This window comes from Eucalyptus grandis, chromosome 4 (genome assembly GCF_016545825.1).
Source record: "Eucalyptus grandis isolate ANBG69807.140 chromosome 4, ASM1654582v1, whole genome shotgun sequence".
NCBI lineage: Eukaryota > Viridiplantae > Streptophyta > Magnoliopsida > Myrtales > Myrtaceae > Eucalyptus > Eucalyptus grandis.
Window position 1 is genome coordinate 4706252 of NC_052615.1, and position 61594 is coordinate 4767845.

A 61594-nucleotide genomic window follows, 5' to 3' on the forward strand; every position below is an offset into this window, starting at 1 on the left:
TTTGTACCTAAAAATGGATTGAGCGAAAAAGAAAATAAGTTCAAATACATGTCACAGATAAGTAGCATTACTGCTATTTAATTCTATACAATGTGGTCCAGATTTATGAGTCCCAATAAAAATAGAGGGAAAAAACATTTTACCAAACAAAACACACTATTCGGTTTTCACTAAAAATGAATTTGCAAATGCATCGATGTAGGTGTGGAAAAACATTTAATGATATGCACGACACATGGTTATCATGTGGAGGAAACCTAAGTATCGCAGGAAAAGGTACCTTGAGACCACGTTTTGAGTGATGTCAAGTGAACCTGAGAAAGAAATGTTGCACAAACTTACAACTACATCAATATTTTCTCCATACAGTATTAGCAGTATTAGGTGTTGCATGGACTTTCTTGAACATTTTATTTGAGATATCAAACATATGTTGAGGTAATCTAATTGGCTTATGTGAACCCTACTTCCATTGTAGAGTTCATGAAAGCTTTTTGGTCTTGAATTTCTTATCCAGAAATAAGCCTATTTTGTAAATAACCTGTCCATACAATAAGTGTTAGAAACTAAAGCTTCATATCATGGATTTTACTACCTCATCAGGACTTCCCAACTCACGACGCCCGTTTTCCGCTCCTCTTGCTTAATAAGTACCGACTTCCCTCCTTTACCTTTCTTCCCATGTCTTTGATCTTTTGGCAATTCGTTAACAACGCTGTTAGCTGCTGGTGTGGTTGTTTTCTCCTCTTCTTCTGTTTGTAACTTTATTTTTCCTGCATTCTTCAAAAGTTTCTGGAACAGTACCCCGTTTCTAGAGAGCTCCTCAAAAGTCCCCTCCTCTTTGACCATTCCTTCATGAACCAAAATGATTCGATCCACTTGAGGAAGAAAATGTAGCTGGTTCGTGACAAGAACCCGCGTCTTCCCTCGCAGATCTTCCTTGATACAACTATTAAACACCTGTGACTGACTGTGGGTTAGTATAAGAGATTCTACTGAATGTAAGATCTAATAAATATGAAACTAAAGTTCACTTTAGACATGGAGATCAGTTAAGCCAAAAGTTTGGATACCCCCCTGTTAATAACTAAAAAAAAAAAACTGCTGAAACAAAGACAATAATAGATATACCTAAATTAAAATTGAGGAGTCCCAAATCAGAAAATACTTTTAAAATTAGCAGACGTTGCTTCAATTATTCCAAGAGTGATTGCAGCAAGTTATCTTTAACCGAAGCATTTCTGCATGCTTCACGTAAAAAGCTTTTCAAGTATACAGGTAATTGTTGAAGCCCTATAACATCAATTGTTACACCTGGGGTAATCTAAAGTGACTAATATCCCGCGTCATGAATATCATACCTGTCGACCAACATGAGCATCCAGAGCACTTAACGGGTCATCAAATATGTACACATCTGAATTCGAGTAAACAGCCCGGGCCATAGAAACCCTCTGCTTTTGCCCTCCGCTTATATTGACCCCTCTTTCACCAATCTCCGTAAGATCGCGACCCTAAATATTAATTTGAAACAGATAATTAATGGATCACATTTCACGTTAATAAGAGAATCTTGCAAAGCACTGAGTCCCACTTAACTGGAAGCAAATCAAGATCATGCTCCAGTTCGGTAACGCTGACTGCCTTCCAATATCTTTCTGGTTCAAATTCAGACCCAAATAATATGTTGTCACGCACCTGATATCGCACACTAGGGATTAGGACACAAGATAAAATGATGATATTGTTCCCAACATTGACAGAAAAACAAAACCAGCACTGTGCAACTTACAGTGGCATTGAAAATCCACGACACTTGAGGAGCATAAGCAACAGTTCCTCGTATAATAATGCGCCCATCGGAGATAGGAGGGAGTTCTCCGAGCATTGCGGATATGAGAGATGTCTTTCCCTCTCCAGTACCACCAATAATAGCAACTAAGCTACCAACTGGTATGTCCAGATTGATGTTCGACAATGTGGGTTTTTCTGCCTGAAGTTAGCTGAAAATTTAGCCTCTAGTTGAGAAAAGATACAGCAACAAAAGGACTGGAAACCTCCATAAATTATCATATCTTATTGTGAGATTTTGTGGGATTACTACAATTTTTCTAAAAGCTTAAGCTGTTGGATAAATATGTGGTTTATTATTTAAATATTCTAATACTCTACTCATGCTTAGTATGGTCTTTTACCTAGTACTAAGCATAAAATTTAATTGAGGAGGCAAATGAGGCCTAGTAAAATATGAATTTAGGATCTCTAGCTCTGATACCATATGAGATTTTGTGAAACCACCAATTGTTCTAAAAGTTTAAACTATTAGATGAATGTGTGATTTATTATTTAAATATTCTAATGCTTATATCGGTGAGAATGACATAGTTACATTAACTTGTAGTTACATTAACTTGTAGTTACATTAACTTGAATCCTCAAAATAATGGAAAAAGAGATGCATTCCTCTAAGTTTTGAGATCAGTTATCTACCACCTCAGACAATTAGCAAGAGTGAGTTCACCCCGAAAAATTGCACTCTAGAAATTAGCAAAAGTTTCCATTCACGGTTGGTCACCTTTCTAGAACTTGTGAGTGCACTAATCACTTAACTAATTGTTTGAGTTGTTTCAAAAAAAAAAATGCTTAAGTTGTTCAATGAAGCCGTGCTTTAAATTTTGATTATGGCATCAACTAACTTCTGGGTTAATGAAAAACTTTCAATATGCCCTTATCCTTCAAATCACAGGAGTGGTTATTTTTGTTTATAAACGCACGGTCAATGGTGTTAAAACCCCTAAAACGTAGACAATTCAAACATACTTAAGTCAACAGTTTATTGACATTCAAAAGTGAAAAGGTGAGTGATTTTGCCAGAAAAAATGAGGCAAATCTTTATTTGACCTTTGAGTCCCATGAAAAGTGCCCATCTTTGATTGAAATAGCTGGCTGTCCAGGCTCGATCGGTGGATTTGGAACTACAACTGTCTCTTCTGTTAAAATAAGTTCCTCCAAACGTTGCAGGGAAACATTTGCGGCAACAACCTGGGACTCAAAAGAATGATTGGAAACTGAAATATGACATACATGTGTTCGCAAGCACAGTTAACAATAAGTTTGCCAGATCTAAGATGGAGAATATGCATCTTCTTTGAGAAAGCAAATATAAAGAACTGTAATAAGCACAAAACAGAAATTTTGCTTCCACTTTCCAAATATTATAAATGCAGTTTAATGAAGAGATAATCTGTTACAGAGTTAATTATCACAAAATGGGTTTAGCCTTCCCATTTAGTTATCAAATTGTTGTCACAGGTTTAACCTTCAACTAATTTAATTTCCATTTTTATGCTATTTCAACAACTACACAATCAGTTTAGTTTGAGAAAAATGTAGTATACAAGAAATGATCGTCCACTTTTTGCATGTTTTATTATCCAACTCAAAGGATCAAACCCATCAGTAAAATGATCTATTGCAGTTCACCTTTGATATTGTTAAAGTTACTTTAATTGAGTTTTTTTTCTTCTTTTCAGATTTTTTTTTTCTTTTTTACTTACATAAGGGTATTATGGTCATATACAATTTATATTTAATATAAACACAAAGGGTGTAGGGTTTTGTTACTATAGAAATCTACAGCCCCTCTTTTGTTTCTTTCTTTTACGTTCTCCTTCTTCTCCTCCTCTTTATTCCTTCTCTCTTCCTTCTTTCTCTCTCGCTATTTGCTGCGGGTTCTCTAATCAGCTTTGTGACATGGTATTAGAGTAGATCTAACTACCTGATTACTTGATCGTATTGTTGGTTTGAGAGTCCCCTAGTAACCCTACTTATTCTCTAGTGTGCAGCCACCTAAAGCTGCAATTTTTATGCGTTTTCTCTTCAAGTCTTGATACATATGGGATCAGAAGATATCAGATTCATTAGGTTCGGTTTGTGAACATGGATTACAACACTTACTGATTAGCAGATTCAAGAATCAAAGTACTTCATTGATTATGGTTGACTGGTCTTGCTGGGTTTCCGTCAAACATATAATTATTTGAATCGAGATTTCTGATTAGATATTTTCTTCTATACAGTAGTTTATATTTATGAGTTTTCAGCATTGGAGCCAATTACATCTGATTATACATTAGTGTTGTTGTTTTGATTCTTGCACTAAAGGTTTAGCCTTCTGGATTAGTGGTAGATACATTTATATTGAGATTATCGTCATGAATACTAAGGCTCCTATAGATAGTGTCAATGTTCAAATTACCACTATTAAATTAAATGGATCCTCCAATTACTTGTTATGGGCCTAAGCTGTGAAGGTCTATATTAAGGCCGAAGGGAAACTCCATTATCTTACCAGAGACCCTCCTCCTGAAAATTCTAGAGACTATAGTGATTGGATGAGAGAGAATGATAAACTTTTGGTGTGGTTATGGAATAGCATGGAACCATTCATTGCTGCTAATGTCATGTTCCACACAACTACTAAGGGAGTATGAGATGATCTTATGGAGAGTTACTCACAAGACAAAAATTATGTTTTATGAACTTATATGAGAAGATCTTTAATTTTAAATAGGGAGACAAGTCTCTTGGAGAGTATTATAGTGCTTTAGAAGGTATGTGGGAAGAACTCAACCTTATTAGCCAATCACTACTGATCTTGAGAGACTTATGACACAACGAGCTGAATTTCAAGTGGCCAAGTTTTTATCTGGCTTGAATGCCGACTTACAGCCCGTGAAGAGTTAGCTTCTTGCTGGAGAAAGAGTTCCTTCTATGAATGAAGCATTTTGTTGAATTCAGCGCATTGTCCCTCCGTCTTCTATGTCATCTAAAGACAATTCATCATTTGTGGCTAGTAGTGGTGGTTGTGGTCGTGGTGGATTTTCCAACAGAGGTCGTGGTTTCGAGGAGGTTGTAGTCGTGGTGGTGGACGTAGTGGACAAAGTTCTGATCGAGATAGCCGTCAGTGTATGTACTACGGCAAATCCGGTCATATTGTTGACACTTGTTGTGCCAAGCATGGCAAGCCTGAGTGGGCTCAACGATTAGTTACTGCAAATACTGTTGCGTCTGAAGGGAGTGCTGGAAATGTGTCTTACAGCGACATGAACCCATCTATCCCACTTGGGGGTAGTTCTTCTAAGTCTACGGCTCGAGATAATATGGTTGCACAACTCATCAAGCGTGTCCAACAACTAGAGGCTTCTGAATTCTCATCCACCACCACTCTTGCACGTACAGGTAACATGGTCTCTTTCTCTACTTTGTCTCCTAGCACCTTTTGGGTCATTGACTCGGGAGCTTCTAGTCATATGATAGGTAAGCAAGAACTATTTTCTTCCCACCATAACTCTAGTCCTTCATCAGAAGTTATTTTAGCTAACGGTTCCTCAACTCAAGTGGTTGGGTTAGGGACTATTTCACTTACATCTTCCTTATCTTTGTCCTCCATTTTACATGTTCCCCAACTTCCTTTAAATTTGTTATTTGTTAGTCAGTTAACTAAAAAGCTCTTAGTTGTTCGGTTACATTTTACCCATCTTATTGCATTTTTCAGGACCTTCAGACAAGAAAGATCATTGGTGGAGGGCATGAATGTGATGGAATCTACTATCTAAATGGTGTCTCCACTACTGACGCCAATGGTCTAGTTGCTAGTTCTATTAACCCCCTATTATGGCATTCTCATTTAGGGCATTTATCTTTATTTAAGTTACAACAAATAATTCCCGAGTGTAAATCAATTTCTACTCTTGAGTGTGAGGCTTGTGAACTTGGGAAACATCGTCGTAGTTCTTTTCCTAGTCATAATGATTCTCATGCATCTACTTTACTTGAACTTGTTCATTCGAACATCTAGGGACCTTCCCGTGTTGCTAGTAGAAATGGTTTTAAGTACTTTGTTACTTTTGTGGATGATTATTCTCATTTAACATGGCTCTTTATGCTTCATAACCATTCTGAATTTTTACATGTTTTCCAATTATTTCATCGTGAGATTACTAATCAGTTTTATACATCCCTTAAAATTTTGCGAACAGATAATGCTCTAGAATATACACAAAAATCAATTTCTTTGTTTTGTTCTAATCTTGGCATTATACATCAAACAAGTTGTACTTATACCCCTCAGCAAAATGGTGTGGCCGAGAGAAAGTACTGTCACCTTCTAGAAGTTGCTCGTTCACTCTTATTTCACATGCATGTGCCAAAATCATTTGGAGTGATGCCGTCCTTACCGCATGTTATCTCATAAATCGTATGTCTTCCACTATCCTCAATCATTAGTCACCAATCAGTGTTTTATTTCCTGACAAGCCATTATTCTCTCTTACCCCGCGCGTCTTTGGGTGTGTTTGTTTTGTTCATAACCTACGTTTCGGTTTTGATAAACTATCTCCTCACGCCACTAAATGTATTTTTCTGGAGTATTCATGTACACAGAAGGGATATTGGTGTTATGATCCTACAATTTGTATCCAATATGTTAGTGTTGGTATTACTTTTTTCAAGGGCACACTATACTATTCTACTGAGGGTAAAGAGTTTTCAACTGACATTGTAGCTAATCCTCCTATCCTACAACTTATCCCCATAGATTCTATTAGCCCTTCTCCAGTACCTCCTCCTTTGCAGGTGTATCAGTGGCGAAAGCAGTCTATGACACCACCAGTCTCCAGCTCTTCCATGCCCTCCGTTCAATCTTCCTCCTTGTCTCCTGGTTCGAACGATCTTCCGATTGCCCTTTGCAAAGGTACTCGTTCTTGCACACAAAAATCCTCTTTGGCTTACCCTATCGAGTGTTATGTGTCTCTCTCACATCTTCCTTCTCCATTACGTGACTTTGCTCTATCATTACAAACTCACACAATTCCTACTTCTACCACTGAGGTTTTATCTTGCCTTGAGTGGAAAAAAGCTATGGATGTGGAAATGGAAGCTCTGGTGTCTCGCCAAACATGGTCATTGGTTGATCTTCCTCTTGGGAAATATGTGGTGAAGTGTCGTTGGGTGTACACTATCAAGTACAATCTGGATGGCTCAATTGAGCGTCTTAAAGCTCGGCTCGTTGCTAAAGGTTTTACTCAAACTTATGTAGTGGATTATTTTGAGACTTTTTCTCCCGTGGCACGTCTCAATTATTTTCGTATTATTATTTCTCTTGCTGTGAATTTCGATTGGCCATTATATCAATTGGATGTCAAGAATGTTTTTTTTTTTTTTTTTTTTATGGCGATTTATTTGAAGAAGTATATATGGAGTAACCTCCTAGGTATGTTGCTTAGGGGGAGAATCATAGTAAAGTATGTCAGCTACATGAGGCCATTTATGGGTTGAAACAGTCTCCAAGAGTATGGTTTGAAAATTTTAGTTCAGTGATTTCCATATGTGGTTTCCACCAATGTTATTCTGATCATTCTATTTTGTTCACAAGAAGGAATCGAGGGTGGTCATTCTTGTGGTATATGTGGATGATATAATTGTCTCTGGTAGTGATATGACTGACATTTCTGAGGTTAAGTCCTTTCTTCAGTAGCAATTTCAGATTAAAGACTTGGGAACTCTTAGGTATTTTCTGGGTATTGAAGTTTTACGAAGTAAAAAAGTATTAATTTGTCTTAGTGAAAGTATGTTATTGATCTTTTGTCTAAGACTGGTACACTAGCTTCCAAGCCAGTTGATACTCCCATGGATCCAAATCAAAAGTTTGGAATTGATTATGGAAATGAAGTGGAAGACAAGTATCAGTATCGACGTTTAGTTGGTAAACTAATTTATCTTACTGTTGCACGTCTCGATATTTCTTTTGCTGTTGGTGTGGTGAGTCAGTTTATGGAGTCACCTAAGAAGGCTCATTGAGATGTTGTCTGTCGCATTCTTCGATATCTTAAAAGCTCTCTTGGTAAGTGACTAATTTATAAACCCAACGATTCTTCCACTCTGGTTGGCTATTCTGATGCTGATTGGGCTGGGTCAACATATGATTGACGGTCTACGATTGGGTATTGCACCTTTATTGGTGGTAATTTGGTTCCTTGGAGAAGCAAGAAACAAACTACCATTGCCAGGTTTAGTGCGGAGGCTGAATATTGTGCTATGGCACATACTATGGCTGAATTGTTATGGTTGAAATTTATTCTCTAGGAGCTTGGATTTTCTATTAATCAACCTATTGATATGATGTGTGATAATAAGAAGCTATTTATATTGTTGGGAATCCTGTTTTTCAAGAGTGAACTAAGCATATAGAAGTTAACTGTCATTTTGTTCATTTTGCTGATATGTTCACCAAAGCATTATTTCGTGCTTTTGTTGCTGGTTGTTCCAAGCTGGGCATAGGTGACCTATATGCTCCAGCTTGAGGGGGAGTGTTAAAGTTACTTTAATTGAGTTATTTATTTATTTATATATTTTTTCAAAGTTTTATTTCTTTTTTACTTACATAAGGGTATTATGGTCATATATAATTTATATTTAGTATAAACACAATGGGTGTAGGGTTTCTGTTACTACAGGAATCTATAGCCCCCTCTTGGTTTCTTTCTTTTACGTTCTCCTTCTTCTCCTCTTCTCTATTCCTTCTCTCTTCCTTCTTTCTCTCTTGCTATTTGCTGTGGGTTCTCTAATTAGCTTTGTAACAGATATACTATCTCATTTCTCTAGCAGTTCAATATTGTCAATCATTCACAAAAGCAAGATGAATGAATACTTAAACTGGATGAGGGATATTGTGAACAACATATCCAAAGTAAATAATTAGGAGGAAAAACAAAATGATATTTTCCACTATCCACATAATAACTGCACGTGTTGATGTTGACAATGGTTAGATCAGTAGACTATCCTTTTGAGTATAGAGATGTAGAAAAGAGGGTAGGATGAAATGAAAGAACCTTAGACATCAGGCTAGGTAGCCTGTTTAGAGGAATCTGTAGCACCACAAAAAGAGAAAGTGATGTAAATGCTCTCGCTGGTGTCAAATCGCCACCAAGTAAAGTGAATGTCCCGAATGAGACAACGGTTACGATGACGGGGATGCTGTTTAGTACAAAGCTGTTGAGCTGCCATCAAAGTTAAAATCTCAGACATATAGAAAACCATCTAGCATTATGGAGGAGAAAATGCCATGACCATTAGCTCCCTCACCCCCCTGACAAAGAGGATCCAAATTCATTTGTCTACTGCTAGTTGAGAAACAAATGGGGACTATTTTTCCATGCAAATTTTGGTAATAAATCTGCTAATTCAAAAACAGCTAGTATAAGCCTATGACTACTCAGCTTACATGAAATGGTTAATGGAGTCCAAGACCAGATGGATGATTTGACACAGTAAATCAATCACCTTTCTCAATTTTACACTAACTTCGTCTCATGTATGAAAAGAAATAAAAAAAAATTTGAATTGCTAGCACACAGGTACTTACGAAAGTATTTTAACTGCTGTTGGTCTGCTTGGTAAGTTTATCCCAGACAGAAAGCCAAGACACGTTCTTCCATAAATAGTGGGTTCACAAATTTTTTTTCCCACAAGCAGTTTCCTGCCACTGAGGTATTTTGATCTCTCCCTCCCTCTCTTTTTTTTCTCTCTCTCTCTGGGTGCGCGCACGCGCGAGTGTGTGGATTTGTGGGTGTGGGTGTACATGTGTGTGCTCATACATATGTATTAGATACTGACATAAACATGCATATCGGGGAAAGAAAGAATTTTCCAACTGTCAATACAGATGATAGATAATTCCACAATAAGAAGGCAAAAGATCATCTTAATTTTGAAAACATTCATACCGCAGATAGTAGTTGTGCTCTACGAAAGCACAAAAGCTCATCATTTCGTACTTCGTGAACTCTAGATTGAAAGATCTTTTCCCAAACATAACATCTGCAAGAATTTTTCCAGTGAATTTCATTCGTCATAAAAAGAACACAGCCAAAGAAAACGTAGGCCAGAGCTTCCCACTTATTCAACATACTTCGCAGTGTCCATTGCGGCCAAAATTTCATTCATGAGGCTGACTCTCTTGTCAGTACACTGCAGCCCTTCCTTTGTAAGTTTTCGCATTTTGCTGATTACGACCGTCTAATTAGCCATGTAAAAGATTAGAACATGAAAGCCAATTGATTGACAGATAGACGATTAATAAATATGATATAAATATTAATCCATGAGATAAGAGTGATGAAGTGGCAAAGAAAACCTCTTTTAGCTAACCACATGGCGAATAATACAGAGATTATGAGTCTGAGAATTTCTTAATGAGCAATAGGCAGTGTAGGCAGACATCGCTAATTTTGACTCATGGAAATCTTTACTTGTTGGACCGCAATCCTTTGGTCATAATGGCAATAAGATTTGATTGCATTCGTGTCTTAAGCAACCAGATTAGGCTTGCCCAAAGTATGCATTGTAGCACAAAGTACCATACCAATATGATATTGCCTGTCAGCAATACTACTCCGATACAAATGCTACTATATAGAAGTTTCAGTGGATAAACAACCTCTATTGGGTACCTAGATCAGAATGCCCCCTTCCTAACAATTTAAGTTAAAGACAAATGGGACCTCCAAGTCAGCACAAATATTAGCAAATATATGCTTTTGACTTAAATTGGTAAATGGTTACTAATCATGGAAGAACTCAGCACTACTGATGTTATAGAGAGGATGAACTTTTGAGGGAATAAGAAAGCACAAGCTTACTTGCAATGGGATCATGAGGACAAGCATGAGACATCCAAGCAGCGAAGCAACGCCTAGTTGCTGGTACAGAAGAACCATGGCAATGACAATACAAAACGGAGCTGACCATATGATGTGAAGTTGTTGGCATATTTGCTGAACAATGTCAGGTATCAGATAAGATGCATTTCAGAAAATCCTCTTTTGCAAAATCAGAAGAGTGGTGCGTATGATTACTGAACTAAGTAAGATGTCACCATTGACTTAACTAAATCATGTTGCAGCAATAAGAGAACTATAGTAGCAACGTCATAGTCATGTCTGAGGTAAGAATCTCACCTGAAGTGCATTAGTATCTGTCGTTATCATGTTTGTTATCTTTCCAGATTGGAACTTCTTGTGACCCTCATGAGTGAGTCTCAAGGATTTGCAGAAAATGGCCGCCACCTACCAGTTAGGTTAAATAAGCTATGCTAACTGCTCACCTACGACAAATGACGAAGAAGAACCTAGACTAAACATCTGATACTGGGGATTAGTACACATCTGGTAGAGATTTTACCAAAGTTGACCTCAGCCTAAATCCTGTCCGATATGCATTCTGAAAATACTGGGCTTCACAAAGCACACCGAACAACTGAACAGAGTCCAATCAGAAGTCAATACCATGTCCAAAAACAGTAATTTTCACATATTTTATTGATGAAAGGACATGATCATGGAATCAGAACCAAAAGACAGAGGCACTGATAAATATGAGTAAAGGAGACAATGTTGGCATATAATTACAAATATACTTTAGAGACAAATGCAATATACATGGGAATTTACTGTTTACAGAGGTGATGATTATATTTTCTTCACATATTGCACTATGAAAATTTAATGGTGTGCAAACTTAGAAGGAAAGGATTCTGTCTCCTCACATAAATCAAAACCTTCACAAAAAACCAAAAAAGGATCATACCACACCGAGAAGAATAAAAAAGGCGTAGACATAACCAATCCATGCAGGGTCCCCTCTTTGGATTGACTGTATGTTGCAATGAAAGAGGCATCAGAAAAAAAATCCATTCCTGAAGCACCTAAAATAATCCACCATGATGTTGAATGAAATACTAAAACTAAAGGTCCGTCTCTGTGCAGAATATTTTTCGCCATGGAAGGCAAGGTGATTGAGAATTCAAGGTCAATGTGCCATAAAACAGAATGATGAGATTCTCATTCAATTAATCATAGTCCCTATGGTCATTATGCCATTGCTGTTCCTTTCGACCTGTTCATATTGAAGCAGCTACACTGTCACCACAATACATGGAGCACAGTGAAATAATTACTAGAAAATGACGTTTTACCCTAAGAAAAACATGCTAATTCTGTTTCTGCTACGGTCTGCCCTCCCTGGGAAGTTTTCCATCCAAAGATGGCCTATCGAACATTATTCTAATCATTTGAAGAGGAAAGTCCATGCAAATAATTTTTTATAATGAAGCACATATTTCTCATCAAAATCTTTAAAGTAGAGTCCAGTCCAGCATTGATTTGAAAATTGATGCCTACACAATCATCTGAGAGAGAGAGAGAGAGAGAGAGAGAGAGAGAGAGAGAGAGAGAGAGAGAGAGAGAGAGGGACTTGGAACAACTTACCTGAAGGAGGTGGTTCAGCAATATGGGCCCTGCAAAGCGGGAAAGATCGGTCCCAATCTGTAGTAATTCTTGTAAGAAAGAGTTACTAAGCTTCCAATGAGCATTGCATATTGAAGTGAACAGAATGGTCTTGAAGTATTGTTATTATAGTGATCATTCAAGCTCAATCATGAGATGAATTTCTAGAGACTCCAGTTTTTCAGAAAATGCTTTTTTTTTTCTTTCAGATTCATCAGTTTTAAATGTTCTGCTCGACCAAAATCACTAGGAAAGGAATCACAACATTTGATTGAGCACCATTCACGACTACTAAGGAATCCGAACATTTTGGAATGAGCCCGGTGTTCAATTAGATAATGAAGGGTACCTATGATACCTTAAAGAAGCCTCCCAACCAAAACCTGAAGAAGTAAAGGAAACGAGTAAAATGAGATGGGGAACGTTCAAACAATGAGGAATCTTACAGAATAGCACTGGACAGATGTCAGTGCACTGTCAAATCGAAATTGGAATGAAGAATGGGACATGGGACGCAATTTAGCCAATACATACCTTCCCCCAAGGCTGCTATTCAAAGCTCTTAAAAGCCACGGTTTGGGCCTTTGAGACTCTTTGGCCCAGCATTTCTGGAATCTGCAAAATATGAGATAACTGTGATGCTTTAGAATTGCATCTGAATACACAAAACGTTTGGGACACAGCTAAAGAAAAGTGACAGAAGCAAACCTTTTAAACAGCCTCTCAGTCCGATCCCAAGAGTCTAACTTCCAAACATCCTTTTCGGTAATTGGCCGGTTGTAGCCTTGCAGAATAAGTGGAGTCATCCACCCAAAGTATATCCCTTAGGGAGAGAGAGAGAGAGAGAGAGAGAGCTATTATCATTAGCAACAAAAGAAAAAGCATCTGATTAATAAAACATTAAACAAAATCCAACGTTCCATTTCACTAGACCCCAAAGAAGTGTCTCATTTCAATTTTATTTTCAAGTGAAGCTATTATATGCTTCAGCGAGCAAGAGATATGCACAAACAGAGAACCAATAAATGCCACCATCAGAAAGCAAGTAATACAAGCAAAATGGACTTGTTAAGCAGACAATCAAATGCCAAATTACTAGTTCAGTAACAGTGCTTATTGGAGAACGAGAAGCAGTGCTTTGATATGTCAATCCATAAAGAATAGCTGAACTGGTCTGGTCTTATGGAAAACAAAACAGCACTATTGGATAGGAAAAATTGAAGTTCCGGTATCACTCACTTGAAAAAATGTTGACATGCCTTTCAGGACAAACTTGCTCCTCTCCTGGAAGAGCCTCGTATTTAAGACTATCAAGAGGCTCAGTTTGGATCATTGTATACTCTGGATAAGGAACCAGATTTGGAACGTAGACCAAAAGAAGAATCCCAGATGAAACCTACACCAAAAGAAGCACAAAAAAGAAGAAGATTTAGTCGGGATTCTTTAGATCAAGACGACCAAGGACAGAAAGAAATTATAAAAATTGACAAATGTTCTTATCAGGAGCTTTTTGTTCAAAAGGTTAGGAAAGTTTTAAACAGATGGGTCAGGAGTAAAGTTTTATTGAAAGAGAAGTAACCTGGCAAAAAACCTTGCTGATACACAGATAAAGTGCAGACCTGCAGGATAAATAAGTTGCATATTAGGTCTTCCCCGGAACATCTGAATATGGATCTTGAACTCTAGAACATTGTGATGCATTATGACAGAATAACCTGGTTCCAAAAAGTTTTTAAGTCCCCAAAGAAGATTTCCAATTTTAGAGTTGATTAAGGCAACTAAATCTACAACTGGCTATCATCTTTGACCAATCAAAATTAGTGTCATATTCCCAAAGAGTAATCAGTGTCACCTTAATTATGGCGACTTGACAGAGGCATGCTTCCAGAAAATACATATACAGTATGAAAGCTACTTAACATGAAATAGTACTACTAGCTACACGCGCCAGTTTAAGGTAGCAATTTAACCATATTGCAAGAGATGGATGGAAAAATTTTGCAAATATATCCTCTGCAATAATATATTTTAATAGAAAAGTTAGTTCTTTTGACTATTTTCATCAATCTGCATAGTTCAAAGAGAGAGAAAGAGAGAGAGCATCTAATAACAACCTTTAATTTCTATACTTGCATTCAATTGTGTATAAATGTCTGCTGAAGGATAAAAACTAACCTATGATGCTGATAGTGGTCTCTCATCGAAAGGATGAGATTGAGCATCACAGCTTCCCCCACCAGAACATAAATGAGTCCAAACCGCACGTACCACCTGAACTCCTGGATGTAAACGTGCGTTTCTAGGCCAATCATAACTAGCATGGAGCACCAAGCAAGAGACTCTATGGTTAATGAAATCATCTGCCAAGGCGAAAAGGAACAAAATGAATTAGACTCTCAGTTTGCTGGCCAATGTAAAATAGCAACATTTGAGATTGTTTTTTTTTTTTTTTTTTTTTGGTAAAATCAACATTTGAGATTGTTGCGGACTGGTAAACTGAAGACTCACAGTATGACACAGATTGCTATCTATTATGGTCAGACAACAGTCGGCAAACGGCATTGAAATGCGCAGCATGGCAGCAGCAGAAATAGAGTTGCAGATTTTTACAGTTAACTATAACTGTTAGCCATTGCTGACTCAGAGGGTTAAACTTGGAACCTATGGAAGTTGGAAAAACTCACATGTGCAAAGAAGGATGTTTTCCATAAAGTTCATCAATTTATCAAAACACTAAGTATGCAGAATGTTGCAGCAATGAGGATTGCAGTAGTCCTGCGAGATTTACTGGTGCCAGGCTTCTTCCAAAAGAAGGCAGTGGAAATTAAAAAAAGAAAGGAGAGTCAACGTGCTAGTGAACAATTTCGGTCTAATGCTTTCTTATTTTGTTAAGGCCGAGCAACTAGCTACCAAATGGGCTATATGGGACTCTGTTGATGTGCATGACCACACATTAAACAAAATAACCAGCAAATCAAGATTGTTCATCAAACAGAGAAAGATTATGTGAACATTGGAGAGATGAAGTTAGGTTTTCGATAGAGTAAATTTCTACCTCATATGGAAGGAGGCTAGTCTGACCATCCAGATTGAAAAGAGAAAAGCCCATCACCAACCTCAGCACAGGCTCGGCAGTGCAGTAAAAAGAAAGCAATCCCAACATATAGTTGTAGCATTTCGACCTCAAGCGGTACCTCTGGACTTTTGAAGTTGTCTTGATCAACCAAATTCGGTAGCAGCAGAGGCCCAGAAGAACCAAATAAGATATGGAAATGACCAAGGAATCAACAGCACAAGGTGTGTATGCACCGAAAGCGCTGTCTGCGCTCCTTGCCCAAATCTCATTCGCCACCGGCTGGCAATACCATTCCAACGGCTCAAAACCCATCTTTCAAATGATCGTGTAAGGTATCTGTAAGTTCAAGTAAGTACTTCTTCGCTTTCCAATCAAGATGAATCCTTTCCTACAACAGCAAGAGTCCATCACAACTGCTTCAGTTAGCACTGCAACTATTTAAACGCAGAAGTATCATTCAGCAAAAACTTCCGCCAAATCAATGCACACGTTCAGAAACATCCATCATCAATACTGCAGGGAAATTTGGAATTAGAAGTAGTTAAGAAAGAAAACTCACTGTGGCGAAGTCACAAGAAGTCACAGTCCATTGAAGATTGCAGTGCTAGCAAAGTCACAGGCCATTGCCCTGTGTTCCAAACTAAAATCCCAATTAAATTTCCTCAACTTGACTTGAGCTTTGAAAAGTCTACAATCACCAAAACAATGCTTTGAGCTATGACCCGAAAGAAATTAGAACTCCATTGATTTCAAACAAAGTACCGAGCAATTGCCTCGAGCAAAATTTGAAACAAGAAAGAACATATAGCGAGTGCTTTGAGTGAACCAACAAGAGTGAGTGTGTGAAACAGACCGTCAGAGGCAGATGAATCATCACCAAGAAAAAGGGAAGAAAGTAAAAACGGAAGAAGGATGAAGAAGCGGGACGTTGGGAGCGAGTGATGGTATCCAAGGAAATAAGGAAAAGAGGTCCGAGACGGATAAGAACATTTGACGTTATGCATGACTAAGTTATGGTCTTTCTCTAATGTTTTTGGCTTATTCATTGGACTTACAAAGTCATACTAATTGACGAAGACGAAGACTAATGACGGGCATTCCTGTTCATGGTCAATTATAATCATTTGAACAATTTACTTTCTTGATTTGGTATTCTCTTCTTTATAGATAGGGATAATTACATACATGATTCTTGAACTTTGGTCCAATATGCAATGTTATCCCCAAACTTTTAATTTATTCAATGTAGTCTCTATATTTTTTATACATATTCAATTAAGTCCATGGACTATATAAAAAATGCTCAATATTGCCCCTAAACTCAAATTAATAAAAGAACAAGATTGAATATTTTAATATAGTGCAAGGATTAGATTGAACATATATTAAAAGTTCAGAATCTGTATTGAACAAATTAAAAATTCAGGAATGACATTACATATTATTAGTTTTTTCTTAAAGATAGGCAAAAAACATTGGGATGCAGCATCTTCTCAAATAATTTTACCATGTTTTGCAGTAATGTAAGAGGCTCATGAATACTAAATTTTATTTATTGATCACAATCTTTTCAGTCTAGAGAGGATGTCGACGATTCTCCTAACATAAGAACTATTCTTTTTGTCTTATGTTGGACTTGAGATGTCCTAGTTGCTCCGCATACTCCATCAGAATCTACCACAGTCCAACTCTCAAGCCATATTAACTTCTTACCTGTTCGTTTGGCTATTTGGTGTTCTAATGTTTATGCCTGTTGGAGAAACATCTACAATTGATTTTGATGATTTCTACACTATCTTTAATATAATATTTACTATAGTAATTGTAGATGTTCGTGACAATTATTAAAGACTGTGATGACCATAAGTGGTAAATATCGCAATATATCTTGATATAACTTTTCCATAAAAAGCACAAACAAACCTAAAGATTAGCTATTACATTAGGTAATTGATATTGTGACAACAATGTTCATTTGATAATATACGTTGGATTAGCAAAACTAGCCGTTGTGGAGTGGATATGCGTAGCAACAGAATCCAAAATCCAAATGATAATAGAAAATGAGATGCTAAGCTGTCTAACAAGTTTGTTAGAAGTTGCAACGAAAGAACAATGGCATAAGCTATTTTTTGGTAGTCTACAAGTGTTCAGGAAAATGAATATATGAGTAGTTCCATATTTGGATAGTAGCATCAAGTAGTTCATGAGAAATATAGTTTGATTTCATATATTATTAAGGAAGTTATGTAAATCAAACATTTCATCACGAACCATTCCGTGAGATTAATAATATATAGTAAGTTTGTTAGTTTGAAGTTGCTTTCCATAGTGGATACACATTTTGCTTCGATGATTGTGATGCTTAAGAGATTCAAGTTAATAAAAAGTGGTCTTTAAAACATGGTGACTTGTAACAAATGAAATATCTATCGAGATGATAATTAAGAGAAGGCTAAGTTTGTTAGGGAGAAGGTGTTGGATGATTCTTGGTAGGATTCAGTTGATTATATATTTTCCTTTATAGCTCCTATTTATGACATGCTTATAATTTATGACACAGATAAGTCACATCCTCACCTAGTCTATGAAATATGGGGTTTAATGATTGAAAAGTGAAGAAAGCTATATATGCACATGAAGTAAAAAGGCTAGATAAGGAGTTCACATTTTATGAGGTGGTTCATACAATTCTTATAGATTGTTGGATAAGGAACAACACTCCACTACCATATCTTGAGAATTGAGATACACAAATCATGGAAAATAACTCTCGAGCGGCTCCCGAGCGAGTAACGAAAGTCGCCGAGCGCACTCCTGAGTGGTTCATCATCGACTGCTGAGCTCCATCGTCGAGCACCATCGCCAAGTGCCACTGCTGAGCGCGCCCTAGGGCCTCACCCTCAGCCGCGTTGGCAGGTTGAGCTAGCGCTGGTGGGTCGAGCTTCTCCTGAGCGTGCTCCTCCTGTCGCCGAGTGCCCACGAGAGATTCGTTGTCTGCTGTTGAACTCTGCCCCGAGCGCCGTTGCCGAGCGTCCCCTAGGGTTCGCCCTTGGCTGCCGAGCAAACTCCCGTCGCCAAGAGCTCTTCTCAATGCTGAGCGTTCCCTAGGATTCGCCCTCAGCCACTGAGCTCTGTCATTGAGCGCTCCTTAGGGCTCCACCCTCGCCCGCATCGCTCCGAGGGACCTTGCGCAAACCCTGCCGTAGTCGTTAGACCCCCCACTCACATCAGCACCGACCCCATAGCAGGACGATGCCTCCACCCTATGCTGGCCATCTTCCGCCGCCGTCGCTGGACTCCTCCCTCTTCTCTCTTACTGGCGCACTGCCCTGGTAGGTTAGACCATAATGTGTGAACTTGGGTAGGGTTTTTCATCATTTGTTGTTGTTGTGGTTGCGATTTATCTACTGCGATGACATCCAAGTCTAGGAAAGGGCCTAGTGCTCATAGCCCGCCTCCTCCCGTTCATGGCCATTCGTCTCATGTTGCTACATCGAAGGAGGATTCAAGACGTGCTACTCTGTCTCTGGCTGTCTTGAGCAATGAGCCTCATGTGGCTTGGTCTCCTCGTGCTCCTACTGGGCCTCGAGGTAGAAGCCGAGGTAGGTTTAGCTCTAAGCACCCTCAGCCTAGAAAGGAGTCCAAGAACCCGAATGCTCGTACTTGGGCCAGCGTAGCCAAGGTTGCTGCAAAGGGCTATGATCTGGAGTATTTTCCTCCTTCATATGTCAACAACAAACCGGCGGTTGAGTTATTTGATGATATACTTGAGGCTGCTGATCCTAAGCTGCAAGAGTGCCTTGTGGGTTACTTTATTGGCAGGATATTATTGTTCAAGGTAACTGAATTGGCCCTCAACAACATGTGGGGATTGAATCTGGTGGAGGTAATATGTCTAATGGACAAGGCTTCTTCTTCTTCTTTTTTTCCATGTGCCTGATGGAGATTTTCGCAGAAAAGTCCTAGAGGGGGGCTTATCGTGATTGCTAGGGTGCCCTTAGTTTTGCAGCAATGGCAACCTGCATTGGAGCTAAAGAGAGATAGCCATTTGACTGTGCCTGCGTGAATTAGGCTGAGGAACCTTCCTCTTGCCTTCTGGTCTTCGCAAGGGATCAACAAGGTGGCTAGCGCAGTTAGCAAGCCGCTATATGTGGACTTGCACACTGAGTAGATGAAGATGTTGGCTTTTGCCAGGGTTTGTGTTGAAATTACAGCGAAGTAGCCCAGTTGTGATGCTATAGAAGTTGTTCGCAATGGTGAATCATGCTTAGTGAGAGTGGAGTATGAATGGAGACCTACTGCATGTTCAGGGTGTGGCATCTTCGGCCATAAATGTGCCCCTATCCCTGCTCGTCCTTCTGGTGCAAGGGCTGCTCAGCAGGCTTCGGTCGTTGCTCCCCCTGTTCCCTAAGGTATGCCTCTGGCCCCAGCTCCTCTTGTTTTAAAACCCCCTGCAGAAGTTGAAGGCCAACGAAGGTAGGCTTAGCAAGAATAGACTAATTCCGCCCCTCTTGTTGCGTCATGTCTACCTACTGATGATCCTGGGTTGGAGAATGGACCATGACAGGCTGACACGGGGTGGAATCTTGTTAAAGGGAAGAAGAAGAAGGACCCTCATCATAGAGAAATCACCTCGGCACTTCTGATTAGCTCGGGGGATGAGGATCACACAAACAAGGAGAAGGTAGTTGCGGTACACAAGAGTTTACCTTGTACTTCAACTCGCAATGCCTAGAGAGGATTACAAATTATTACAAGGATGGAAGCACATGCCCCCTTAGTCGAAGACGAGCCAATTAGTCCCGGCGAAGATTCGATAGAGCCGGTGAGCCCTGGGGAGGAGTCAGATGGATCGGCAAAGCGGATTGCCAGCTCAGATGACCCACTACCCTCCTACCCGTATCCGAAAGCTCCTCCTGGTGCTACGGGTGTGAAGTCTATCCAAGACAAGTTGATGGATCTAGTTCTTGATCCACCACCTCGCTCCTTTCGGCCTGCTCCGCCTTCCAGTCGGCGCAAGCTGCCAACAAGGAGGTAATCCTGTTTCTCTCTCTTTGTATATATGTATATAAGTTGTTGGAATGTGAGGGGTCTTGTTAACCCCACCAGATAGGGTGAGGTTCAAAGCTTGGCTATCTCAAACCAGTTGTATTTGATTGGTGTATTGGAAATGAAGGTTCCACAAAATGACTTCAATTCCATCTCTGGGATCTTGTTAAGAGATTGGTCTTGGATCTCAAACTATGAGTTCTCCTACAGGGGTAGGATTTGGGTTGGATGAGAGCCAGCTCGAGTTAGCTTTGAAGCTCTCTCTCTATTTCAACTCAAGTGGTGCATGGGAACCTTAAATGGTTGGACTCTAGAGTGGCTTGCTGCGTGTCAGTGGTTTATGGCGAGCACACGCTCACGCTCAGGAGAACTTTGTGGGAGGATCTTGTTCTTAGAAGTATTGCTTTGCAAAACTCAGCTTGGCTTGTGATGGGAGACTTCAATGCAATTAAAGACCCATCTGACCGGGTCGGTGGATCCGACGCTTGGATACCGTGTTTCAACGAGTTTTGACAGTGCTTGGCACAAGCGGAACTCAAAGACCTCAGGTATGTAGGATTCAGATACACTTGGACAACTTCAGTGGGCTCTGCCAAAAAGGCAAGAAAGATCGATAGGGTTTCAGTGAATTGTAAATGGAGCTATGATTTCTCATACTCTGAAGCTTCCTTCCTGGCGCCGGGTATATTTGATCACACTCGTATGGTGGTCAAGGTGCTTAACCCGATTCCTCGAAGGAAGCCATTCAAGTTTTATGACTTTTGGATGAAGCATCCGGAGTTCAATGTAAGCTGAAGGCTCTCACACAACAACTGAAGACTCTGAATAGAGTTTCTTTCTCTGACATCTCAGTTAGAACGTCGGAGGCGAGGACGGCCTTAGAGACCACGCAGGCAGAGTTGCTGCAGGAGCCTTCTTTTGCTCATCTAGCTGAGCTGGAAAACGAACAGCGACGTGTCTTTGCTAGGCTAAGGTCCATGGAGGAGTCTTTCTTTAGGAAGAAGTCGAGAATCAAGTGGTTCAAAGAGGGAGACCGAATACTAAGTTCTTCCATTAGTATGTCAAAAAGAGACAGTTGAGGAATAGAGTCCTTTCTATCCAGGATTCGGAGGGGAACCTTATCTCTGATCCACAATGGGTTTAGCAATGCTTTCTTCAGTACTTCCAAGACCTCGTAGCACCGCAAGCTCAACTGGATAGACCTTTGGTGGAGGAGATCCGCGAAATAATCTAACATCCTCTCTCAGTTGATCAGGTTAGTTTCCTATCTCGTCCGGTTACGGAGTTGGAAATCCGGGATACTTTATTCTCTCTAGCTAGGGGTAAGGCACTGAGACTGGATGGCTTCACGATCAAATTATTTAAAGAAAACTGGGAGACGGTAGGGCACTTGGTCACTGTAGCAGTGTTGGACTTCTTCTCCACTGGGAGGCTCCTAAGGGAGATCAATAACACCACTTTGGTGTTGGTGCTGAAAGTGCTAAATGCGTCTTCCGTTGAGGATTATAGGCCCATTACCTATTGCAACACTATCGACAAGTGTATTACCAAAGTGTTGGCCAACTGGGTAGGAGCAGTCTTGAAGGACATCATTAGCCCTTTTTAGAACGCGTTTGTGAAGGGCAGGAGGATCAAAGATAATATATTGCTAGTTCAGGAGCTCTTTTCCGGCTTCCATCTTCAACCATACCTGCCTAAGTGTGCAATTAAGGTGGACTTTAGAAAAGCTTATGACATGGTTGATTGGGAGTTCCTTGAGAGAGCCCTCTTGGCTTTTGGTTTCCCTGAGTTTATAACTCGGCTGATTATGACGTGTGTTCACACTCCTAAGTTCTCGATTGCTTTGAATGGGGAGCTTCATGGATTCTTCGTGAGTGGTCGTGGACTTCGTCAAGGTGATCCTATTTCTCCCTATTTATTTACCTTAGTGATGGAAGTCCTATCAGGGATTTTATATAGACGCTCTTTGAAGCCAGAGTTTAAGTTCTTCTAGAGATGCAAGCACACAAGCCTTTTACATCTTTTCTTTGCGAATGACGTCTTCTTGTTTTCGGAGGCGGATTTGCCCACTATAACTATTCTTAAAGAAGTCCTTCAAACCTTCTCTACTTGGAGTGGCTTGTTCCCAAATCCAAATAAGAGTGAAATATTCCTTGCTGGAGGCACGCCATCCTTAAGAAACCATATTATCTTTGAGTTGGGTTTTCACGAAGGTAACTTGCCGGCTCGCTATTTTGGGGGTTCCTATCATTACATCAAGGCTCACTAAGGCTAACTGTTGCACTCTCGTCAACCGCATCACGGTGAGGGTTCAATCTTGGACTCATCGCTTCCTTTCTCTGGCTAGGCGATTGCAACTCATCAGGTCAGTTCTTCAAGCTATCCAAGCCTATTGGACGAGTGTTTTTATTCTACTTGTAGTTGTTCTAGATCAAATTGAGAAAATCCTTAGACAATTCCTTTAGAAAGACCCGGAGTTAGGTAGAGGGGTTGCCAAGGTTGCTTGGGAGGATGTATGCTTTCCAAAGAAGGAAGGAGGGCTTGGTATCAGGAGGCTTAAAGATTGCAACAAGGCTGCCATGTTGAAACATAAATGGCTCTTATTCTCAGATAAAGAAGCTCTATGGTGCAAGTGGGTTCATTCCATGTTTTAAAGGACAGAAAATTTTGGGTCACTAGGAAGCCAACCTATTGTTCTTGGGCCTAGAAGAAGCTTCTAAGTCTTAGGAGTGAATTTCGAAATGCCTTCTTTTGGAGAATTAGGGATGGCTGCTCAGTCTCTCTTTGGTTTGACAACTGGCACCCTAGGGGACCGCTGAATTTAATCTTCTCAGACTCGCTTATCTACAGCTTAGGATTATTTAGACAGGCCTCAGTTGCAGATCTTTTCTCTGATGCTGGCCAGGCTCTCAAAACAGTCCTTGAGTCGTGGGATTATCCTCTTCCAACCCCTACTCAAGTAGCGGATTGCTATTGCTAGCAGGAGAACCCATCGGGTTGGTTCACGATAGAAAATTCTTGGGAAACCATCAGGAGCAAGCGGAACATCATTTTTTGGCATGATTTCATTTGGGATAATGCAATCACACCAAGGTATTAGCTTAACCTTTGGCTTATGGCCAAGTGCAGATTGCCCACACAATCTCTATTATTGGGTCATGGTAGAATAAAGAGGGGATCCTACACGTTCTGCAATGGGTTGCCTGATTCCATAAATCATTTGTTTTTTGACTGCTCTGTCATGACCGGTGTTGCTTTCTTTTGGGCGGCGAGATGCAATCTACCTTGGCGGAACAAGTCATGGGGAGAGAATCTCCGATGGGCCACCTCTTTCTTGAAAGGTAAGGACTTCTCTAAATGCATTGCTCGCTTTTCCCTTGGGGCTCTTTGTCACATTATTTGGAAAAATAGGAATATCATCCTATTCAGAGAACAAACCCTTACGATCTCGGCTATGAAGAACTATCTTCTTAAGGTGGTTAGGGATAGAGCTAGCACCTTCAGAAACGCTGAGGATAGCTTCAGAAATAGAAGGTTGCAAAGGAGTTGGGGCATCGATCCCATTATCTTCTTGGGAGACCCGTAATCGACCCTGGTTTCAATTGACGCTTCAAGGAAATGCTAGTGCTCTAGTGCTCTAGAGCCGACGTCTCTCCTCCTGTGTTGAGGTGTTTGTTTCTTTGCCAGTTGTTCATGTCGTGCCTATCTAGCTTGTTGTTTGCCTTCTTTAGGCATTGCCTTGTGTTTTACATCATGGCATACTTCCACTCATTATGTTTATTCATCTTGAGTGTAAGTTTTTGGTGTTGTGTTTTTTTGTACTTTTGACATTTCCTCTTTATATTATTACCTTTTAACAAAAAAAAATAAAAATAAATAAATAACACTCCACTTCATTGCTTGACACAATAAATTTTAAGTCCTAAAATTGTATGAGATTATTATTTTATTAATTATTCTTTCTTTAACATGATAATATTATACTCCTCTTACTTATTATCATTTTCTATTTTTATTTTATTTTATCAAATAAGGTACTACAATGATCAATGGCTCAATGAATATCCTACTTTAGTTTCTCTATACAAGAATATGGAGATCAACCAAGAAAGACCAAAATGTTTTAGGAAATAGTTTCCTAACATGGATGAGCACAACAAGTTGAATTTAGAGTATGTAGATTTTGCAGGCGTAAATGGGGATTTTAGAGATTTTGATTCCCCTCAAAATCAATATTCTATGAATCCTAAGGTTTGGTGGGTTAATCATGATGCATCGCACTAATGCTTTAAAACATAGTCTTAAAGTTTTTTTACACAACATTTTTCAGCATCACGTGCTAAGAGGAATTGGATTATTTACTCTTTTGTGCACTCAGTGAGAAGAAATAAGATGACCCTAAAACATGCAGAAGATTTGATTTTCATTCACAGTAATCTTCGTCTTCAATCGAGAAAAAATCCACAATATGCAGAAGGAGAGACCAAGATGTAGGACATTGGTGAAGATGCATTTGACACATTTCACTTGATAGAGTTTGCTGTTTTTTTTTTTTAATAGAAAAAGTGGATAATGTAGATGAATGATTTTTGTTATATTTGATAGTGAAATGTGGATTGGTTTGTTTTTTCTTTTTGGCCTATTGTTAAATATTAAATTTAATAGGGAAACATGGATAATTTGTTTTTTTTTTTATCCTCCAAATTTTATGGATTATTGCAATGGTATATAGTTGAATTTGTCAAATTGAAACAATGAATGATATTAATAAATATTGGATTAATTTTTTTCATGTAAATTCATTACAAGCTCTTTTTATTATTTATTTATTTATTTGTGTTTATATATAAAAATATGCATTTAATATACATCATGTTCCGAGATGTTAGAATTATCTATTTTTTGAGAAATTACATATTGACGTGTTGTGTCATGTGTCGGTGTCAGTGCTACATGACTGCATCTTTTGTTCTCTTAAGGATGTTCACTGCTGTTGTTGTCGTCCTCAATGTTCAAAATCTGTGGGGTATTGTTGGAATTGAGGCTGACCATTCCCGCAACATTGGCACAGGCAGAATAGTAGGAAGAGGCTGAACGTTGTCTCTCGATGTCTGGACGTTTCGTTTCCATCCATAGCCTACTCTCTTTCCTTTGTAGGACTAAGCCGTGTAGATATTGCGCATGGGCAGACCCCGTGCTTTGAACCATCTTAGAGAATGCGCTCGCTTCATTTGACAGCAGATTCTCTGGAGTATCGTGCTCTGCAACCTGAAGTGAAAGTTGAAAGCATCGCAATTGATACGACAATAAGAAGAAGAAACGCCGCTACATTGAAATGCATGAATAGTTCATTGGAGACCCACGGTCCTTTTATGTTAAATCGAATTAGAGGATTAATTTCACTTCTTATTTTTTCAGAAGTGTCAAGCGCCGTAATAATCATACTTCAGAGATGAGAGTGGATGTCACTTTCACATATCCATGATGACAGACCGCTAGTATGCATTTTTAGCTAGCACCGATGCGTGGATGGTGAAGAGCAATGTTAGAACATACTTGGCCAGCATCTAGCACAAGAATTCGGTCGGTGTCAATGATAGTGTTAAGCCTGTGAGCTATGATGAGCATGGTGCAGTCGTTGAATTCTTCATGGATGGTTTTCTGGATGATAGCATCGGTTCCAACATCAACGGCCGCAGTTGCTTCATCGAGAACAAGAATCTTTGATCTTCTTAGCAATGCTCGAGCAAGACACATCAGTTGCCTCTGTCCGACACTAAAGTTCTCTCCGCCCTCAGAAACCTTGACAGGACACAGCCAACGTCAATATCAATGGAGATTTTTAGCTTCGTCTTTCTTAACTCATAAGAAAGAACCCATGGATACATTTTAAAGCCAATATAATAATTCAGAGCATTGCATTGGCCACTTGCATATAGACAAGTCGAAACATATACATAAATTGACATTTCAACTTCAGTTAAGACTTCAGACACTATGACGTTTTTGTTGGAGAAAACTCCTATCAGATTTTGAAGCTGACAAAACTTTGATTCTGAACAATATCAGACTTTTCTGTAAAACTATCAAAATCTATCTTACATCAGAAGTCTGCCTACTCTGACTAGTTCCAGACTGAACGCAGGTGAAGAATGAAGACTTAATCAGACTCAGGATTATTTTTCTTCCTTCAAGGTTTCAATACATACAAGATATATCATGCTTTCTAGTTGGAAATATCACCTACCATATTAGTTATCTTTATTTGAATTAATTTGGAAACAAATTATTTTGGAAGGCAAGCTTATTTAGAAAGAATATATTAATAGAAACCAAGATCCTAATTGTATGGGTGACCAGAATTGACGGACTTTCATCTCAATCTTCAAACAGCTTGAGATCTCCTTTGATTGATTCTATCCAACGGGTTAATTGAAAGAATTCCTTTGAAAAGTGTCACCGGTTGAGAAGGCATGGAGGAGTATTTAATGAGGTTTTTCAAGTCATTAGAGATAGTGCGTGAAAGAAGAATTCCAAAGTCTAAAGATTCCCATTTACTTGTTCTTCCTTACACAGTGCTCAAATTTGTATTCAAAGAGAGAGAGACTCAAAGTGTGACTTCATGAGAGTAGTAGAGACTCTTCATTGAGAAGTTAAGATTATAAGGCTGTAATTCTCTTTTGATTCATAGTGAAAACCAGCCAGAAAGCTGTTAGCATGGGAGAGTGGACATAGGCTTAATCTAAGCCGAACCACTATAAATCTTGTGTTCATTTTCTCTTCTCTGAACTCCTTTATTTCACTTGTTGTGATATCTTTTTGTGTTTTAAAATAATTGTTAAAGTCTGAATCTTTCCACAAAATCTGTTGGTTATCAGACTTAGTTTAGAAGTAAAGTATTTTCACTGCTTTTCGTAAAAGTTGTTTTCACACCTATTTACCCCTCTCTAGGTGTTTATACTAGCCCTTTCAATTGGTATCAGAGCTCGAGTGTTTACTTTATTGAAGTGTTTTTACTGCTAAGCTAAAAAATTTCTATGGCTAGTATTTTGACTCTAGGATTGATTGAAGGACAGAACAACACTAGACCTCCTTACTTCGATGAAAATGAGTATAATGTATGGAAAACAAGATGAAGGCATTTCTCAGATCCAGAGATCCCCTGGAGTGGGATGTTGTTGAAAAATGAATTAATCCTAAAGCAACATCAGCTTCAGACAAAGGGATAGAAGTTATCGATGTTGATGAATCAACTCAAGTTGAAATTGCCAAGAGACAGGCTCTTGATGCAAAAGAAATCTATTCCTTGTACTGTGCTTTGTCTTCCACAAAATATAACCAAATTTCTTCTTGTGAGACAACAAAAGAAGTTTTGGACAGACTACATGTTACCTATGAGGGGACTGATCGTGTGAATGAAACAAAAATTAACATTCTGCTTGGACAATATAAAGCCTTCAAAATGAAGCTTGGAGAATCTATTTCTGATATGTTCAGTCGCTTCACATAAATTGTGAATGGCATGACTTATCAAGGTCAACCAATTTCTGGACCAATGAAAGTCAACAAACTACTACGCGGACTTTCAAATGACTGGAATCATGTGAAGACTTCAATCAGAGAGACTCAAAAGGATTATGCCTCTATCAGTAGATAAACTAGTTGTCACACTTCAATCATACAAAGTGGAGCAGATCAATGATGAGGAAGATTCAAAAGGTAAGAAATCGATTGCATTAAAGTCTAACATTGATTCTGATGATACAGATTTGGAAGATGATATGGATGATGAAGAACTGGCCCTTATGATAAAGAAATTCAGAAAACTAAACAGAAAAGGTAGAAGGTTCAATTGGAAGAAACAAAGCACACAGAATTCGCAGAAGAGACCAATGGAGGACATTGAAGCTAACAAGGATGTTATATGCTTCGAGTGTAAGAAGAAGGGGCACATCAGACTAAACTATCATTTGTTGAAAAAGAATAAAGGAAAATCATAGAAATACAATAAAGCTCTTAAAGCATAAACCTGGAATAACACCGAATGTGAAGAAAGCGAAGAAGAATTTGCAAACATATGTTTGATGGCTCACTCAGAGTTAGACTCAGAATCAAAGATTGACACTGATTCAGATTCTGACAAAGAAGTTCAGGTTAGTAACTCATAAATTCCTGTTAAAGTCTCTATGTATGTAGATGAACTTTGCATCAATCTCAAATCTTCTCTTAAAAGAATCTCCGAACTGAAGAAAGGGAATTCTAAGCTCAGGCAATAGGAAGTTCTTGGAAGGAAAAGTTTGAAAGTCTGAAAAGATGTTTTGACAACTTGAAAGAAAATTCTGATTCTCTTTCAAAATAAAATGTTGTTTTGAAAATGGAAATTTCAGATATTTCAAAAAGGTTTTCAAAGGGTTAAAAAAAATTAGAGAAAATTCTCACAGCTCAAATACCCTATTTTAACAAATCTAGTCTGGGTATGAATTCTGAAACTATTTCTTTAATTGATTTTTCTAAAGTAAAAGAAAGATTTAGGCAAAGACCCGCAAAGACATTTTATAAAAATTTTAAGAAAGTATTTGTTAAACCTGTTGGCTGAAAAGCTCTTAAATGTTCTAAGTGTAATAGCTCAGATCATTTCGAGAAAGAATGTCCTAAGGTTTGGAGACCGGTTAAGAAAGATTGAGCAAAAACTATTTTTAACACTAACATCCTTGGATCCAAAAAAAATCTAGGTACCAAAGAAAATTTGAGTTTTTTCTCTGATTGCAGGTCATCATTAAAAGAAAAATCAAATGCTAGTTGGATAGTGGTTGTTCTAAGCATATGATAGGAGACTTAAGCTGTTTCGTAAAGCTTAATAGACTAAGAGGAGGAAAAGTTTCTTTTGATGGGAACAACAAAGGGAAGATTATAGGATGCAAAACCGTGAAAATTGGAAGTCTGACTATCAACAATGTTTCCCTGGTGAAAGGTCTAAATTATAATTTGCTGAGTATAAGTCAGCTTTGTACATAGGTTTCAAAATAACTTTCAAGAATGCATTTATTCTAAAATAAGTCAAGACTTCTCTCAATCCATTACTGGGCGAAGGCATGGCAATATATATCTTCTAGATGTAAATCCAAAAGATACATAGTGTCTTGTTTCTATTCAAGATGAAACAAGTCTCTAGTATCAAAAGCTTAGTCATGTGAATATGAAGCAGCCTTGTTGCCATGCCTTTGCCTAGTAACGGATTGAGAGAAGTCTTGACTTATTCTAGAATAAATGCCTTCTTGAAAGTTTATTCTGAAACCTATGTACAAAGCTGACTTATACTCAGCAAATTATAATTTAGACCTTTCACCAGAGAAACATTGTTGATAGTCAGACTTCCAATTTTTACGGTTCTGCATCCTATAATCTTCCCTTTGCTGTTCCCATCAAAAGAAACTTTTCCTCCTCTTAGTCTGTTAAGCTTTACGAAACAGCTTAAGTCTTCCCAATTTGACTTATCAAAAGACTGAGTTATGCACCACTTGTGTCTTGGGAAAGCAAGTTTGAAGTTCTTTAAAACCAGTAAATCAGGTTTCTCCCAATCGAGCATTGCAGCTTCTTCATATGAATCTTTTCGGTCCAACAAAAACTCAGAGTCTTGGCGGCAATAAATATTGTCTAGTAATCATAGATGATTATTCACGTTTCACTTGGATATTCTTTTTGGCAAACAAGTCTGAAACTTTTTCATACTTTTCAAGTTTTGCTAAGAAAGTTCAAAACAAGAAAGGTTATGTTATTTCTAGCATAAGAACAGATCATGAAGGTGAATTTGAGAATCAAGATTTTACAGACTTCTGTAATGAATCTGGTTTTCAACATGTTTTCTCCTCTCCATATGCTCTAGAATAAAATGGGGTTGTGGAAAGGAAAAATAGATCGTTACAAGAGATGGTTAGAACTCTATTGATATAAAGCAAAATATCCTCTCGATTTTGGGTAAAAGCAATTTCTACTGCCTGTTATATCATCAACAGGGTATTTCTAAGGCCTATCCTAGAGAAGACTCCCTATGAAGTATATAAAGGAAAGAAGCCAATGTGTCCTACTTTCGTGTCTTTGGCTATAAGTGTTTTATTTTGAAGAATGCAAATGATCGATCTGAAAAGTTCGAGAAAAAATCAGACAAATGAATTTTTCTTGGGTACTCTATGACAAGCAAAGCTTATAGGGTTTTTAATAAAAAAAACTCAATCTGTGGAAGAATCTATGAATATCAGATTTTAGGAAAAAATGTAGATTCAACCAGATCAGGTTCAACTTGAAGAGTTTGAACCAATTCCAGACTTAACAAAGTTTGTTTCTCCCGAAGAGATTCAGACTTCTGGAGTACAGCAACAGGCAGAACACGAAGACTCAAACAAAACACAAGATCAACAGATTCCCAAATCAAATAGCAATTGGAAGCACAAGTCAAGTCATCCCAAAGAACTCATCATTGGCAAGATTGATGAAGGAATCCACACCAAATCATTGGCAAGACTCTAGTGCGATAGCACTTGTTTCTAAGATAGAGCCAAAAGGAGTAGAAGAAGCATTGTTTAATGAAAGCTAGATAGAAGCTATGCAAGAAGAACTCAAACAATTTAGCATCAATGATGTATGGGAGCTGATTCCAAAACCCAAAGGCAAATCTGTAATTGGAACAAAATGGGTTTTCAGAAATAAGATGGATGAGAAATGAAAAGTGATCATAAACAAAGCAAGGCTCGTGGCTAAATGATACATACAGGAAGAAGGGATAGAATATAACGAAACCTATGCACTTATAGCAAGATTAGAAGCAATTAGATTATTGCTTACTGTTACTTATTTACAAAATTTCAGGTTATTCCAGATGGATGTCAAAAGTGCTTTCCTTAATGGATTCATACAAGAAGAAGTCTATGTGGAACAACCTCTAGGATTTGAAGATCTAAGAAAACCAAACTCTATCTACAAACTGAAAAAAGGCATTGTATGGTCTAAAGTAGGCTCCACGAGCTTGGTATGAAAGGTTGAGTAAGTTTCTAACTCAGAATGGTTTTGAGAAATGAAAAGTGGATACTACTCTGTTTATGAAAAGAGAAGGAAAAGATTTTCTGCTTATACAGATTTATGTAGATGATATAATCTTTGGTTCTCCTAACGAAATTCTCTGCAAGCAATTCTCAAGATCTATGCAGGATGAATTTGAAATGAGCATGATGGGTGAATTGACCTTCTTTATGGGATTGAAAGTCAGACAATCAAAGAAAGGTATATTTATTTACCAAGAGAAATATGCCAAAGATCTTATCAAGAAATTTGGATTGGAGAATTGCAAGAGGACAAAAACTCCAATGTTGAGTTCATCAAAACTAGGCAAGGATGAAGGAGGAAAGAGAGTAGATCAAAAGTTATACAAAAGCATGATTGGTTATCTTCTTTATCTTACTGCATCTAGACTTGACATATTATTCAGCGTGTGAATATGTGGAATCCAAGAGAATCTCACTTAAGTGCTGTTAAACGCATCATAAAATATGTTGCGACTTTTCTAAAGCTAGGTCTATGGTATCCAAAAGAACGAGACTTTACTCTTCTTGGTTATTTTGACGCTGATTTAGCTGGTTGTAGAGTTGACAAAAAGAGCACATTTGGTACTTGTCAAACGTTGGGACAAATGCTGGTATCTTGGTTCTTAAGGAAACAAAGTGCGATGGCTTTATCTACAACAGAAGCAGAGTATGTTGCTCTTAGGTGTTGTTGTTCTCAAATTTTATGGATTAGACAACAACTAAGAGACTTTGGAATAGAAGAATCCTACACTGAGATTAGATGTGACAACACAAGCACTATAAATCTTACCGAAAATCCAATTCTTCATTCAAGAGCAAAACATATAAAGATCCAACATCACTTTTATAAAGGATCATGTTTAGAATGGAGAGATTATGGTTCAATTTATTGAGTCAAAGAATCAACTGGCAGACATCTTCATGAAACCTCTGGAGAAAAGCCTATTTGAGTCAATTTACAACAAGCTGAATATTATTTCTCCTATTGGTTAAAGTCTAAAGATGATCAAACTCAGAACTTCAACTTGAAGAAGCCACTTCGGTATGCACATTTTCTCAAATCTAGGTATTTTATTTTTAGAATGTAAATTCTAAACATGTATGATTTTATCTAAATCGTTGCTTGCCTATTTTATTTAAATTATTATTTTCTTGCTAAAATTCGATTTTAATTTTTTTAGCAAGTAACCATTTTTAAATTTGTTCTTAAAAGACATTTCTTTTGTGTCGCTTCATTTACCTTTTTTCGAATTCTTTAAATACCTCAAAACATTTCATTTCGAGTATAGCCTTTCAAAACCCTAATACCGAATCTCTTCTCCCTCGACTTTTACGCTCAAAATTTTCTACAAGTTTCCATCTTTCCTTCACTTGAACATGTCGTCAAAATCCTCCAAGTCTACATCTATGGCGTACCAGTGGAAATCCTCTCGAATAGCAAGTCAGGGTCCTCAAAATATGCCTGAAGGACCAACACATTTTGATCTTACTGGTGAAGAATCTCCGTAGAACTCCCCTCACCAACCTGTAAATGAAGAAGTTGAGCAAGAAGCGATTCCTCTCAAAGTTTTGACACCCTAAGTACTTTACAAGCATTATTTTTATTTGAAGCAAGGTGGATCTCCAATGACCTTTATCATTGATTTTCTGAAAAGTCATGGGCATGGAAACGAAACTATGTTCTTAAGAGCCATAGAAAGATTAGGAGTGGCGCCGAAGGGTTTGGCAAAAAAGGCTTTTCTACTTTTTCTTCTGATCCTCGATTCAGTTTAGAGAGTCAGCCTGAAAATAAGGATGATGATGAGAGATTTTTACGAATTGTCAACCCCGGATGGGTGTGGCTACTGACGTCCCTAGAGAAAGAACAAGATTGTTTCGTTCCAAAGAGCATAAAAAGGTTTATGCTCAAATGCTAAACAAAGGGGTGATAACCCCCCCCCAACAGTTGACTTTAACTTCCTTGACTCCATAAAGGCTGACTTGAGGGAAAGGTTAGCCAATTTGCAACTTGAAAAGTTTTGTGCTGAGACGACTAGGGCTTATCCCAAATTGACACCGTATTTTTACTCCAATATGTATTTCTTGGATCGAACTCACATTCAGTTCACTGTTTGTGATAAAGTGTTTGTTGTGGATGTGAACATTCTGGCTGATATTCTTGGAGTTGAACGTAGTGGTTTTCTACCAATCAATGTCTCCATAAGTCAAGCCACTTGATTTCTAGTGAAGGACAGACTGCCGAGTGGAAGTATCACATACTCTGGATTGCCAACATCAAACATTCTATTGCACAAAATTGTCATTAACTACATTAGACCCAAAGCAGCCTCCAAAATTAATGTTTCGAGATTTGAAGCAAAGATTATGTGGGCTATTTGCAATGGAATTCCCTTCTCTCTGCTGCACACCATCTTCTTGCATATGTACAGGAATGTGATGAAAGAAAAAAGACAATTGCCTTACTCTACCTTGATTACAAAATTGCTCCGACACTTTCAAATCTAGTTTCCCCCTCAACTCTGCTCAAGAACTGTTAGTGCTATGGAGATAGGGATGAAGATGATCTCCAAAATGCGGATGAAGGATCTGACTAAGGCCATTGAGCTTTTGAAGAAGGAATCCTCAAGCAAACTCAAGGAAGGATCTACGGCTGCAAGGAAGCAAAAAGGAAAGGATGTTGCCCAAACAACTTCAAAGAAAAAGAACTCTACCCTCTTGATAGACAAAGAAAAGGAGGATGATCTAACAATATCTGCGCTAGCCTTGCGAAATCTTCAAGGTTATGTTGACTCTAAAGAGACAAAAGAAGAGGACAGAGAACAAGAAGTAGAAGAAGAGAGTGATGCAAAAAAGAAGGATGAAGATGTTGATTCTAAAGCAACAAAAGAAGAGGAAAGAGATCAAGAAGAAGAAGAGGAAAGAGAACAAGAAGAAGAGGAAACGAGTGATGTTGAAAAGTCAGCAAAAAAGAGGAATGAAGATGAAGATTCTGATGGAGACAGTGGTGCAATACCACTATTTGATGAAACTGAAGAAAACAAGGAAAATTTTGCAAGAAAGGACACCGAAGAAGAAAGGAGATCTAGCGTTGAAAAGGAAAAGGAACTAGAAGGAGAAATCTCATCTCACCTTGAAGGCACCAAAACAGGGGGAGATGTTGAGAAAACTCCTATTTTTGCACCTACTGCTAGTGATGGCATTAGCAAATCTCCTACAAACAATGAAGATGTTTTCGCATCTCATTTTCCTAAAGTTGATGCAGAAACTCCAAGTCATGGTGCAAAACAAACTGCCCTAGATCAAGCTGATGTTCCCTCATTTTTGAATACTCCACAGATTCACTTCGCTAAAGCTAGTGCTCAAACAAAACCTGAGGCAAACTATCCAAAGATAGTAGAGCTCCTTTTGGAGATAAAAGCTCGACAATATGCAATGGAGGTTGAGATTCAAAAGCTACACACTGCCTTGAGATCTACTTCAGATTTTCTAATTGGCTAGGTATAGTCTCTAGATACACAAGTTCAGACTTTGAATCAACGGGCTTCATAGACTGTAGCCAAAGTCGAGAATGTCTATCATCAGTGCCAGGAGAAGCTTGAGGAGGCAGTGCAGTTACTGGGGATTTCCGACTCGTTCGAGTTCCTAGACAATCCTGATTCACTCTATCTTTTAATTCTAACTTTCTATTTTGACTTTCTCTTTCTTTTTGCTTTTGACAAAAAGGGGGGAAATGAGAGTAGTTTTAAATGTTTTTATTTGAACTTGTTTGTTTGAACTGGTTATGTTGAACATTTAGATTCTGCTCTGCAATCAACTTTTTGTGGTTGTGATTATGGACTTGGATTGAACTTTTGTCTAAATTGTCAAGAATAATGTATTTTCTATGGTTGCAGAATCAATGTTATCTAGATCTATAACAATCTGTTTCTAAAAGATATCATGTACTGCTAAAGTATTGTTTTCCAAGATATAAGTTTTAAATCTGCAGGAAAGTTTTTTCACTATAAAAAAAAAGGGGAGATTGTTGGAGAAAACTTCTATAAGATTTTGAAGCTGACAAAACTTCGATTCTAAAGAATATCATACTTCTGTGTAAAACTTTCATAGTTTATCTTACATCATAGGTCTACCCACTCTAACAAGTTCCAGACTGAACGTAAGTGAAGAATGAAGACTTAATCAGATTCCGAATTATTTTTCTTCCTTCAAGGTTTCAGTATGTACAAGACATATCAGGCTTTCTGGTTGGAAATATCACCTACCATATTAATTATCTTTATTAAAATTAATTTGGAAACAAATTATTTCAGAAGGCAAGCTTATTTGAAAAGAATCTACTTATGGAAATCAAAATCCTAATTGTATAGGCGAACAGGATTGCCGAACTTTTATCTCAATCTTCAAATGGCTCGAGATCTCCTTTGATTAATTCTATCTAATGGGTTGATTGGAAGAATTCATTTGGAAAGTGTCAATGGTCAAGAAGGCATGGAGGAGTATTTAAGGAGGTTTTTCAAGTCAATCGAGATAGTGCGTGAAAGAAGAATTCTAAAGTTTGAAGATTCCCATTTACTTGTTCTTCCTTACACAGTGCTCAAATTTGTATTCAAAGAGAGAGAGACTCAAAGTGTGACTTCGTGAGAGTAGTAGACTCTTCGTTGAGAAGTCAAGATTATAAGGCTGTAATTCTCTTTTGTTTCATAGTGAAAACCAGCCAGAAGGCTGTTAGCATGGAAGAGTGGACATAAGCTTCATCTAAGCCAAACCACTATAAATCTTATGTTCATTTTCTCTTCTCTGAACTCCTTTATTTCATTTGTTGTGATATCCTTATATATTTTAAAATAGTTGTTAAAGTCTTAATCTTTCCGCAAAGTCCGTTGTTCATCAGACTCAATTTAAAAGTAAAATATTTTCATTGCTTTTCGTAGAAGTTGTTTTCATATATAGTCACTCCCTCTAAGTGTTTATACTAGCCCTTTCAGTTTTATGTATTGAGAAAATGTTACACAAGGGATCCTCTAGTTTTTTTCGCAAGTAAAACAATTCCAACGTCTATACACTCTGCCCACTATCCTACCGTGTCTTTGCCAGATATGATGGCTCTTTTACTCTACCTTGTGGTCTATAATTTAGTTCAGAAGGAGGGATATCATGCATTTAATGGAAACTCTGCAGATATTATGAAATTAGTCTCTCCGAGGAGATTTCTCCAGTGAGACGAGCTAACCATGTTGCAAGCAGAGCATTCAAACAAGTTATAATCATACACAGAAGACTATAGCTACTTCTTTATAATCAATGCCGTCTCATCTCCTTTAACTTCAAATTTTTTTAACATCTGTACTCATTTAAGATAGATAATGTGTTTCAAAAAGTATAGGATGCAAATCATTGTTTTTCCTATATAATGCTTCGCTGAGAATCTATTGTATAAATGCATGTCAAACTTTTTTGTGGCAAAAGTATACCCCAAGTGCCAAAAGTTGGCACGGATAGACACTTAAATGTTAAAAGTTACGAAAATGACATTTAAGTGCCAAAATTGGAACAAAATGAATCATTTAAGTACCAATCCAGCCAAAATGGTGGCCCAACGGAGATTCTCTTCCCAAGACCTGTTCCGCCAAGGCAAATTGCATCTCACCGTTTTGCACTTACATTGCCAAAGAATCGCCATGTCAGCATTTTGGCCGAATTGGCACTTAAGTAATCCATTTTGGTATGATTTTGGCACTTAAGTGTCACTTTTGTAACTTTTGATACCTAAATATCTCTTCGTGCAACTTTTGGCACTCCAAGGGTCCCGGTGTCTTTGCTGAGCACTAATTCAAGTCACTTGCCTTGTATCAATTCAACTCAATTTCTCTCCTCTCTGCCAATGAGCATTAAACTAGTCAATTGTTATCATCACTATCTCAACTCTTGCATGCTTTAGGCAACGTCTAACAATCCTTTCCTTCACATTTTGTGACTTAAATATTTTACTGTTAAACATTGTTAGGTAAATTCCCATATTTACATCAACATAAACCTGAATTCAGTAGGAACTGCAATGATCCCTTCATCAACATTTTGCATCTAGTGACTTAATTGCAAGCTTACCTCAACATCTAGACCATAAGAGTTCCTCCTGATGACATCCTTCAAATGTGCTCTCTCCAGAGCCTCCCAAAGGCCAGCGTCATTGTGTTCATTGAAAGGGTCGAGATTGAATCTCACAGTTCCTACACAAAATTAAAAAGAAAGAAACTATTGCAGATGATATTTAGTCTCCAAAAATAATGGAATCTAAAGTTTCTTTGGGTATATCATAGCAGCTTCTCAGTCCACAGTAATGGAGTTCAGTGTATGCAGTTATGATTCGTACTGTAGCCTTTTTCACATGAAATATCGGACATCACATTAAAAGAAAATTGGTCCTTTTTGTCCAGAATACTACTTGGAATTAAATCAAAGTAGGACAGTGAGTTAAGACATTTGAACTGATTAAGATTGGTCAGCTGGATTGTTCATGTAAAAAAGAAAGCAACCGTCCCAAAGCAGTTGAGTAAAGACTTGGATTGCCAGAATTGTGAATAGCTCTTGTGAACCGATGCTTGCTCCAAGGGATAAAAATGTTCTGGAGCTCCAATATTGGACATAATAAGTGAGAGAGAAAACTCTCAGCTATGGATTGGTCTGAGGGCATAGCAATATCAACCAGTGAGAAGACTGAAATGCATGAACTTGTTAGCTAAATTTCCTATAGAATATGAGAGAGGTTGAGGGAAACGGGGGAGGGAAGAACGTAGAGATTTTAACAAATCAGTTAGGTAAATAAAAGATTTTCGCTGTACCTACCCGAGAAAAGAACCGGTGATTGTGGTATGATGCCAAGGACTTTCCGCAAATCTTCCAGTCCTATTTTAGAAGTGTCACATCCATCAATCAAGATTCTTCCTTTCTCCAGCTCAACAATTCGGAACAAAGCATTCATCATGCTAGATTTTCCTGAACCAGTTCTTCCGACTATTCCCAGCTTCTCACGGGGCGCTACAGTAAAAGACAATCCACGCAAGATGGGAGGAAGTTCAGTTCTGTAACGAAGGACCACATCATCGAATTCGATTGATCCCAATGAAGGCCAACTGGGAGGGGGCCGGTTGTTCTCTATTATAGCCGGAGCCTCGGAAGGCAACTCTATGTATACACCCACACGCTCTACGGCATTTAGACTATTCTCAGCTCTGCTTGCTTGTCTCAGAACACCGCTCATAAGGTTCGTTATATTCAAAGTGTAGCTGAGGAGGAGACCCATAGTTGAAGCAAATGCTGCTCTGTTTTCTGCTTTTCCGGTCTGCATGACTGCAAATGTCGCAGTCAACCAGATCATTATGCCTCCTAGAGTCTCCAACCTAATGGAGCGCCAACGGTTGCAACTGATATTGACAAGGTTGAATCTGATATTATTGTCCATGGCCTTGGCATTAATAGTGGCCCATCTATCATATGCTTTATATGCATGTATTGTCGCCAAGCCGTTCAATGCTTCTCCGAATTGCGCATATACAGGAGATCTGGTGATTGAATCCAAGCGTTTCAGTTCACGAGATGTAGTCTGTAAACAACACGAGACAAACAATTAAAAGGAAACTATATCAAAACTTCCAAAGTAATCGGCTATGGGCAGAGGATGAAACATCCGTTAGAACAAGAGGGGACAAAGACAAGTGTTATATGACTTTATTATGGTACTCACTTGAGTGCCATAACATTTTTTTTAAATCAGTTGAGTGTCATAACTTCTAAAGAACGTTCACTAGAGTGTCATGAATTTTAATTAATCACTTGAATGCCGTAACTTTTTAAAAACATTCACCCAATCGCCGAAATTCTAACATGGCATGGCCTTTTTGGTATAGGTTTTTAAAAAGTTTGGGCAATCAAGTGATTGATATAAAAATTATATGACAGTCAAGCAATCAGAGAAAAAGTTATGCACGCAAGTGAGCACCATAGACAAGTTAGGCACTGAAGTGATCAAAAAAAGAAAATCATAGCCTTCAAGTGAGCATCGTACGAAAGTTATGACTCTTATAGTGTCTGTTTTTGGAACAAGAGATGTAATGCTATCAAGATCTACTGTTTCATATTAACACCCCCTCTACCAAAAAAGAAAAATGATGAAAGGATGGACAAAAGGAACTTTCATTCTGAGCCGTTTGTGCTATTATAATCACTGTTTCATATAAAGGAAAAAAGACATATTGCTTCATACTGTAGAAGGATAATGGAAATTGTGTTTCAGAATTTCCACTAGGAAACATTTTAATGCCGGTGCATAGTATCGCAAGCATCACCAAAAAATGCAAATACTACATGACGTTGTCAACTTATGTAGCAAAAGAAAATAGCTAACCCCGCTTAGTGGGACAAGGCTTGGCAATTTTGTTGCAAGTAGCAGAGCAAGTATAACCATGTATGAAAAAGCATTAGGGTCTAAACAAGACTCTGCTCACCTGATAATACAGATAGGCAGCATAAAACAAGATCAAGAGTGGCATTATGGCCCAAAGAGAGATTGTGCTCACAATTCCTATAAGCACAAAAGTCGAAAGTAGCTGCCAGACCTGGATCATAAACATATTCACAAGTTGGGCAACATTGCAATCTATGTCACCTAGATCCTTGGCAAACCTGTTGATTATTCTTCCCATTGGGTTTGTGTGAAAGAAAAGCATCGGTGCTCTTAATATAGACTGGAGCATAGAATCGTGCAATCTTCTTGCCGCATGAAGACTTGAAATGATCAACCAATAAGCATTAGTCAGTGTCACGGTCACCTGATTCACAGAAACATGGGAGTCATCACGGAAGTTGCTAGAAAAACCTACACTTCAGGTGACATATTCCCAGACGCACCAAAGACTCTAAAACACAGAATTCTAAAAATATAGCAGAGCAAGCAAATGGTCTGCATGATGCTATCAGATTCTCATTAAAATTACATTTATCTTTTCTGCACTACTAACACGGTAGTGTAATCCAAACTCAAGGACTAAGGGGTAACGTGGCTTCCCCACTTCATCAATTATCAAGAAAGAAAGTATAGAAGTGCAAGCTACTGCCTAAAAGATATTAAACTTAGAAGATCCATCGACTAAATTTTGACGTACCTGACTAAAGGACAGGAGTGTGTAGATCAATATGTAGAATCCTGGTCTGTAGTTCTCTGAAGTGCTTTTATCTGTCCAGAAACTCAACCACATGCTACTTGAAATTCGAAGAACTTCAGTTGAAATATAGCATATAAAGAATACTGACACCACCCACAGGCCTCCCAGGGCTCCTTTGTACCTAAAATTGATTAAGTGAAAAAGAAAATAAGTTCATATGCATGTCACAGATAAGTAGCATTATTGCTATGTAATTCTATACAATGTGGTCCAGATTTATGAGTCCTAATAAAAATAGAGGGAAAAAACATTTTACCAAACAAAACACAGTATTCGGTTTTCACTAAAAAGGAATTTGAAAATACATCGACGTAGGTGCTTATAAGCATTTAATGATATGCATGACACATGGTTATCATGTGGAGGAAACCTAAGTATCGCAGGAAAAGGCACATTGAGACCACATTTTGAGTGATGTCAAGTGAACCTGAGAAACAAATGTTGCACAAACTTACAATTACGTCAATATTTTCTCAATCAGCATTAGCAGTATTAGGTGTTGCATGGACTTTCTTGAACTTTTTATTTGAGATATCAAACGTATATTGAGGTCATCTAATTGGCTTATGTGAACCCTACTTCCATTGTAGAGTTCATGAAAGCTTTTCAGTCTTGAATTTCTTATCCAGAAATAAGCCTATTTTGTAAAAACCTGTCCATACAATAAGTGTTAAAAGTTAAAGCTTCATATCATGGATTTTACTACCTCATTAGGACTTCCCAACTCACGACGCCCGTTTCCCGCTCCTCTTGCTTAATAAGTACCGACTTCCCTCCTTTACCTTTCTTCGCATGGCTTTGATCTTTTGGCAATTCGTTAACAATGCTGTTAGCTGCTGGTCTGGTTGTTTTCTCCTCTTCTTCTGTTTGTAACTTTATTTTTCCTGCATTCTCCAGAAGTTTCTGGAACAGTACACCGTTTCTAGAGAGCTCCTCAAAAGTCCCCTCCTCTTTGACCATTCCTTCATGAACCAAAATGATTTGATCCACTTGAGGAAGAAAATGTAGCTGGTTTGTGACAAGAACCCGCGTCTTCCCTCGCAGATCTTCCTTGATACAACTATTAAACACCTGTAACTGACTGTGGGTTAGTATAAGAGATTCTACTAAATGGAAGATCTAATAAATATGAAACTAAAGTTCACTCTAGACATGGAGATTAGTTAAGCCAAAAGTTTGGATACCCCCCTGTTAATAACTAAAAAAAAAAAACTGGTGAAACAGAGACGATAATAGATATACCTAAATTAAAATTAAGGAGTCCCAAATCAGAAAATACTTTTGAAATTAGCAGACATTGCTTCAATTATTCCAAGAATGATTGCAGCAAGTTATCTTTAACTGAAGCATTTGTGTATGCTTCGCATAAAAAGCTTTTCAAGTATACAGGTAATTGTTGAGGCCCTATAACATCAATTGCTACACCTGGGGTAATCTGAAGTGACTGATATCCTGCCTCATGAGTATCATACCTGTCGACCAACATGAGCATCCAGAGCACTTAACGGGTCATCAAATATGTACACATCTGAATTTGAGTAAACAGCCCTGGCCATTGAAACCCTCTGCTTTTGCCCTCCGCTTATATTGACCCCTCTTTCACCAATCTCTGTAAGATCGCAACCCTGAAGATTAATTGAAATAGATAATTAATGGATCAAATCCCACGTTAATAAGAGAATCTTGCAAAGCACTGAGTCCCACTTAACTGGAAGCAAATCAAGATCATGCTCCAGTTCAGTAACGCTGACTGCCTTCCAATATCTTTCTGGTTCAAATTCAGACCCAAATAATATGTTGTCACGCAGCTGATATCACACACTAGGGATTAGGACACGAGATAAAATGATGATATTGTTCCCAATATTGACAGAAAAACAAAACCAGCACTGTGCAACTTACAGTGGCATTGAAAATCCACGACACTTGAGGAGCATAAGCAACAGTTCCTCGTATAATAACGCGCCCATCGGAGATAGGAGGGAGTTCTCCGAGCATTGCGGATATGAGAGATGTCTTTCCCTCTCCAGTACCACCAATAATAGCAACTAAGCTACCAACTGGTATGTCCAGATTGATGTTCGACAATGTGGGTTTTTCTGCCTGAAGTTAGCTGAAAATTTAGCCTCCAGTTGAAAAAAGATACTGGATTGGAAACCTCCATAAATGACCATATCTTATTGTGAAATTTTGTGGGACCATTACCAACTGTTCTAAAAACTTAAACTATTAGATAAATACGTGATTTATTACTTAAATATTTTAACACTCCCCTCACGCTTAGTCTGGTCTTTTACCATAAGAGATTTTGTGAGACTACCGATTGCTCTAAAAACTTAAGCTGTTAGATGAATGTGTAATTTATTATTTAAACATTCTAACACTTATATCATGAGAATGACATAGTTACATTAACTTGAAACCTCAAAATGATGGAAAACGAGATGCATTCCTCTAAATTTTCAGATCAGTTATCTGCCACCTCAGACAATTAGCAAGAGTGAATTCACCCTGAAAAATTGCACTCTAGAAATTAGCAAAAGTTTCCATTTGCACTAATCACTTAACTAATTGTTTGAGTTGTCTCAACAAAAAAAATGTTTAAGTTGTTCAATGAAGCTGTGCTTTAAATTTTGATTATGGCATCAACTAACTTCCGGGTTAATGAAAAACTTTCGATATGCCTTTATCCTTCAAATCACAGGAGTGATTATTTCTGTTTATAAACGCATGGTCAATGGTGTTAAAACCCCTAAAACCTAGACAATTCAAACATACTTAAGTCAACAGTTTATTGACATTCAAAAGGGAAAAGGTAAGTGATTTTGCCAGAAAAATGAGGCAAGTCTTTATTTGACCTTTGAGTCCCATGAAAAGTGCCCATCTTTGATTGAAATAGCTGGCTGTCCTGGCTCGATCGGTGGATTTGGAACTACAACTGTCTCTTCTGTTAAAATAAGTTCCTCCAAACGTTGCAGGGAAACATTTGCGGTAACAACCTGGGACACAAAAGTATGTTTGGAAACTGAAATATGACATACATGTGTTCGCAAGCACAGTTACAATAAGGTTGCCAGATCTAAGATGGAGAATATGCATCATCTTTGAGAAAGCAAATATAAAAAACCTTAATAACCACAAAACGGAAATTTTGCTTCCACTTTCCAAATATTATAAAAGCAGTTTAATGATTACAGAGTTAATTATCACAAAATGGGTTTAGCCTTCCCACTTAGTTATCAAATTGTTGTTACAGGTTTAACCTTCAACTAATTTAATTTCCACTTTTATGCTATTTCAACAACTACACAATCAGTTTAGTTTAGAAAAAGATGCAGTATATTTCCACTTTTTGCATGTTTTGTTATCCAACTCAAAGGATCAAACCCATCAGTAAAATGATCTATTGCAGTTCACCTTTGATATACTATCTCATTTTTCTAGCAGTTCAATATTGTCAATCATTCGCAAAAGCAAGATGAATTAATACTTAAACTGGATGAGGGATATTGTGAACAACATATCCAAAGTAAATAATTAGGAGGAAAAACAAAATGATATTTTCCACTGACCACATAATAACCGCACATGTTGATGTTGACAATGGGTAGATCAGTAGACTATTCTTTTGAGTACAGAGATACAGAAAAGAGGGTAGGATGAAATGAAAGAACCTTAGACATCAGGTTAGGTAGCGTGTTTAGAGGAAGCTGTAGCACCGCAAAAAGAGAAAGTGATGTAAATGCTCTCGCTGGTGTCAAATCCCCACCAAGTAAAGTGAATGTCCCAAATGAGACAACGGTTACAATGACGGGGATGCTGTTTAGTATGAAGCTGTTGAGCTGCCACCAAAGTTAAACTCTCAGACATAGAAAACCATCTAGCATTATGGAAGAGAAAATTCCGTGACCATTAGCTCTCACGCCCGCCTGACAAAGAGGATCCAAATTCATTTGTCTACTGCTAGTTGAGAAACAAATGGAGACTATTTTTCCATGCACATTTTGGGAATAAATCTGCTGATTCAAAAACAGCTAGTATAAGTCTATGACTACTCAGCATACATGAAATGGATAACGGAGTCCAAGACCAGATGGATGATTTGACACAGTAAATCAATCATCTTTCTCAATTTTACACTAACTTAATGTCATGTATGAAAAGAAATAAAAAAATTTTGAATTGCCAGCACACAGGTACTTATGAAAGTATTTTAACTGCTGTCGGTCTGCTTGGTAAGTTTACCCCAGACAGAAAGCCAAGACACGTGGTTCCATAAATAGTGGGTTCACAATTTTTTTTTTCCCACAATCAGTTTCCAGCCACTGAGGTTTTTTTCTCTCCCTCCCTCTCTTTTTCTCTCTCTCTCTCTCTCTCTGGGCGTGCACGCGTGCGAGTGTATGGATTTGTGTGTGTGGGTGTACATGTGTGTGCTCGTACATATGTATTAGATACTGACATAGACATGCATATCGGGGAAAGAAAGAATTTTCCAACTGTCAATACAGATGATAGATAATTCCACAATAAGAAAGCATAAGTTCATCTTAATTTTGAAAACATTCATACCGCAGATAGTATTTGTGCTCTACGAAACCACAAAATCTCATCATTTCGTACTTCTTGAACTCTAGATTGAAAGATCTTTTCCCAAACATAACATCTGCAAGAATTTTTCCAATGAATTTCATTCGTCATAAAAAGAACACAGCCAAAGAAAACGTAGACCAGAGCTTCCCACTTATTCAACATACTTCGCAGTGTCCATTGCTGCCAAAATTTCATTCATGAGGCTGACTCTCTTGTCAGTACACTGCAGCCCTTCCTCTGTAAGTTTTCGCATTTTGCTGATTATGACCGTCTAATTAGCCACGTAAAAGATTAGAACATGTAAGCCAATTGATTGACAGATGGAACAGATAGACGATTAATAAATATGATATAAATGTTAATCCATGATCTAAGAGTGATGAAGTGGTAAAGAAAACCTCTTTTAGCTAACCGCGTGGCGAGTAATACAGAGATTATGAGTCTGAGAATTTCTTAATGAGCAAAGCAGTGTAGGCAGACATCGCTAATTTTGACTCATGGAACTCTTTACTTGTTGGACCATAATCCTTTGGTCATAATGGCAATACGATTTGATTGCATTCGTGTCTTAAGCAATCAGATTAGGCTTGCCCATAGTATGCGTTGTCGCACAAAGTGCCACACCAATATGATATTGCCTGTGAGCAATACTACTCTGATACAAATGCTACTATGTAGAAGTTTCAGAGGATAAACAAGCTCTATCGGGTACCTAGATCAGAATGCCCCCTTCCTAACAATTAAAGTTAAAGACAAGTGGGACGTTCAAGTCAGCACAAATATTAGCAAATATATGCTTTTGACTTAAATTGGTAAATGGTTACTGGTCATGGAAGAAATCAGCACTACTGATGTTATAGAGAGGATGATATTTCGAGGAATAAGAAAGCACAAGCTTACTTGCAATGGGATCATGAGGAAAAGCGTGAGACATCCAAGCAGCGAAGCAATGCCTAGTTGCTGGTACAGAAGAACCATGGTAATGACAATACAAAACGGAGCTGACCATAAGTTGTGAAGTTGTTGGCATACTTGCTGAACAATGTCAGGTATCAGGTAAGATGCAATTAAGAAAATCCTCTTTTGCAAAATCAGAAGAGCAGTGTTTATGATTTCTGAACTAAGTAAGATGTCACCATTGACTTAACTAAATCACGTTGCAGCAATAAGAGAACTATAGTAGCAATGTCATAGTCATGTCTGAGGTAAGAATCTCACCTGAAGTGCATTAGTATCTGTCGTTATCATGTTTGTTATCTTTCCAGATTGGAACTTCTTGCGACCCTCATGAGTGAGTCTCAAGGATTTGCAGAAAATGGCCGCCACCTACCAATTAGGTTAAATAAGCCATGGTAACTGCTCACCTATGACAGATGATGAAGTAGAACCTAGACTAAACATCTGAAACTGGGGATTAGTACACATCTGGTAGAGGTTTTACCAAAGTTGACCTCAGCCTAAATCCTGTCCGAAATGCATTCTGAAGATACTGGGCTTCACAAAGCACACCAAACAACTGAACAGAGTCAAATCAGAAGTCAATACCATATCCCAAAACAGCAATTTTCACATGTTTTATTGATGAAAGGACATGATCATGGAATCAGAACCAAAGGACAGAGGCACCGATAAATATGAGTAAAGCAGACAATATTGGCATATAAGTACAAATTTACTTTAGAGATAAATGCAATATACATGGGAATTTACTGTTTACAGAGGTGATGATTATATTTTCTTCACATATTGCACTATGAATATTTAACGATGTGCAAACTTAGAAGGAAAGGATTCTGTCTCCTCAAATAAATCAAAACCTTGACAAAAAACCAAAAGAGGATCATACCACACTGACAAGAATCAAAAAGGCGCAGACGTAACCAATCCATGCAGGGTCCCCTCTTTGCATTGACTGCACGTTGCAAAGAAAGAGGCATCAGAAAACCATTCCTGAAGCACCTAAAATAATCCACCATGATGTGAATGAAATACTAAAACAAAAGGTCAGTCTCTCTGCAGAATATTTTTTGCCATGGAAGGCAAGGCAATTGAGAATTCAAGATGAATGTGCCATAAAACAGAACGGTGAGATTCTCATTCAATTAATCTTAGTCCCTATGGTCATTATGCCATTGTTGTTCCTTTTGTCCTGTTCATATTGAAGCAGCTACTCTGTCACCACAGTACATGGAGCACAGTGAAATAATTACTAGAAAGTGACATGTTACCCTAAGAAAAACATGCTACTTCTGTTTCTGCTACGGTCTGCCTCCCCTAGGAACAACTCTTCTAGTTTTCCATCCAAAGATGGCCTATCAAACATAATTCTAATCATTTCAAGAGGAAACTCCACGGAAATTTTTTTTTCATAATGAAGCACATATTTCTAGAATATAAAGATTCGCAATTCCAGGATTTCATCAAAATTTTACAAGTAGAGTCCAGTCAAGCATTGAGTTGAAAATTGATGCCCACACATTCATCTTTGAAAGAGGAAACCGGGAGGGGGGGGTGGTTTGGGGACTTGGAACAACTTACCTGAAGGAGGTGGTTCAGCAATATGGGCCCTGCAAAGCGGGGAAAGATCGGTCCCAATCTGTAGTAATTCTTGTAAGAAAGAGTTACTAAGCTTCCAATGAGCATTGCATATTGAAGTGAACAGAATGGTATTGAAGTATTGTTATTATAGTGATCATTCAAGCTCAATCATGAGATGAATTTCTAGAGACTCCAGTTTTTCAGAAAATGCTTTTTTTTTCTTTCAGATTCATCAGTTTTAAATGTTCTGCTCGACCAAAATCACTAGGAAAGGAATCACAACATTTGATTGAGCACCATTCACGACTACTAAGGAATCCGAACATTTTGGAATGAGCCCGGTGTTCAATTAGATAATGAAGGGTACCTATGATACCTTAAAGAAGCCTCCCAACCAAAACCTGAAGAAGTAAAGGAAACGAGTAAAATGAGATGGGGAACGTTCAAACAATGAGGAATCTTACAGAATAGCACTGGACAGATGTCAGTGCACTGTCAAATCGAAATTGGAATGAAGAATGGGACATGGGACGCAATTTAGCCAATACATACCTTCCCCCAAGGCTGCTATTCAAAGCTCTTAAAAGCCACGGTTTGGGCCTTTGAGACTCTTTGGCCCAGCATTTCTGGAATCTGCAAAATATGAGATAACTGTGATGCTTTAGAATTGCATCTGAATACACAAAACGTTTGGGACACAGCTAAAGAAAAGTGACTGAAGCAAACCTTTTAAACAGCCTCTCAGTCCGATCCCAAGAGTCTAACTTCCAAACATCCTTTTCGGTAATTGGCCGGTTGTAGCCTTGCAGAATAAGTGGAGTCATCCACCCAAAGTATATCCCTTAGGGAGAGAGAGAGAGAGAGAGAGAGAGAGAGCTATTATCATTAGCAACAAAAGAAAAAGCATCTGATTAATAAAACATTAAACAAAATCCAACGTTCCATTTCACTAGACCCCCAAAGAAGTGTCTCATTTCAATTTTATTTTCAAGTGAAGCTATTATATGCTTCAGCGAGCAAGAGATATGCACAAACAGAGAACCAATAAATGCCACCATCAGAAAGCAAGTAATACAAGCAAAATGGACTTGTTAAGCAGACAATCAAATGCCAAATTACTAGTTCAGTAACAGTGCTTATTGGAGAACGAGAAGCAGTGCTTTGATATGTCAATCCATAAAGAATAGCTGAACTGGTCTGGTCTTATGGAAAACAAAACAGCACTATTGGATAGGAAAAATTGAAGTTCCGGTATCACTCACTTGAAAAAATGTTGACATGCCTTTCAGGACAAACTTGCTCCTCTCCTGGAAGAGCCTCGTATTTAAGACTATCAAGAGGCTCAGTTTGGATCATTGTATACTCTGGATAAGGAACCAGATTTGGAACGTAGACCAAAAGAAGAATCCCAGATGAAACCTACACCAAAAGAAGCACAAAAAAGAAGAAGATTTAGTCGGGATTCTTTAGATCAAGATAACCAAGAACAGACAGAAATTATAATAATTGACAAGTGTTCTCAGCAGGAGCTGTTAGTTCAAAAGGTTAGGAAAGTTCTAAACAGATGAGTCAGGACTAAGGGTTTATTGAAATAGAAGTAACCTGGCAAAAAACCTTGCTGATACACAGATAAAGTGCAGACCTGCAGGATAAAGAAGTTGGATATTAGGTCTTCCCTGGAACATCTGAATATGGATCTTAAACTCTAGAACATTGTGATGCATTATGACAGAATAACCTGGTTCCTAAAAGTTTTTAAGTCCCCTAAGAAGATTTCCAATTTTAGAGTTGATTAAGGCAACTAAGTCTACAACTGGCTATCATCTTTGACCAATCAAAATTAGTTTCACATTCCCAAAGAGAGATTACAGTGTCACCTTAATTTTGGCGACTCGACAGAGGCATGCTTCCAGAAAATACATATACAGTATGAAAGCTACTTAACATGAAATAGTACTACTAGCTGCATGTGCCAGTTTAAGGAAGCAATTTAACCATATTGCAAGAGATGGATGGAAATATTTTGCAAATATATCCTCTGCAATAATATATTTTAATAGAAAAGTAAATTCTTTTGACTATTTTCATCAATCTGCATAGTTCGAAGAGAAAGAAAGAGAGAGAACATCTAATAACGACCTTTAATTTCTATACTCACATTCAGTTGTGTATATAGGAGAATATCAGACGTGTATACTCTGATGTATGAACAGTTAAATGTCTGCTGAAGGATAAAAACTAACCTATGATGCTGATAGTGGTCTCTCATTGAGAGGATGAGATTGAGCATTACAGTTTCCCCCACCAGAACATAAATGAGTCCAAACCGCACGTACCACCTGAACTCCCGGATGTAAACGTGTGTTTCTAGGCCAATCATAACTAGCATGGAGCACCAAGCAAGAGACTCTATGGTTAATGAAACCATCTGCCAAAGAGAAAAGTTACAAAACAAATTAGACTCTCAGTTTGCTGGCCAATGTAAAATAGCAACATTTGAGATTGTTGCGGACTGGTGATCTGAAGACTCACAGTATGACACAGATTGCAATCTGTTATGGTCAGACATTAGTCGGCAAATGTAATTGAAATGCGCAGCATGGCAGCAGCAGAAATAGAGTTGTGGAATTTAACAGTTAACTATATCCGTTAGCCATTCCTGACTGAGAGGGTTAAACTCAGAACCTATGGAAGTTGGAAAAATTCACATGTGCAAAGAAGGATGTTTTCCATAAAGTTCATCAATTTATCAAAAGACTAAGTGTGCAGGATGTTGCAGCAATGAGGATTGCAGTAGCCCTGTGAGGATTTATTGGTGCCAGGCTTCTTCCAAAAGAAGGTAGTGGAAACAAAAAAACGAAAGGGGAGTCAATTAGCTAGTGAACAATTTCGGTCTATTGCTTTCTTATTTTGTTAAGGCTGAGCAACTAGCTACCAAATGTAAGTTTGTTAATAGGACTTACTATATGGGACTCTGTCGATGTGCATGACCACACATTAAACAAAATAACCAGCAAATCAAGATTGTTCATCAAACAAAGAAAGATTATGTGAACATTGGAGAGATGAAGTTAGGTTTTCGATAGAGTAAATTTCTACCTCATATGGAAGGAGGCTAGTCTGACCATCCAGATTGAAAACGGAAAAGCCCATCACCAACCTCAGCACAGGCTCGGCAGTGCAGTAAAAAGAAAGCAATCCCAACATATAGTTGTAGCATTTCGACCTCAAGTGGTACCTCTGGACCTTTGAAGTTGTCTTGATCAACCAAATTCGGTAGCAGCAGAGGCCCAGAAGAACCAAATAAGATATGGAAATGACCAAGGAATCAACAGCACAAGGTGTGTATGCACCGAAAGCGCTTTCTGCTCTCCTTGCCCAAATCTCATTTGCCACCGGCTGGCAATACCGTTCGAACGGCTCAAAACCCATCTTTCAAATGATCGTGTAAGGTATCTGCCAGTTCAAGTAAGTACTTCTTCGCTTTCCAATCGAAATGAATCCTTTCCTACAACAGCAAGAGTCCATCACAACTGCTTCAGTTAGCACTGCAAGTATTTTAACGAAGAAGTCCAATTAAACAAAAACTTGCCCCGAATCAATGCACATGTTCAGAAACTTCCATCATGAATACTGCAGGGAAATTTGGAAGTAGAAGTAGTTAAGAAAGAAAACCCACTATGGTGAAGTCACAAGAAGTCACAGTCCATTGAAGATTGCAGTGCTAGCAAAGTCACAGGCCATTGCTCTCTGTTCCAAACAAAAATCCCATTTAAATTTCCTCAACTTGACTTGAGCTTTAGAAAGTTCACAATCATCAAAACAATGCTTTGAGCTATGACCCGAAAGAAATTAGAACTCCATTGATTTCAAACAAAATTAGAAACAAGAAAGAACATTTAGCGAGTGCTTGGAGTAGGCCAACAAGAGTGAGTGTGTGAAACAGACGTCAGAGGGAGATGAATCATCACCAAGAAAAAGGGATGAAAGAAAAAAAGGAAAAAGGATGAAGAAGCGGGACGTTGGGAGCGTGTGATTGTATCTAAGGAGACAAGGAAAAGAGGTCCGAGACGGATAAAGAACATTTGGTGTTGTGCATCATTAAGTTATAGTCTTTTTTTTTATTGTTTTTGGCTTGTTCATTGGACTTGGACTTACACAGTCATACTAATTAGCAAAGACTAGTGACAGACATTCCTGTTCAAAGTCAATTATAATCATTTTAACAATTTACTTTCTTGATTTGGTATCCTTCTTTATAGATAGGGATAATTACATGAATGATTCTTGAACTTTGATCTAATATGAAATGTCATTCTCAAACTTTTAATTTATTCAATGCAGTCCCTATATTTTCTATACATATTCAATTTAATTCATGAGTTATATAAAAAAATTTCAATATTGCCCCTAAGCCAAATTAATAAAAGAACAAGATTGAATATTTTAATATAGTGCAAGGATTAGACTGAATATATACCAAAAGTTCATAATCCGTATTGAACAAATTAAAAGTTCAGAAATGACATTATATATTAGGCCAAAATTAATGAACCATTTTTATTATTTTTTCTTAAAGATAAACAAAAATCATCCATTAGTTTCCAATAAATTATATTAATATGTTATATTCATGACAAATAGAGGATAAAACCCCAAATTGATACATCTATCAATCATTATATGCCATCTAATCCAGTAATTTTAATAGTAAAATTTAATACAAAATAATTGATGGTAAATTTGTCATAAGTGTACCGGTTTAAAATTTTTGAAGATAAAAAAATTAACTTGGATAAAATTATCATAAATGTATCAGTTTGGAGTTTTTCGTAATATTAACCCTTATAATTATAATTGACCGCCTCGACTTTGACCGGTTATGGACAAAAGGTAGAGTTGACTATTTTTATTTGACTTTGACCGTATGACTATAGAGTTGACTCTTTCACTTAGACTTCAACTGTTTGACTGAGAGGTTAACTATTTTACTACGACCCTTTTTAGTTGACCATTTTACCTTTGACATTTTTCTTTTTCCGATAGAATCAAAATTTGACGTGAGAACAAACGTCTAGTATTTCATTGACCAATACGGACACATCTTTTACGAAAGTATCTGTCCCTCCGTTTGTATCCGGGTAATAATTTTTTTCGAAGGATCATTTACTTCACATTCTAACCAATAACGAAAGTATTGCACTGGGGAGAATAAATATATCTGACTTTCTATTAACCCCTTTTTTTAAAGCGGAATAGATATCATCCCAATTTTTGCACATCTCAATTTATCCACTTCCGCGGGCGAACATGCTGAACCCAAGACCACAAAAAGAAGAGCATACTCTCTCGACGTCCGGGTCAATAACTTATTGATATATCAACAACTTGTATATGTTCGAAATGTTTATATCATTTTATAACAAACTATAGCTTTAATGGAAAATTTGTGAATATTGGAAACTGTAAAGTAGAAAAGTTCAATTAAAAGAGCTTTACCAAAAAAAAAAAAGTTCAATTAAAAGAAACTTTATGCAATTATTTGGCACGTTTGAAAGTTCTTGACAAAATTGTCACAGTAACTAAAGGTTGTTGTGCTTTTATCTTGTATTTATCCTATTAGAAAGAGGACCTCTTTTAGTTTATAATTTGAGAGGAGAGGACTCATAATCTACTATAAGTACATGATTAAAGTTTCAATTAGTTTTGGAGCATGATATTTTTTGTTTTGGTACTTTTAAATCATGTACGATAACATACCAAGTAGCTTTAAATTGCGAATCAAAAAAAAAAAAAAACAAAGGTAAAATTTATGTGGAAAATTGTCCAAAAAGTCATAAATCTTTGATACTTTTGTCAGTTAAATCCTAAGCTTTTCAATTTCACCAAAAGAATCATAAACCTTTTCGTATTTTGCTAATTGAGTCAATCCGTCCAATTTTGGACAAAACCGACCATTCTACATAGTATAGCCACTACTGACATGGATAATTTTTAATTATATATTCTTCTTCTTTTTTTTCCTTTTATGCTTTTTTTTTTTCGTTTCCTTCTTTATATATATTTTTTGCTGCCCTTGCTGGCTATGGGCAAGGGTTGTTGGGCCCTTGTCGATTGTGGGCAAGTGTTGCGTAGCCCTCTCCTGGCCTTGCCTAGACTTAGGCGAGGCCATCGCAGCCATAAGCAACACCACAACGGCTAAACTTCAATTACTTTGAGACAAATCATATCATGGCATGACGTCTAGCTCGATCGGGGTGAGATTGCCTCACCCGTGGCTTAGGGTTGTGCAACATCAACCACTCAAATCGGGAACTGCCCAGATCGGACCAGACTAGTCAATTTTGGACAGTTCCCACGAGTGTTTCGGTTCCCAATTCCAAGGTGGGAACCAAACTGATTGATTTATATATATATATATATATATATATATATATAACAACTAAAGACCTTTCTCATTGCATTTAAGGTAGCAACCTCACATGTGGCCAAAAGACCACCAAAATCCTTCTTGTTCACCACTACTTAAAGAGAAAGCCTACTTGTTAGTGTTTTTTTTTTTCCACGTGATGTGGGACTAAAGCTCTAAGAGCCACACCCACATTCCTCACATTCCTCACGCTCACTCCCCCCCACTTGCAAGAGACAAGGCATTCCAAGCCTCCAAGAGTCCCACATCTAAGAGAGATTGTCTAGAAAACCCAAGCCAAGCATAACATTTTGCCATATTGTTTACGGTCTTTTTGGCTAAGATTGGGCATGACATATATGAGATGTGATTGATGCTCACACAACTGGAGTTTGACTTTTTTGCACATGGGAACATGTGTGATCGGATTGATTTCAATTGGTTCAGAGCATGGCCGAAAAAAAAAAAAAAAAAGTGGCCAATTTCATTGGATCGGATTGAAAATAGCGATTCGGTCTGGTCCCCAATTCCCAAAATTGGGAAACGATCCTCTCAGTTTGATTCCCGATTCCATCCTAGAACCAAACTAGACCGGTGGAATTGGACTAAACTGAGAAATAATCACCCCCATTGGGCGAGGGTTGCACCCTAGAACACCACCATGGCCTAGGTGAGACTACCTTGCTTGCAATCGGTGAGGGACCTTCGGCCACAGAAAAAGAAAATAAAGAAGGAAAAGAGAAGAAAAGGGAAAAAGGAATAAAAAAAGGAAAATTTAAAAATCAAAATATCAAAAAATATATTAAAATGTTATTAAAATGTAGGATAGTCAACCATGTCAACAATTTCTGGCCAAATTTTGTCAAATGAACTTAATTGGCAAAATGTAAATTGATTTATGATTCAATTGACAAAATTGAAATTCTTAGGACTAATTGGTAAAAGTATAATAGGTTCAAGAATTTTTGAACAATTTCCCAAAATTTCAGAAACCATGCATCTCATGCCTATATTAACGTCAAAGACAATTTGCATCTTCAACTTTCGAACCTACATTTTACGTTCTTACCTTTGTGAAGACAGTTCCGATTGCATGTCATTGTTTTGGTTTTTTCTTTCCATGGAAATTGTCCTTTTTCTTTCAAGTTGCTCCTTTCATCTCGGTGCAGCGGACGGTCACCTCGTTGCATCCCCCGCCTCAATGCCACCTCTCCTCTAGGCTCCTGTCTCTGTCTCTGTCTCTGTCTCTCTCCCCCTCTCTCCCTCTCCCGTCTCCGCCCCCTTAAGTTGATCAGTTTAGCTAATTGAAGAAGTGCAATTGAGTTTTCTTTTTTTTAAGTGCTTTGTCTAATGATACAAATTGCAGATTTTGAAAAATGGGGATGCAAATTAGTCAACGTGTGAGAAGTACCATAGCTTTAGAAATGTTTCCTCTGGCATAATTTCATCTATTCAGCTTTGCTGAGCATTGGCTCTCGTGGTTCACTGGAATTGGCATTTCTCATTTTCGCTTGTACTAAAGCAGTGAAGCCAATTGGAACCTACAGCATCATGCGCAAGCATGAAATCATGAAGATATTGCAACTAAGCCCGTCTCACTTTCAAAGAAGAATCCACTCAAACTAGTGTAAGACCACGCCAATATTAAGCATTACTGAACTTGGAAGAACTTTATATCAGTTAGACCAGATATAGTGTGTATGATACATAGAAGCACCTTTACTTAATTGGCGAATGCTTCCCAGTTCATGGCCTTCTGGCCAATATCTCTGTTTTTGCCTTCACATACTAAATCCACGGAGAAAAATGAAGGATTGCATGGACGAACGTAGTTATTACATTTTCACAGCATCCCAATCCGGGTTGTCTCATTATGGAAGATCAGAGAGGTTGAGGGAAACCAGGAGGAAATAACCACAACTTTAAATTTGATCGAACCCAGTAAAGTGTTAAAGCTCATAAAAACAACAATCAAAACAGAAATTTTTTTGTTGTTTGAGAGAGAGAGAAGATAAAAAAACAGAGCATAGCATTTCATACGTCTTGTGCAAAGGAAAAAAAACTGTCGAGTACAACAACTAAATACAAAGTAGAAACTGCTCACGTACGTGCAACACACAACTGCACACAAACGTGCTATTAACTTCCTAGAAAATAGCAAAAACACTAAATGCATAACTAAATGAACTTGACTGTTTTTTAATAAATAAAAAAAAACAGAGGAAAACAGAGGAAAATATGACAGAAAACAGCAGCTGAACAATTTCAACAAACTCCTCATTGGATCAGTTGCTGCTGCAGATTCCTATTTTCTCTCTTAACAGCTTAAATCTTCCGGCCTGAAGTGGTTTTGTGAACATATTTGCAAGCTGATCTTCGGATCTACAATAGGCCAACTTAATTTCGCCACTTTGTTGCACCTCACGCAGAAAGAAAAATTTGACTTTGAAATGCTTGGTTTTACCATGGAAAACTGGATTCTAAGATATTGCTAAAGCAGCCTGATTATCCACATTAACTTCAATACAATCACTAGAATTCAACCACAGATCCTTCATTATCTTCTTCAGCCACAAAGATTGATTCACAGCTGCAGTAGCTGCTATAAACTCAGCCTCTGCTGTGAATTGAGCTACAATCTCTTGTTTTTTGAAACATTAGGAGAAACAAGCAGAACCAAGATTGAAACAATACCCAGACGTACTTTTCATGTCATCCACTGAACCAGCCTAGTCACTATTAGAAAATCCTTGTAAATTAAACTTCTGACATTTCTTAAACTTCACACCAAAGAACAATGTTCCTTTGAGATATCTCAATACCCTTTTTGCTGCAATCAAATGTAACTGACTAGGACTACTCATAAACCTGGATAAAACACTCACAGCAAATAGAATATCTGGTCTGGTTGCTGTAAGATACATGAGACACCCAATCAGACTTCTATACATAGAAGCATCTACTGCATCTGTTCCATCATTCTTTTGCAGCTTCTCTTTAGCAGCCATAGGAGTGCTTACACTTCGACAATCTTCCATCTAAAACTTCTTTAGAATTTCCTTCATATATTTTTTTCTGACAGATGAAGATCTCATATGAAGCCCGTTTGACTTCCAGACCCAAAAAATAAGCCATCTTTCTCAAGTCTGACATCTCAAAAACTGCAAATAGATCTTGCTTCACTTCTATATCAATTCCATATCATTCCCTGTCACTAATAGATCATCTACATAAAGTGACAGAATTACAACAACGTGATTCACCTTCTTGACATAAAGAGTGAACTCACTTAAGCTTTTTACAAAGCCAAAATTCTGCAAATATCGATCTATCTTCCCATACCAATCTCTTGGAGCCTGCTTCAGTCCATATAGAGCTTTCCTCAACCTGTATACACTCTCTTCTTGCCCTTTAATACTGAAGCCTTCAGGTTGTTCAACAAAAATCTCCTCCTCAAGCTCTTCATTCAGAAATGCAAACTTGACATCTAACTGAAATATAGGCCACCCATTCTCTGCTGCAATAGCTAACAGTAACCTTATTGTATCAAGTCGTGCAACAGGAGCAAATGTTTCGGAATAGTCTACTCCCCATATTTGTGCATAGCCTTTTACCACCAGTCTAGCTTTGTGTTTATTGACAAAACCATCAGGATTAAGTTTTGTTCTAAACACCCACTTAACCCCAATCACATTCTTATCAGATGGTCTGTCAACAAGCTCTCATGTGTGGTTTTTCTAGATCATTGCAATCTCCTCCTGCATTGCTGCAATCCACCTCTGATCCTCCTTAGCTTCCACAAAGTTAGATGGTTCGAGCATTGCCACATTGCTTCTTTCATAGATTTCAGCAAGTGACCTTGTGCCTCTCACTAGTAAATCGTCCACACTGTCTTCCAATCCATCTATAACTTCATCAACCTTTACATCTGTTGCAGATTTTTTTTCGAACTACTGTTGTTCTGCACTCTTTTCTTCCATCCAATTCCACTCATCTTCCTTTAGAAAAACATCTCTGCTTACAGTCAGCTTCCCTGTCATAGGGTGAAAAATTCTTTAAGCCTTTGATTAGAGACTGTACCCAATGAAGTTTCCAAGCTATGCTTTCTTATCCAGCTTGTCCCTCTTGACCTTAAGAACATGAGTGTAACACAAACACCTAAAAACCTTCAAATTTTTCACAGAAAGTTTAACACCATACCAGACTTCAAAAGGTGTTGACCTTTCTAAGGCCTTTGTGGGCAATCTGTTCAACAGGAACACTGCAGTATTAGCTGCTTCAGCCTAGAACTTCTTAGGTAACTTTTTCTCCTACATCATACATCTAGCCATCTCCATAATGCTTTCGTTTTTCCTCTCACTGACCCCATTCTGTTGAGGTGAATAGGGAGCAGTGAACTGTTGCACAATTCCTGCTTGCTCACAATTCAACTTAAACTTGTGAGCAGTATACTCATAACCATTATCAGACCTGAACATTTTAAGTTTCTTCCCACTCTGATTCTCAACTAAGGCTTTAAACTTCACAAACACATCAACAACTTCAGACTTGGCTTGCAGAAAATAAATCAAACTCATCCTAGTCATATTATCAGTGAAGGTAATGAAATACCTGCTACCATTGAGAGAAGACTCAGATATAGGTCCACATAGATCTGTGTGGACTAATTGCAGCTTCTCACATACTCTTCAGACTCCTCCTTTGAAAGGAAATCTAGCTTGCTTGCGAAGAAGACAAGTTCTGCACTGTGGAAATTCCTCCTCCAAACTTGGCAAGTCATCTGCCAAGCTATTTCTCTACATAAACGACATGCTCTTCCTGTGAACATGCCCAAGTCTTTTATGCCATAGCTCTGCATTTTCTTCTTTGCACTTTAAAGCCATTTGTTGCATCTCTTGTGGCTTGAACATGAAAATCTTGTCCCTCATTGGGATTCTTAGCACTTCTTTGTTATTTGCATTATTAATAAAACATTCATTTTCTTCGAACTTCACTTTATAGCCCTTCTCAACTAATTGACCAACACTTAACAGATTATGGTCAATGTTTGGCACAAAAAGAACATCACTGATCAGCTTCATCTCCTGATTTCCTTCAATAGCCACTGTACCCTTCCCTTGCACTTCGATATACTGTCCGATGTCAATTCTGACTCTGGACCTGACTGGCATGTCTAGACTCCTAAATAGCTTCGAATTGCCAGTCATATGATTGGTACAACCACTATCCACCAGCCATGCATCATTCCCAACAGAAGATTCAGAAAAAGAAGCTATAAACAAATGTTCTTCCTCAGTTTCACTCATTGCTGCCTGTGCTTTTCTTGCTTGCTGGTAATTTTTTTCTTTACATATGGCTTCCATGTGACCCAACTTGTGACATCTTCTGCATCTAGCATCAGGCTTTCTCCAACATCTAAAAAACTGATGATTAGTTCCACCACAGTATTGACAAGGCTTTTTGTTCATCTTCCATTTGCTAGACCCACCAGAATTTCCTTCTTTTGCTACAAACTTGGAGTCACCAGCATTTTCTCTTGACTAAATCAATTTCTTCTCTTTGCCTCCATCATTTGACTTCACTTTAGCTTGCAGCGTACCCTCTACAAACTCTTCTCTTTTCATTAGTCTTCTGTGCTCCTGTGTCTGCAGAGCATTTAACAATTCTGCAAGCTTTATATCAGCTAAGTCTCTTGTATTTTCCAGAGAAGTTATGGTGGCTTCGAACTTCTCTGGAAGAGATACTAGGATCTTCTGAACAAGAATTTCATCCTTCAAGTCAGTCCCTAAAACTCTGATTTTTTCAGCTATCCCAACCAACCTATCATAGTACTCCTTCACTGACTCTAAATCCTTCATCTATTGTCTCTCAAACTCCCTCAAGAGATTAAGCACCTTCATGCCTCTTATCTTCTCATCTCCCTCGTATTCATCCTTCAAGAAATCCCATATTGCCTTTGCAGAATCACATCTCATGATCCTTGTGAAGATAGTGGGTGAAACAACAGCATACAGGCAAGACTTTGCCTTGGCCTTCCTTGTGATTCTCTCTTTATGGTACTTTATTTGATTCAAGGTCGGATTGTCTAGAAGTGGAGCAACCTCATAATCATTCTCCATAGCCTCCCATAAATCATGACCCTCCGAGAATGCCGTCATCTTGACAGTCCAAGCTTGATAATTTTCCCTAGTAAAGACTGGAGCAGCCATTGTAGAGAATCCACTCGATCTTGCAGCTTTTTCTTTGCAGATTGGAAGCAATCCTCACTCACTTACCCTCACTTCATAGTCCTTTAAGATCCCACAAATGCTCTGATACCAATGTTAAAGCTCATAAAAACAACAATCAAAACAGAAAACTTTTTGTTGTTTGAGAGAGAAAGAAGATAAAAAAAAAAAACAGAGCATAGCACTTCATACGTCTTGTGCAAAGGAAAAAAACTGTCGAGTACAACAACTAAATACAAAGTAGAAACTGCTCACGTACGTGCAACACATAATTGCACACAATTGTGCTATTAACTTCCTAGAAAATAGCAAAAACACTGACTGCATAACTAAATGAACTTGGCTGTTTTTAATTTAAAAAAAAAAAAACAGAGGAAAATATGACAGAAAACAGCAGCTGAACAATTCCAACATAAAGTCCGACCAGGCAAGGGCCGTGCGCTCTCAATTATAGCCAGAGCTTCCTAGGGTAATTCTACGTATACGCCCACATGCTCTCTGGCGTTTAGGCTGTTCTCGGCTTTGCTTGCTTGTTCCACAACACTGCTTAAAAGATCTGCCATATTCAAAGTGTAGCTGAGGAGTAGACCCATAATAGAACCAAATACCACTCGGTTTTCTGCTTCCATATTCTGCATGACAGTGAATGTCGCGGTTAACAAGGGTGAATCTGATGTTATTGTCCATTGCCTCGCCGTCGATGTAGGCCAACCTATCATATGCTTTGGGGGCAAGTATTGTTGATAAACCGTTTAGTGCTTCTCTGAATTGCGCATTAACTGGAGATCTGGTGATGGGATTCAATCATTTCACTTCACGAGATGTGCTCTGTGACAACCACAATGCGAAAAATTAGACGGTGATCGTTTCCAAACTTCGGAATCACACGTCTGTTGGTCAAGGTTGAAACATACGTTAGAACAAGACAAATAGTGTTATCGAGCTATTAAATGGAACTATTCCTAAGCTCAATGTTTACCGCCCCTTTCTTTAACAAATAAAGATGAACAAAACGGAAATTTTCATCCTAAACCCTTACTGCCTACTGCTTGGTCACTGTTT

The 61594-nt window shown here is 38.0% G+C and overlaps 2 pseudogenes; both read right to left on the reverse strand.

Moving 5' to 3' along the window:
* Positions 1-16431, reverse strand: part of LOC104440732 — a 23496-nt pseudogene extending 7065 nt beyond the window's left edge.
* An 8867-nt stretch (positions 16432-25298) lies between these two features.
* On the reverse strand, positions 25299-51937 carry LOC104429763 (annotated as a pseudogene).
* Positions 51938-61594: the final 9657 nt, after the last annotated feature.